Source organism: Zingiber officinale, chromosome 6A (genome assembly GCF_018446385.1).
Source record: "Zingiber officinale cultivar Zhangliang chromosome 6A, Zo_v1.1, whole genome shotgun sequence".
Classification (NCBI taxonomy): domain Eukaryota; kingdom Viridiplantae; phylum Streptophyta; class Magnoliopsida; order Zingiberales; family Zingiberaceae; genus Zingiber; species Zingiber officinale.
The window spans coordinates 149693608-149765457 of NC_055997.1; the positions used below are offsets into that span (position 1 = coordinate 149693608).

At 42.4% G+C, this 71850-nt stretch overlaps 4 protein-coding genes across 4 annotated transcripts; all 4 read right to left on the reverse strand.

Annotated features, from left to right (window-relative positions):
* Positions 1–9525: 9525 nt before the first annotated feature.
* Positions 9526–12790, reverse strand: LOC121995497 (pentatricopeptide repeat-containing protein At2g34400-like). The gene is made up of 3 exons (XM_042549224.1): positions 12231–12790; positions 9819–9952; positions 9526–9698 (listed from the first exon to the last, which is right to left on the reverse strand). The coding sequence occupies exons 1-3, from the start codon at positions 12788–12790 to the stop codon at positions 9526–9528; spliced, it is 867 nt and encodes a 288-aa protein (XP_042405158.1).
* Positions 12791–14272: 1482 nt separating this feature from the next.
* LOC121998725 (disease resistance protein RPS2-like) lies at positions 14273–19726 on the reverse strand. The gene is made up of 6 exons (XM_042553760.1): positions 16830–19726; positions 16083–16313; positions 15797–15977; positions 15050–15466; positions 14627–14829; positions 14273–14544 (listed from the first exon to the last, which is right to left on the reverse strand). The coding sequence occupies exons 1-2, from the start codon at positions 19464–19466 to the stop codon at positions 16164–16166; spliced, it is 2787 nt and encodes a 928-aa protein (XP_042409694.1). The 5' UTR covers positions 19467–19726; the 3' UTR covers positions 14273–14544; positions 14627–14829; positions 15050–15466; positions 15797–15977; positions 16083–16163.
* A 15400-nt stretch (positions 19727–35126) lies between these two features.
* On the reverse strand, positions 35127–56295 carry LOC121995498 (pre-mRNA-splicing factor ATP-dependent RNA helicase DEAH10-like). The gene is made up of 13 exons (XM_042549225.1): positions 56053–56295; positions 55644–55863; positions 55410–55542; positions 43648–44044; positions 43121–43324; positions 42462–42514; positions 42313–42317; positions 37423–37523; positions 37106–37293; positions 36277–36508; positions 35849–36051; positions 35632–35766; positions 35127–35533 (listed from the first exon to the last, which is right to left on the reverse strand). Exons 1-13 carry the CDS (start codon positions 56293–56295, stop codon positions 35350–35352), a joined length of 2298 nt encoding a protein of 765 aa, XP_042405159.1. The 3' UTR covers positions 35127–35349.
* On the reverse strand, positions 55848–59761 carry LOC121998726 (probable disease resistance protein At1g61300). Its single transcript, XM_042553761.1, has 2 exons — positions 56956–59761; positions 55848–56385 (listed from the first exon to the last, which is right to left on the reverse strand). The coding sequence occupies exons 1-2, from the start codon at positions 59662–59664 to the stop codon at positions 56377–56379; spliced, it is 2718 nt and encodes a 905-aa protein (XP_042409695.1). The 5' UTR covers positions 59665–59761; the 3' UTR covers positions 55848–56376.
* Between the last annotated feature and the right edge of the window lie 12089 nt (positions 59762–71850).

Sequence of the window (71850 nt, forward strand, 5' to 3'; positions counted from 1 at the left end):
TCAACCGATCGATCCAGAGTGCCTCTGTACTATCTGGAATAGCCTGGATCGATCGGCTGATCGATCCAGGGCTTATCGCGCACAAACAGCAGCTCCCAATCGATCCACTGATCGATTGGGACCTCTGGATCGATCCACCGATCGATCCAGAGGGGGTTCTGTTCACGGGGACTCACCCGATCGATTGGGAGCTGCTGTTTGTACGCGATAAGCCCTGGATCGATCAGCCGATCGATCCAGGCTATTCCAGAGAGTACAGAGGCACTCTGGATCGATCGGTTGATCGATCCAAAGCCTTTCCGATCGATTGGGAACAATCCAATCGATCGAAATTCGACCGTTGGCGCAGGATATAGCTGTTGGCGTGCGATTCCTTCGGTAGAACTTCACCGATTCATCTCAGATCACTTCAGCGCTTCCACAGCTTCTCCGCAAAGATCAGATTGCCAGTTCTTGAAGGTTCTTGGAGGTTTTCCAAGTCAAAAGGCGGATCTACAGCTGAAGAAGAAAGCTAGGGTTAGGGTTTCTATACTCATTGTAAGCTTTTGCTTGTATTTGTGTATCCTTTCCCTTTCTTCTTGTAGTGTGAACTTATAGGGCTTCTCTGCCTTCGGTAGTTACCGAAAAGGAGTGTTTATTAGTGGAGGTGTGTGTGTGTGTGTGCGTGGATGCTTGGACTAGTCACCTCTTGTGAGGTGGATACCAAGTAAAATCCCAAGTGTTAGCGTTGTATGTTTTTGTTTCTTGTATTTCCGCTGCACATCTTCGAAGAAACAAGCAATGTCAAGCACGAGCATGTGACAAGTTATTCACCCCCCCCCCCCTCTAGCTACATTTTGGTCCTAACACGGACTAGCCCTAACAGCAATCCATCAAAAAGAATATGAAATCAGCTCAGAGATGAGCATAAATGAAGGGGGAGAATCATCGAAAGAAAGCAGCGATAAAGGAAGAGCATCAAAACTTAAGGTAAGTGAGGTATGTGCTCTTTCACCCGAGCATTCTTTTCAATTCATTAAAGCACTTTCGAAAGATTTAGTAAAATTGAAAAAAAAAAAGAACATTGATTTAAAAAGACAGTTAGATCATTTAAAATCACAAATGATAATTTTAAAAATTCAAATCAAAAGTTTGAATAACCATGCATTCTTGAAATTAAACAGTTGTCAAAACCAATATATGGAAAGTATAGTAAATTAAATTAGTATATTAAACATCACCAAGTACAACTTAGAAGAATTCCCAGAAGATACGTAGCCCTAAATTTTTAGTTAACTCAGTAAGAAGGAATTTATATTGGGTTCCAAAGTCTTACTTAAATTAAACATTTATTTTAGATTTAAGGCTTTCAAAAAAATTAAATGTTTAAATTTTTAAAAGGCTTTGTCTAGAAGTGGTTGATAATCCAATAAGTAAGAAGACCTAGTGTCTCGCCACAGCTTAGAAGAAAATTACTGAATTGAATATTTAATTGATAAATTGATAAGCTTGTGAAATTAATTAAAATAATGCTTTAATTTTTTTGTCAATTATTTGAAAATCTTCACAAACTTAGTAATTGTTTGAAATTTCTTTTACTTATTTTATTAAATCAAGTTTTTTCCCTAAAACTTAATTTCAAAATGTTCCATTTTTTTTCTTTCCCTCTTTTTAATATAATCAAAGGGGGAGGAATAGGTACAAGTTCAGGAGGAGTAGGGGGAGTTAACATTTTATTAAAATTCTGAATTTTTGCTAACTCTATTTTATAAGTCTGCATTTTGATAAATCAGTTTATTTTATACTTAGTGTTGCAATTTCTTTTATTGCAAACTCTATACTTAAAATATTTTATTTACAAATTTTTTTATTACTAGTTTGTTATTATCCTAATTTGAACTTGGTTTGATGCACATCAAAAAGAGGGAGATTGTTGGACCCCATGGTTATTTTGATGTGATCAACCAAGTTAGGTTAAGTCTTGTTTGGTTTTGATTCCTGTGTCTAAGTGCGCAGGAGCTTAGAAGCATAGAAAGTTGAGCAGAAGACGCAACTAGCGAGAAACATGGCATAGGAAGAGAGCCGACGGGCTCGGTGCATCCGAGGGATGAAAGGGTTGCGGAAGAGTACACCGGTGGACGAGAAGAACGTACGCGATATTTGAGGGACGAGAAGCTGGAGCGGAAGTCTGCTCGAGGAAAAGACCTGAAATTGGGTTCAGGTGAGCCCTATTTCGGTTGGTCGCAATCACCTAGGCGATCGAATAGCAGGAGAGCAAAAGAAGCTGAGCAAATCTGCTGGAGGCGCCCTCAACAGAGGTTGAAGGCGCCTCCGAGGCGCCCCATGCGCCTTTGCCATCTTCAGGCAGAGGGCACCCTCCATAAGTATGGATGACGCCCTCTATAAGCAAGGGAGGGGCCCTCCATGTTTATGGGAGGCACCCTCGACCCGGCTAAAGTAGTCGTTCGTAGTGGATAAAGCTTTATCCACTGTTGTCACGCTAGAGGCGTCCTCCAAGTCCTTGGGAGACGCCCTCAAGTTACGGATAAGATTTCCAGGAGCTATAAAAAGGTCCCTGGAGCTAGGAAATAAAACAACAACTGTTGTAATCAATTTCCTAATCTTTTCTGAGCTTTTCATAGAGTATAAGAGACTTCTCCGCCTATATGAAGAAGATATTTCTAGTGGAGCTTTGCAACCGCCTTGGATTAACAACCACCTAAGTTGTAACAATTAACCAAGTTAAAACATGTTAGCCTCTTTTAATTGTATTAGTTGTTCATTTGAGTTTATAATTATTGTGATAGTACTACTAATCTTAGTTGGAAAAATAGAGAAATGTTTTATTTTTTTTAACAGACGTTGCATCCTCTTACCAACCCCCCTGCGCTAATAGCGGGATGTTAGGAGCATATCCAAGTATGATGTGGCAGTCAAAGTCAAGGTGAGGTGGCGGTCAAAGTTAAGGGAAGGTAGCGACCAATGTGTCGCTAAATCCGCAAAGCTTCACTCCTTACCCAGTGCCAAGGCCCTTGATCCAAGGACGACTGACCCACGAGCCGGTCAAGCCCAAGAGACCTAGTGTATCACTCCTATACCAAGACACCTAGTATATAATCGATTATCTATGAGCCACGTGGGTTTAAGAGACGATCGGTCTGCCACAAGGTCGGTCGGTCGACCTCAGAGTACGACTTAGTATACAGCTAGTCGATCTGATAGCCGATTAAACCTATTCCCTCGTCCTCCTGTATATAGAGGTCGATCATAAAGTTGATCGGGGTTACAAGGCTCAGTATCCTTATCTCCGCAGAGTAAATATACAAGGTAATGTAGGGGATCGGTGGTCGACTAAAAGGGGGGTTGGATAGATAGGTCACCCCCAATTCGATTGCTTCTCTACAAGAAGTTAGTACGCAAGCGAAAATGCAAAAACTAAGGCAATGAAAGAAATAATACAAAAGCTAACACAATTTCTTTACGTGGTTCAGAGATTGCTTGCTCCTACTCCACGGCTTATCCTTGAGGTGGACAAGCCCTTGATTCTTTGGTGGATCAGTCCCTAGCAATCTCTAGCTAGAGCTTTCTCCTTATCGGTGGAGCAAACCTCTCACAAAGGACTCTTCCTCTTTATAAGATGAAGTTTAGGTTTGGGAGGAAGAGAGTAGACTTTGGAAGCTTTGAGCAATGACTAAGGAGTTCTTCAACAAGCATAAGTAACCTCCTTCATGCCTAAAAGCTTCCCTTAAATAAAAGGAGAGAGTTGATTAAACAAATCAACTCATCTCGGCACCAGTCGACTGACACTTCCATCAGTCGACTGGTGCTACTGTTGGAGGTAGCCAACAGCTACTTCGCAGTGCCAATGATTTTTCAACGGCTATTTACTAGTCGACTGGTGAAAGTACCAGCCGACTGGTCACTGCTGGCTGAGCGAACAGAATGCTTCTGTTCACTCCCAATCAACTGCTCAATCGACTAGACCAGTCGACTGTGGTCCCGGTTACACACTCACACTCATCCTCTATGGAGTCACCCTTTGAAGTCCTCTTCCTTGGCCTTTGTCCCTCAGATGCACCTAAGCCTGCGGCTCCTCTTCATGCATCCTTCACGTTGCCTTAAAGTCCACTTCCCTCGGATTCACTCCGTTGCTCCTTGTCCGGCAGTCCCTCGGATGTCTTCCACACAATCCTTCACCGACTCAAGGATCCGAGCTCTCGGATGAGCTTCCCAAGCTTAGTTGCACCAAGCTCCTTAAGGGGGGTTCACCAAGTCCTGCATGACTTAAACACATATCAAAAATATATGAAAACCTAACTTAAACTCTTTGACACACACATCAAAATCATGATCGTACCGATCAAACCTAAGTCGATTACACCAACAGGTAAATCTCAGAAGAAGCCCGACTGGATTCCCAGAGCTCAGGTTATTACTATAGGGGCAAGCCTCTAAGTACAAGGACGGTCGGATGAAAGCACCAATCGGGTCTCTCCAGGCTCAATTCCACATTCCTTAGAAGTAAGCATCCCAACATATGATCGGTCGGCCATAGAACCAACCGAACCTATGTGACTTAACTCTCTATTACTTTATAATCAGATCTCCAACATCACACAACATATAGTCAGGCATCCCAAAGGTCGAGCATCCTTACAGGACTCAATATCTTGCTTATATATCGATTTGTCAATACAATATGCAGCTGGTCGGCTAAATGTCCGACTGGGATATATTCAGGGGACAACATTGTCAGAGAATCGTAACCGCCTGTCAGAGAATATTCTTCTATTACAACAATGACAGTTAATGGAATCTTCTCCGATGGTGACTATACACCTGCCATCAGCTGACACACAACATATTCCTGTAATCTCCTCATTAATGGCGTAAGTTATAAAAGGGGTACACATATGGATGATGGAAGATTTCTCGGACGATGACTGTATAACTCCTAGGCTATGCTCTTCCCTCACTCAACAACCTCTGACATCCGATATTCTCTGCCACCTCATGATTGTGGAGGTTTTGATAGGTGATATATAAAGGGGGTCCTCTTCGTTGGCTAGGTACGCTTACACGACGCTTACATAACATTTACACTACTACGCTCTATTGTGCTCCTAGTTCACTGTTCTTCTTTCCGCTCGGCTAGCTACTGATTTGAGCATCAGAGGGCCTGCACCAAGGACCCCTTCTCTAGTTTTGGCATTGACGTTTGTCTACTCTCTTTGCTATGCATAGGAAAGAAGAAGAAGCCTAGGGGTGGCAATTTTTGACCCGACACGAAAACACGACCCGAACCGAACACGAAAAAATCAGGTTAGGGTTGGGTAGTTTCGGGTTCGGGTCGAAATCGGGTCGACCCATTTGACCCAATTAATAAACAGGTCGGGTTCGGGTCAACCTGAAATGACCCGATTACAACCCGCGAACCCGTTTATAAATAATTATAAATTTAAACTAAAATTACAAATTTAAAAAAGTTAAAAACCCTAAACATAGAGATATGTTATGCTATTGATTGCAATGTTGCTATGGCTTATCATTTATGATATGAATTTTCAATTTGTGTAGATAAATGTTATTTTTAATTTTTAATTAAATATACAAATTTTATTTAATGAATTCAGGTCATATTCGGGTCAAACGGGTCAAACAGGTTAAACGGGTCGAACGAGTTAAACGGGTTAAACGGGTCAAGCGGGTTAAACGGGTCAAACGGGTCGGGTTCGGGTCGGGTTCGGGTCAAGTGCAAATAAACAGATCAGGTTCAGGTTGAATATTTTGACCCGAAATAATAATCAGGTCGGGTTCAGGTTATCATTTGCCAACCCGCCAACCTGCCAACCCGAACCTGTCAACCCGAACCCGAACCGAATTGCCACCCCTAAAGAAGCCCCTTTTTTCATCAGTTCACAGTCTCTTCTCATCATCTTTGCCAGCTCAAAGTCTTCGCTCAATCAACATCACAGCCACATGCCCAGCAGGTCGTCTTTCCAGCTTTCAGATGGAATCAAATTTGGTGTCGTCTGTGAAAATCTTCGCATGAATATGAAACATAGAAATGAAAGAAACTGGACAACTCGCCACGATTACCTTAATGCAAGAAGAATTAGAAATGTTGATAAATGTCCGAGCCCAAAAGATAATGCAACAATAATAAAAAGTAGCAATCGGCGATACTTTACTGCATGACCTTGCTGCTTCGACGATAAACCCTCATCCTGAACGAGGAGGCAAAGTGGAAGGCCCAACAGGGTCCCAGCCAATCCCGCCAACGGCTAGCTTTGTATATCCACTCGTTCCACAGATCCACCTGTCGCCCGTGCCAACCTCACCGATTGCACATCACCGGGCATTATTTTGCACACTGATTGAGGATATGGGTCCAGAGGAAAGGCCCAAGTATCGTATTCTGGGGACACTCTTGCGTAGGATTTGCGCAAGGGAAAAAGCCCCTATGGTTACTAGCTCTCCTGAACTGGTTGACACGCCGTTCTCCCAGGAGGTGCTAGAGGACAAACTATCAAAATACTACCGTCCCCTGACGATAGGGGAATATGTTGGAGAAACTGATCCGGAAGATCACCTCCTCAAGTTCGAGAATGTCTCCCTCCTTCACTAGTACACGGATAACATGAAATATCGAGTGTTCCTCACTACACTCTCTTGCTCGGCATATAGGTGATTCAAGTGATTGCTTGTCGAATCCATCTGTTGTTTCAAGGATTTCCGCAGAACTTTCCTTATCATTTCGTTAGCAGCTGCCATTATCAGAAAATTGTCCTAAGTCTCTTTTCGCTCAAACAGGGGCCTAAAGAGACGCTCAGGGCCTACATCAAAAAATTCAGCCAGGTGGTCATGGATGTCTCTTTGACTACCCAAGAAATTCTAGTGAGCGTCTTCTCTTAAGGACTTAACTTCGACCATCTACTCGACTAAGCGATTGAGTATATTAATGTAGAAGAAACACAATCTGCTTGAAAGAAAGAGGTCGTTGCACCTATTCTAGCCCTAACTATTGAGGATCTTAAGCCGACTAGAAAGGGGGTTGAAAAGCTCGTTACCCCAAAACACTTTCCTATTTATTCGTTAGCACAACAGAATACAAACAATACAAATACGAATACGAAAGCTAAAGACAAGAAAATAAATGCAAACCACTACATGTTAAATTATGTGGTTCAGAGATAACTTGCTTCTACTCCAGGGCTGCCTGTAAGGTGAACGATCTCTATCTGTCAGTAGATTAGCCCCTGGCTACCTCAAGTTTCCTTGTGGTTAGAGAAACCTCACCACAACACCAATCAAAACCTCTTGGATTACAAAGAGCACTTGAGAACTTATTGACTACTAATTAGGGTTAACCACCACTAATTTTGTCAGTTCTAACCAAGCTCCAAAGCCTTAGTTATATATGCCACGGGTTGGAAATCCACGTCTACCAGTCGATTGCCCTCTATGAAAATTTGACCGTTACACCCCAACAGCTCGATACCAGTCGACTGCTCCACACTGACCGAGTGAACAGAAGTATTATGTTCGCTCCCAGTCGACTGCTCAGTCAACTGTACTAGTCGACTGACAAAGTCATTAGTCGACCGGTAAACCTTAAAACTAGGGTTTTACCTCGAGTACAATCTCTGAGCACTCAGACCCTCACGACTCACTTGACTCTTCCTCACAGTCTTGACCTCTTGTCTTTAAGCCTACTTCCTTTGGCTCTCGTGCCTCGAATGCATTCAAGCCCGCAACTTGTCCCAATGTCATCCTTTGGCTCTCGTACCTCAAAGTGTGCTTCCCTAGGCTCTTGTCCTTACTGTCTTGTCCACGGTCCCTCGGATGCTCCATCCTTCACCAGGCCTGAAGCAATTAAGCTAAGTCATATGTATATTCTGTTAACCCGCATAACTCAAAACACATATCAAATACAAGGGTAAACCTAACTTAAACTCTTTGCCCAAACATCAGTCATTTCAAGATAAAGAAAAGTTGTGAAAGGAAATGCTTCGCCAAACGAACGTGCATATATTAAAACCAAAATCTTCAAGATTACATTTCAAGATCACAGTCGCAAGATAAAGATAGGGGCTTCGCCGAACGGGCGAGCTTACATTAGGATTTCAAAAAAAAAAAATACAACGATCAACCTCACTCAAGATAATCAAGAGTGTCGTCGGGCAGTGACTCAGTCATTTTATCCCGACTAATGACGCTATACTTCAAGGTTTCGGGAAGGTGACCACCCGCCTTAAGTTGGCTGATCGTCACATCTATTGCCAGGTTACAGAGCCGAAGATATCGAGCGACGACTTTATCATTAAAAGCGTCTGAGTGGATGTGGTTCTGTCGCATTATTGCAAATCGGCTCGGCTCAGCGTCCTGATAGATCTTCATCGCCGCTCAGGAGCCCTCCAACTCAGTCTTCACCTTCTCTAGCTTATCCCGGGCCAGCTTCAGTGTTGCGTCCTTAGCGGAGAGCTGGCCCTGGAGCTCGGTTTCCTTTGCCGTCCAGCTCGCCCGCTCAGTCACAATAAAATCTTCAACGTCTTTGAACTTGCTGGCGAGATCTCGGGCCTCCTTGTTCTTCAGTTCCAGGTCCTCGATGGTCCGGTTCTTCCTAGCGATGGCCGACTCAATCTTCTTGTCAAACGTGCTGACTTGCTTCTTGAGTCGGCCCAGCATCTCCTCGTGGCCAGAAGATTTAGCCCGTTCGATCTCGAGAAGCTTGGTCGTCTTCTCTAGGTCGGCCTTCAGTCTAGCCATCTCCCTCAAATCGGCAGTGGGTTGGCTATTGGAGACCTGGAGTTTCCAGAACTCATCCTCCAGATGAGCTAGCCTATGGCACATTGTCAGGCTCTCCACCCAATACTACAAGCAGTTAAAAGGATTAGAGCTGATCGGAAGAAAGATAATTACAAGGAAGATTACCCCAGTTGTCATCTGGATATGATTGTTAGCGAGCGTGCCCGGGGGCATCACTGCCGCTCGGGCTCGGGCTTCCTCCCAGACTTGGGCGAGTGGACCTCATATGATGACTTGATTGTCAGGAGTGCTTGACCGGGCGCTCGGCTCGTTATACTCCTCCGTGGGCAGGTGAAGGATCATCGTGACGGATCGTCGGCCGCCCGGAGCCGAGTGGACCGAGGTTGCTGGGCCAGCCCGCCGGGACACAGATGTAGGGAGGATGGCCGATCGATGACCCCATGGCCGCGATGGCGGCATAGAAGCCAGGGGCTCCGCGGCAATAGGCTCTTGTGACCACTCAACCACTGATGGAGTCCGGTCGAAGGATACCTCGGGCGCAGTCACAGGAACCGCAGAGGGATTCGAGGTGCCGACCTCGACCCTTGCGACGGATCTCAGCGCCGAGGCAGCAGAGTGCGAGGACTCTATGCGGCGCCTTTTACGCCTTAGCAATGGCTCGCCAGAGGAATCAGAACTCTCTGAGCGAACAATGGGCATTTGCTCGGATGGTTGCTTCGGCCGACAACAACCTCAACACCGGGGGCTTGGCTAGTTGCCCCCCCCCCCCCCAACTCGTCAGGACGGGAGTCGCTGCACTCTCATCTTAAGGGCGAGAGTCGCGGCACTCTCATCTTGAGAGCCAACTAGCTGTAGGTCGCGGTTCGCCAACTCCTCAACAGCAACCGCCTCAATCTCGACGTTCTGAAGCTTCGTGAGGCCAGACATCCGAGCACGCAACATGACTCCGGCTGCCAAAAAAAAGTAGAAGAATCAGTTAAAATCAAAGTAGATATATACATGAAATCTCTTACCTAAGCCGGTCGGAAGCCCAGTGCGGATCGGACTTAGGCCAAAAATGTACAACACACCCTCAAACAGTAGCTTGTGGATGTCATACTTCTGGCTGGCCAGCATGGAGGCAGCATGAAAGTAGTCTGAGCGGCTCTTGTATTTCTTCAGATCGGGTTGAGGTGGTAAGCCGACCTGCCAGCGGGTTTGGAAGCTAGGCCGTTCGGGAAGATGCATAAAGAAGAAATATTTCTTCCAATGTTTGTTGGAAGTTGACATTTTGTCAAAGAAAACTAGCCCGACCCGAGACTAAAAGAGAAAGGTTCCTAGTTCGAACTACTTGGGATAATAAAAATAGTGAAAAACTCGAGAGGTCAGAGGAATGTCGTGCAGCCAAAACAACATAATGACGCCACACAAAAGGCAAAATGAGTTCAGCACGAGTTGTGGAAGGGGAATGCGAAAATAGTTAGACTTCGATGATGAAGGGATGGATAGGGAATCGGAGACTGACCACAAATTGATCCCTAAACAAAAAGATTATGAGACTAGGAGAGAGATAAAATGATCTCGTGATCAGGGGGAATCTCAAAAACATTTTTGAGAATCTCGGCATCGCCTGCATCAAACCTGGTCTCCATGGTGGTATACCAAAGACCAGGAGAGAAGTCTGATGGTTGCAAGGAGCTTTCCATCACCGAAATACAAGAAAACGGGGGTTCGAAGGGAAGAAATGCGAGCGAGAAACACAGAAAACGCTAGAACAGAAATGCAAAGATTGAAAGCAAGCAAGGTTCAGGAGGAGAGCTTATAGGAGAAGAAAAGGTGGCCAAGGAAGAGGTGCAAAAGATCGTCGAAGTACCGATCGCACAGGGACAAACTCGCCGTCAAACTCTCGCAAAAGACGCGAAGTGGGGAGAAGAAGCTGGCGCTGTGGATTTATAAACTCTGGGCTTGGCTGACCGGAGCCGTCCGATCTAGGCCACGGAAACCGAAGCACAGATCCCGTCGTTGAATTCAAATCGCCAAATGTCACATCAACGCTTGTCGCTTCGGGCGTGCGGCGACAGCGCGCGCGACACGTGGCGCACTCCCACGGGTCGACAAGGGGCGCCATTAATAGGCGTGGGCGCATGCTTGATCTTATTGAGGGTGATTTGCACAAATTCCAAGAGATCCGAGTGACATCATCATAGACCGCACTCGTCCTTAAACACTACATGAAAAACTCCCAAGGGAGATTATTCATAGTGTCGAGCAGCTATAGGGATCGACCTCATGGCTGATCGACATCCTTCAGCAGCCTGATCAGGGACCAATAAGTGTCACGGCTGATCGAGCGATCTATCTTCAGAGATAATTTTGTCTAGTCAGTCGGACATGCAGCCTCCTTCAACTAGACTTGAGGGGGATGCATGTGTGATGCGATGATAAGGAATGGTCCACTCCGCGGAGGGTCAACGCCACGATGGGGTTCAAAGTCAAGGTTCACTCCCTTATATCACCGGCCGATTGGGCAACCCACTTGCCCGACTGAGATAAAAAATATCCGATCTGATATCATCACAGCTCGGCCATGCGCCGAGCTTCTGACGCTCATAAGAGTCAAGTATCAGCTAGGCACACGTTGAGCGACCAGTCCGCTCGGACTTTCATCAAACTCGGAACCGACGAAGCAGCGTCACGACCAAGCAGATTATAATCAGACCAAACTTCCCGCTCAGCATGACAATGTAGCTCGGACAGTGGAAGGTTGGCCGAGCGGCTCTCGCGCTCGACTCAATAACAGACAAAAGGAGGATCCGGCGATATCCTTTTGGGAACCAGGACCACCGACAAATGACATGGTTGGCTACATGATCAAGCAGAGAATCGTACGACGGAAACTTCCACTGTCACGTCAGATATGTGCTCAACTCGTTAAGATATTATGTCAGAGACACTTTACTAATAGGTCTTTTCATGGAAAGCTGTGAGAAGCGTGCACGTCTTGGAAAGCATGTACGCGCGCTGCGGGAGCTCTATATAAAGGGTCCAAGCTTCGGCGGAGGTACCCGCACATTACTGTTGCTACTATTATTCTACTTCTTCGCTCTACTGCTTCCACATCGCCGGTGATTGACTTGAGCGTCGGAGGACCAACACCGAGAAACCTTTCCCTGACTCAGCACTGACGTGGTTGTGGTTACAGGTCCGCTTCGCTCGGAATCTTCGCACGGTCAACAGGAGCGCCACATCCCAGCATTCAATTCGATTTTCGAACAGGATCAAACAAATTTACCTAGTTTATCAAAAAGGACATCATAATGTAATGCACAAGGGTCTAATGAATACTTCTTTTATGTTGATCGGATATTAGTTAAACCAATATAGAAAGGAGCAAGTCTTTGTTACTATGACACCAAAGGTTTACCACAGTCAAATATTGTAATGAACTAGAGCAACAGCTATGGAATTTGGAAAGTGAGTTTCGAAAAAGGAATGATATGTACCCTGTGATCATTGCGTTCCATGCAACCAAATCCTTCTTTGCCAGTCGATCAAAAACCCTCCTTGCTGAGTCCAAATCCCCGCATTTACCATACATATCAATCATTGAAGACCCAAGAAACGAGTTCAGGACCAATCCATACTCCCCCACCAGCTCCTCCAACCACATGCCCAAGCTCACGTCCCCCAAGTCCCCGCACGCCGCCAAGACACTCACCAGAGTGACCTCGTCCGGCTCGACCAGTCCTTCTGATCGCATCCTCCGGAACAGCTCCACCGCCTCCCCGGCGCAACCCATCTTCGCGTACCCTGAAAGCATCAAATTCCAGGAGACCGAATCTCTCACGACGATTTCATCGAACAGCTTGCGAGCGAGGCCCACCTGGCCGCACCGCGCGTACATGGTGAGCAGAGAGTGCTGGACGTGGTCGACGTCGTGAAGGGCGAGCTTGAAGATGGAGGCGTGGGCAGCGAGGCCGTGGTACAAGGACTGGAGGTTGGCGGCGGCGAGGAGGACGAAGGGGAAGGTGTAGTGGTCGGGCCGGAGGCCGCAGCGAAGCATGCGGAGGTAGAACTCGAGGGCGAGAGGAAAGCGTGAGTAGGGGTGAGCAGTCAATCCGCCAAACCGACCAACCCGCTTATACCGACCCGAATCGAACCGAAAAAAAATGATTCGCCGGATATAAGGCCGGATGTAGGGTCCTAATATTGCATTATCTGATCTAGTAGGGCCGCATAGTTTTTTATCCCAATAACCGAACCAACCCGATCCGATCACCCCTACTTGTAGCAACTAATGTTGATAAGCTGTTACACGTTGTAGCAACTATTGCCGATAAGCTGCTACACATTATAATAGTTATTTCCGATTGGCTGTTATAACGTGTAATGAGTAATGTCTATTATCATTTTAAAATTTTTTATTTTTTTTGTTATATTTATATTTATATTTTATATTTCATTGGATGTAGGGTCGGATATTCAAATAACTGACAACCCGTCGGATATCTGAAACATAAAAACCGCCGGATATAGGGCCGGATGTAGGTCCCGATTTTGCATTATCTGATCTAGTAGGGTCGGATAGTTTTTTATCCCAATAACCGAACCAATCCGATCCGTGATCACCCCTAAGCGTGAGTAGAGAGTGACCAGGGCACGGATCACGAGGTTGAAGGAAAAGTCGTTGGGGTGGGGATTCTGGGGAAAAAAGGAGGAGAGAGTAGGGGAGGTCGCCGAGGAGGAGGAGCCTGGCGAGGAGGTCGTTGGGCTTGCGGACGGCGAGAGTGAGCATGTGGGCGTGGATCTACTTGAAGCATCGGAGGGTGGTGCATTGCTTGAGCAGAGAGAGGATACGGTCGTACCGGTGGCGAGAAAGAGAAGCATAGGAAGGCGGCGGCGGCGGCTTTAGGAGTTTGGATTTGAGCATGGGCTTGGGCGAACACTCGACTCGCCCAACGAAAATAGCACAGCTGATACGTTTACTTGGGCAACCTTTTGACAGAAACAACCAAACTTGTGATATTTTTGAAGTGTTTTAGCGTTTAAGGATGGTCCGGTTGTACGAAGCTTCCACCGTTACACATTTATCACATTAGACATCTTCTTGTTTTACATTTTATATGATACACTATTTTCACGGCTCCAAACCGTGACCTAAGGTCACATACCTTTTAAATTTATAATTAAAAAAATTAGGTGTCTAAATTCCAACAACAATCTCTTGTAAAAGAGATAAATACCTTTCTTATATACTAGTCACTATTCCAAAGATTAATAATCATCCATGATTTATCTCCTCTTTGTTGGCCTTGGGACGAATTGACGAGGACGCTGGGAGCGAACGTATTCACCTTTTACCACAATAAAATAAGACTGTGTATAATGGATCTTTTCCTAAATTCTATATGACGAATATTTTATGTACTGGACTGTCTTTTTTTTTTTTTTTTTTTTTAATTTAGGGAGATAGACGACTATTTCTCTCATTCTTAGTTTATCCATATTAACTATCCTGTTTAAAAAATTTATAGTGAATTTTAAATGAGATAGTTAAAAATTCTTTATATTAACTATTCTGTCTATTTAACGCAAAGAGAAGAACTAGCAGTTGGCGGCAAATTAGTGTGGAGCTAGCTCCGACAACCACAATGGATCCACTCGTGTCACATTACGAATGTAATTTTGATTTGTTCGGGCCAGTTAGTTGAAGATGATACAATCTGCCTTTGTGCAGAACAACACAGAAGAAGGATGCATCCGCATGGTCTGACCGCTCGCTAAAGTTCTACGGCAGCAAAGGAAGAATCAATTTAGCTGCAACAGGAAACGATGACATAGTACAATCAAGAGTATCTTTAGATTGTGCACTAAAAGATAAATTGCAATATCTTCAAACCTGTGAATGTCCCGTGCGTGTCGAAGAGACCGATAATTGATGAAGTTCTCCCTGCACCATTTATTTAACTTTTTCTCCAATGTTTTCTCTTTGACATTTGCAATTTTGTTCTTCTCCAAGCTTTCCGCAGATGTGCGGTACACATTCAACATACTTATGTGGTCTCCTTCAGGGCTTGAAAAACTCTTTCCGGCAGCTCTTGCCTATGAAAGGAAAGAAACTGAAATGAACAATTCATCTTCTAAGAGCTTAAAACTTTTTAAGTGGAGTGCTATAAGATCTTTGTTAGACTCTCACCCTAATCGAAACCTTGCACGTGCTAAACAAGCAAAAATATACCAATTGACTTTGAATAACATTTTAAAAGCAACTAATGAAGTCTAAGAAGATGATAGAAAATTTGTTTAGCTCAAGAATGTTCACCTCTTCCAATTTTTCTTGTGGAAAGTAAAATATGGATTCCACTGAGAGCATAGTGACAACCATTAACATTTCTTCCAGGCATTTAAACTCGGCAGCCAAGATAAGTGCCTTCGAATACATAGGATCCAAGGGTAGATTTGCCATCTGATGTCCGACTGGACTTGAGAGCTTAGTCATCAGTCAAAGCCCCAAGTAGGAACAGCTGTTCCAAAGATTTCACTATAGTATACCTAGAAGGGTTTTTCCATGAAATCAAACCTAATGACATCATCAATACCAAGGGCTTTTAGCTGCAAAACAACATTGGAGAGGTTGCATCTTTTGATCTCAGGAACAGTAGAGTCTGCAAGTTTACCAAACTCACTCTCAGGGTACAACTGAAAGCATTTTCCAGGCCCTTCTCGTCCAGCACGACCACTGCAAGAGAAATGGATGGTCATATTACATGTACTAGTATAATAGAGTATACAATGTTGCATCTGAGAATTCAATTTGCAAATAGATAGAAAGTCTGAAAATAGGCACCCAATATTGCAAGAACAAAGTTTGTTTTTGTTAATCTTCTAATTGAAGAAAGAACTAATCATTTCTTTAGTAAAGACATTCAGAAATTTTTAGTATGTTTCAAGGAGAACAATTCTACTTATGAAAGTAGGTTAAGGCTGAGAGTACTAAAGTCTAAAGACAAGACTTTCTCATATGAAGCTTGAAATCCAGAAATTGCATGCAACTTATGATATAACTTACCTTCTTTGTAGAGCCTGTGCTTTCGAGGTAGGAATGATAATCAATGACTCCATACCAGTCACTGGACTGTAAGAACGAGCATCGACCAACCCAGCATCTATAACATTCTTAATACCAGGAATTGTTACAGAAGTTTCTGCAATATTTGTCGCTAGGATCAGCTTCGGCCCCTTGTTGTTGCCTGCGCAGAATATGTGCGACGAAATGCCAATACAAAACGTAATATTCTGAACTATGGGGAATGAAATGAAAAAAAAATGTCGACGAATCCAACGTCTTTACCTACCCGGATTTTAGTCCAGAGGCACCCTTCGTATCCAACGTCATTCCTTTTGCCCAGGCTCCGCACAGTCATACGTCTCTAGATCTAACGGATCCAGGCAAGATCTAACGGATCCTCAGGATCGGACGAATCCTCAGGATCGAACGAATCCCAGGCAGGATCGAACGAATCCAGGTCATCACGTCTTTTCTTTCGCCGTGGCTCCGCATACTCATAATCACCCAGGCAATTAAACTGTTCCACATGAAACATGAGAATTATTTCACCAGTGATTTGGCTTAATTGGTTCCATTGAATCAATCAGACGTCTGATTCTAAGAAAACTACTTATGAGGAGGTAACAGATAGAGAACAGTGCAATAAATAGAGAACATATATGACAGCCAAAAGTTTCCCTGACAATTTAATATTTTGGAACAAATATATACTCTCCAGTTGCTAATATATATAAACAAAGAGAACTTAGAGGAAAATGAACTGTTCTTTGAGATTATTTAAACCACTTTCTTCATCATAATGTGAAATAAAGTCAACTATGTTTGCATGGATTTGCATAGTTATAGATTCGGTCTCCTTGTTTCTTTAAAAACTTTTCCTGGCATGGCTTTTTGTTCACAAATTAATAATCATGCTCTTTTGTAATACAAATTAGTCATGCAATAACGAAGCTTAAGTGCCTTTACACAAGCATTTTCAGACATAGAGATAGTAATTTTGGGAAAAAATAAATCAACTTGAAAAATTACTTACCGAATTAATCAACTTGAAATAGGGGGTGAGAGAATTCTTATCCTTAAAATTCTCCCACTCGATCAATTCCCACCAAATCTCATCACAAATAATACGTTTCAATTTATGCTGACAGATTTCAGCTCCAAATGGTAGCTTTCTGATTTTATAGCATGAGATCACATCTATCCGCACCAAGTAGGGGAATGTTAGTGGCTGCCGTGAGATACAATTCAATTTAGGCAATCGATTCAAAGACAATAAGCGTAAGCCAATGCTAGAGTTGACGGAACTTTCAACACAACTTATCAATTCTTCCATCTCATCACAATCTGATACTTTCAAGACACTGAGATTTGGTAGGTGAAGAACCCAAGTAATATTTATTAACTTGTTGCATTTATCAATAGTCAATTCGTGGAGATTAGGAAATATCGTTTGAGGTTCGACTGCTTTCCAAGTGATTTCTTGCAAATAGTCGACATGTTTAAGTGCCATATACCTCAAACATTCAAGCCCTTCTTCATGATCCTTGTTGCTCCGAACAACTATTAAGCCATCATCTGTCCTGACATTTATAATCTCTAATCGTTCTAAGCCCTGCCTTGTGTTGTAGCTACTCATGATGTTCTTAAATAGTTGGCTTGGATAAGCCAAGTCTATCATGTTTTGTAGTTTGAGTTTCCATGTAGATAATTGTGATAGAGAACTCAATCGTTTAAGGTTTGTCATTGAGTCTAGGGTAATTCCAATATTTTTCCAACATCCTTGAAATCCCTCTAGCTCATCCAAGTCAGCATAGCTGCTCTCGTATAAATCCAACAATTTGAGCAAAGGTAAGTTGGATATTGTTCCCTTGGGTACTTGGGCAAGACTCTCAGTTCGTTCCAGAAGCAAGTACTTGAGTTTAACAAGGCTACTCAACTCTACTGGCAGTGCTTCAACATTTGTGAAACTTAAGTTTAGATGTTGGAGCTCAGATAAGATGTTGATTTCCTTGGGAAGTTTTGTGATGTTTGTACCTGAGAGATCCAAGAATGTCAAAACAGGCAAAGATGAGAAAAATGACTTAGGAATTAAGTCTAGCGATTCATTATGTTGGAGCATAAGCACTGAAAGTTTGGGAAAAGTTGCAGTCTGCTCTGGCAAATAATCTAATTTGTTATGCATGAATGATGCTCGTTCTACCACTTGACATTCCTCGTTCTTTAGTTCCAACTGTCTCAATCCAGTCCGTGCTATGACAATCCATCTATATTGATTGGAACCACAATCCGAGGCCATCCATAAAGCCATGTCCCGGATCACATCATGCATCTTGATCGTTGTCGTGTGTACCTCTCCATCAATAAGCTCTAACAAGCATGCAGATGTCAAAGTCTCGATATGGGAGTGCCCCCGATGGAATGCTTTATTGATCGAGTCAAACTCATCAATTAGGCCAAGGCCTATCCAACACTGTATTAGTTCAACTTTCTCAATTTCAAAATCTTCAGGCCACAAAGAGCAACACAATAGGCGAGCTCTCATGTTGTCATCTTCTAGGCTATCAAAGCTAAGTTTAAAGGCAGCAAACATAGGATCTCGTTCTTTCATACGCGTGACTTTTGGCATCTGTGATTGTCTCAGCTGCGTCAAGGCATCATTCCAAGCTTCCCATGACTTCTTTGAGGACATGGCTTTGCCGACGGTGATGAGAGCAAGGGGCACACCGGCACACTCTTCAGCAATTTGTTTTGCTAGTCGAGTAATTCTTGGCTCTAAGTTGATTACATGTTCACCTGCATTTTTAAGAAAGAGTTCCCATGCTTGATCATATGGCAATCCTTCCACTTTTTTTATCACGTCAGCACTGATTTCAGTGCATACTTGCTCGCTGCGCGTCGTGAAAACTATCACCTTGCGCTTCTGCTCCTTGCCAGGTACTTGTTCCATCCCCAACTTAATAAGATCATAGGATTCCCAAATATCATCAAGAAACAACAAGCAATTTTTTTGCTTTAAGAAGTTGTAGAGCTTAGAAAGACGATCGTCTTCACTCTCATCATCTTCAAATTTCAGTCTTACCTTCTTAGCCAGGTCCATCTGAAGTTTTTGTAATTTGCATCCTTGGGAGGCCACGATCCAGACGACATGCTCAAACTTGAGCTTGGAGATCTCTTCATGGTTGTGGATGAGCTTCAAAAGCGTAGTCTTTCCTATCCCCCCCATGCCGTAGATGCCTATAACCTTGGCATTTTCATCCTTAATCCGGTTTACAATCTGGATCACATTCAATTGCATCCCGACGACATTATTTGAAATAGGAAGCTCCATGGCAGGCGGCGGCGGCGGCGGCGGCGGCGACTGTTGCTGCTGCGGCTGCTGCGGCGGCTGCTGCGGCGGCGGCTGCTGCTGCGGCGGTGGCTGCTGCTGCTGCTGCGGCGGCGGCACGACAATACTAATATCATTCCCTCGGCTAATCAACTCCTGCATCTTCTTCACCTTCTTGGTGACCCTCCGATTGATGGAGACACAATTCCACGACCAGCCCCCGAGGCAACGCATCGCCTTGTAGTCCCGTTGGATGGCGGCCTCCTTAGATACAAACGCCTCAGCCTGGCGCTTCCACACCAAGAGCTTCTTCCATGACGGTTTGCCCGTTGCCCGCAGCCTCATTGATGGCCCGGTCGACGTCTATCAGTTTGCCCTCCAATTGCTCCGCGTCCATGTGCAAGTCTTCAACGTCAGATCGAGGCCTCGCGAGGTGGATCGAAGCTACATCGCATATCCTATTGAGGAATTGCCCGATGTCGACGGAGGATTCATGACGATCGAGGGGAAACAGAGAATGCTTGGATCGCAGTCAGTAGAGAAGGAGTTGGGAAGAGGGAGATTCCTGAAACTTCAGCAATCGAGAAGCGAATTGAAAAGGAAAGGGATCAATTAGTGGACTTGAAGTCAACAGACAGCTCTGTGAGCAATTATTGGAGCCGACATGCTGAGCTGTGGTGGCTGCTCATGTGTTATTTTTCAGTATTTTATTTGTTTAGAATAATTTTTAAAACTCTGATATTTAATTTTTTTTAAAAAAACTTATAAAGTATTTCTAATTGACACAATTATTAAAAGAACTTTTTTTAATAAAAAAAATTGTGAAAACACCCGACCATATTTCTTGTATATTTTTTTTACCTAAAATATCAATAAATTAATTCGATTTAATAAATAAATATGCACAAAATACTTTTATATTAACTTTTTTTTGAAAATTTTATTAAAATTATTTAAACATGAAAAAAAAAATCACTCTAACCTCATTAAGATTATTGTCTATTATAATTTTGCAGTAGTTATTATTATAATATTTTTTTTATGATTTTATTAATGTTGAAATAATTTTTAATAATTAAATTTTACTAAATTAGTAAATGTCCGTATAAATTTTTGATAAGTTGAATTTGTTTTTTTTTAAATAACAAAAACCATTTTAATTTTTGCCCAACTCTCTTGAGCGAAACGACACATCTTCCCTCATCTTATCGTACAGCTGACTAGGACCATAAATAAACTAAGTAGAATTAAGTTTTATGATATTTAAATTTATTTTATAAAATTAAACTGAAATAAATTATTAAAATAATTATTTAAATTTAATTTAATTTATTTTTTATGAGCTTAAGTTTAATTTAAAGGCTTAAGTTTAATTTATTTAGATGTTATTAAATTCTCAATTTAAATTTATTCGATTATTTGAAATTTTTATATTCTAAACATATCTAATTAGCTATTGAGTTTGATAATATAAAATTATTAGTTTAAATTTATTTTTTAGTATGTTAATAAAAATTTTATTAATGAATATTATTCATAAAAATTATTCAATGTAATGAAGATATATATGTTCTAAGCTTGATTCTTTAGTTTAATAAATTATCTAAATTTACTTAATTAATTGATATTATATGTATTGAATGAATATAAATCAATTTTTATCAAGTCATAACATTAAATATATTCATAAACATTTAATTTATTTATCGTTTATGAAACTTTTGGTGCCAAAGCAGCTCTATTAAAAGAGAAGAAAAAGGGGTGGACATTGAAGAAGGGTGGAAGCCCTATAAGTAGTTTAAACACTCGTATTTGAGCATGGGCTTGGGCGAACACTCGAATCGTCCAACGAAAATTTCACAGCTGATGTTTAGTTGGGCAACCTTTTTGATGTAATTAAACAACCAAACTCGTGATATTTTTGAAGTGTTTTACGGTTTAAGGTGTCCGGGGCACGAAATTCTCATTAATAAAGATTCCAAGAAGAATCAGATGACATCAAATATAATTTTTTTTTATATTTTATAAGAGATTATTTTCACAACTAGAATCCATTACCGTCATATTTTATCATTTAAATTTATAATTAAAAAAAAAATCAAGGGTCTACTAATTTAATAGGTAACTACTAACTACACATTTAAAGGTCGATAGGCCGACTCATGATGGGAGGGTCGATCCTAACAATTAGGCTGAAAATTCCAACACATGATTGGAAGCCCGTCCAGAAAAAATAAATAAATAATATAAAAAAATTCTATTCATTGAGTTAATCATTTCCTAAATAAATATTCTAAAAACATCTCTAATAAAATTCCTAATTCATTTCTCACTACTACTTATGAGCTAAAATAATTAGTATATATAAAATAGAGAAAATCACTTTTAACCCGTGCATTTTCTGTCCAATAATATTTTGTCCCCTATGTTTAAAAAATCACATTTAACTCTCTTACCAAAAGGCAAATGTGCAAAATGACAATTATACCTTTGTCTTTGTTTTTAATCATTTTTTTATGATAATAAAAGAGAAAATCACATTGTGATTCGATTATTATATCTTTGATAAAATCCTTATAAAATTCATATAAACATCAAAAATTAAAATTCTAAATTGATAAATTAAAATTAAATGAAGATAGAATAAAATTTATCATTAAAAATTTTTTCATCATCAAATATGACATATAATGAAGAGTGATTTTAGTTCATCAATTTAGAATTATGGCTCTTTTTTGATTCGATGAAAATGGTGTAATCAGTTTTTGGCTAGTTATCCTTTTTAAAGTTATTATTTTACTGTTATTTATACAGGTATATATATGAATTTTGTGTGGGTTTTACCGAAGAAGATAATGATCAATTCAATATGTTTTTTTTACTCTTGAAGTTATTATCAATAAATGATAAAAAATAAAAATAAAGACATGATTGTCTACCACATTTAAGAATGAGGGGGAGATTTTTCATAATAAACTTTATTTCATCTTCATTTGATTTTGATTTATTAATTTAAAATTCTAGCTCTTTTTTAGTTTAGTGAGTGTGGTGGAATGAGCTTTGGCTGGTTATCTTTTTCAGAGTTGCTATTTTTATATTGTTTATGTTGGAGAATGTATGAATTTTATGAGGATTTTATTAAGGATATAATAGTCAGTTCAATATGATTTTTTCCTTTTATTATCATTTTAAAATAATTTTAAAAAAAAGACAATTGACATAATTATTATTTTGAGGGTTAAATGTGATTTTTTAAACACGAGGGGATAAAGTGTTATCGGATAGAAAATACAGGCGTTAAAAGTATTTTACCCTAAAAAAATACATAACTTTCACTAACCTCTAGCCAACCTACAAGCCTCCTGCTAGAGGTGTAAAAGAATTGATACGGTTCACAAGCTTTTCAAGCAGGCTTGATAAATATTTGATTCGTATTCAAACTTATCGAATTCAAGCCGAACTCAAGCTCAAATTATTTAGTTTTATAGTTTACAAGCCGCTCATGAGCCTTATTATTTTATTAATATAATAATATATTAAATAAATAAATTTTGATTCTTTCGAGTACTTAATTTTTAGCAATAGTTCGAATAGTTCACGAACATGTTCGAATCTTTCGAGCCGAACTCGAACCCGAGCTCTGATTCAAGCCGAATTCGAGCAAAAAATTTTAACTTTTCGAACCTCAAATCGAACTCAAACTCGAATATAACTAATTCGAGCCGAATTCAAACTTTAGATTTTTCTTCATATTCATCTTGATTCAATTTGTTTACCCCCATTAAGTCCCGCCTTACCCAGCTTAGTGTTAGGGTCGAAATGTGCTGGGAGGGGGGGTGAATAGCTCATCGCGCTTCTCGTTGCTTGCTTTGATGTTGATATGCAGCGGAAATAGACTGAAAACAAGCTCTCCAATACTAACACAAGGGATTTACTTAGTATCCACCTCAAGAAGTGGTGACTAATCCAAGGATCCACACACGTGAGCACTCTCCACTAAGAAAATATTCCTTCTCGGTAACTACCAGAGGTGAAGAAACCTCGTACAAGACTCACACACACATACAACTCAAAACAAGAAGAAATACAAACACAAACCTTACAAGGTTTACACACTTATGTTCTCTTCTTGTTTGGGAATGCCTCTTGATGCTTGGGAATGCAACTGCACTTCACTCCAAGACTCTTCAAGAACTGGCGTGTGTCACTGAGCTCCGTGGAGAAGAAAACACTGGAGATCGGCTCTATGCTCACTAGAGAGGAAGCCGAAGGACTACGGAGGAAAGCGCTCACCAACGGTTATAACCTGCGCAACGGTCGGATCTCAATCGATTGAATGACTCTCAATTGATTGGGGAGGTTTTGAATCGATCGGTCGATCGATTCAGAACGCCTCTGTGATCTCTGGAAATCGTCTGAATCGATCAACCGATCAATTCAGTCTCTATCGCATGATTTCCAGTTCCCCAATCGATCGACTGATCAATTGGGAACACTTCTGTGTGCACGATATAAGCTCCCAATCGATTGGAGGTGCCCAATCGATCGGTTGATCGATTGAGAATGCTTCTGTACGTACGATATAAGCTCCCAATCGATCGACCGATCGATTATCGATCGGTCGATCGATTGGGCCACTATTTGTCGCAGCACAGCCCCAATCGATCGGCTGATCGATTGGTCTCCCTTTGACTTGCTTGTGTTGGAACCCCAAGGTTGTTTTGGTGTGATCAACAAGTTAAGTTAGGTCCTGTGTGTTTCTAACCTTGTGTCTAAATGTGCAGGAGTTTAGGAGCACAGGTACTCGAGCGGAAGACGCAGCTAGCGAGAAGGACGGCACGCGGTGCGTCCGAGGGACGAGGCGCTGCGGAAGAGTACCCGATGGACGAGAAGGAAGTGTGCGCTAGTTCCGAGGGACGAAAAGCTGGAGCGGAAGATTGCTCGGGGAGCAAGAGACGCAGCTAGCGAGAAGGTTGGCACGGGGTGCGACCGAGGGACGAAGACTGCGGATGAGTACGCTGGTGGACGAGTAGGAAGCACGCGTTGATTCCGAAGGACGAGAAGCCAGAGCAGAAGCCTGCTCGAGAAGACCAGAACTTGGGTTCGGGTGAGCTCTTTTTCCGGATGGCCGAGATCACCCAAGCGAGCGGATCCGGAGTTGAAGACCCAGACCGAGGCGACCAAAGCCGGAGCAGAGGACCCGGACCAAAAAGTCAACCAAAGTTGACTTTTGGGACCGGGGCGCCCGGAACATACTGGAGCGCCCGGAGTTGACTTTTTCACAGGATCGAGCTTCGACTCGATCTGAACGTTAGGGAATAAAGTTTATCCCCCCCAGGGCGCCCAGAATCCTTCGGGACGCCCCGACCAAGGCTATAAATATAGCCTTGGTCCAGAAGCTTTTCAACGAACTCACGAATTGTAATTCCAACACTTGTGTGCTTTAGTTTAGAGTTAAGCTTCTGTTTCTGCGCTTCATTGTTGTACGAGAATTCTCCGCCTGAAGGAGTATTTAGTCCTACATTTGCATTGGATTAGCAACCTTCCCGGTTGTAACTAAGTAAATCCTTTTGCCTCTTCCTTTCTTTAGTTTCTGTTAAATTTATTTTATGCAAGTGTTTTGTTGAAAGTTCGAGAAGGTTTGGTTTTCATTTTTGTGTTTGCAGGCTATCCAACCCCCCCCCTTTCTAGTCGGCCGCAACGGTCCTACAAGTTGTATCAGAGCTGAGACGCCTCAGAAGGATTAACCGCCGTCTGAAGCAACAAAACAATGGCCAGAGATAGCATCTATGCACCAGCATTCGAGGGGGAGTTTTCTTTATGGAAGAAACAAATGGAGGTATATCTAAACACTGATTTTGGTATTTTTTTTTTTAATAATGAAATCTGGTTATGAAGTACTAAAGACAAAAAATGGAGAAGAAATCAAGAAATATCTATGGAACGAGAAGCGACATAACGAATCGATGGCAAACGCTCGGGCTGAATTTCATCTCCTAAGCGTAATACTAAATGAAGATATCGACAGTCGGAGAATGCAAAAGCGCAAAAGAACTTTGAGAAAAGTTCTGAAGCTTGGTGTTGGTCATTTTGCATGTCACGTGGCACATCAAATTAATAAAGATTGGAACCCATTTGTAAACTAAAATAACACGTGTAGTAAGGAGTCCCAAGTCATATTTTTCCAAGGTTAACTAGTAAGTGTGTATGAATTCTAGAAGTGGTTCCAATCAAAATCTAATTCAACTAGATCAAGAATAGCATCCAAGAAAGATAAATCCCATCTAAACATGATCCACTTCCTTCTAACCTAATTAGCCTCAATTAAATTCAAATTCACAATTCATGACAAAAGATACATGACTAGAACAGAAATATCCTTTACTCAAAACTTCAACCTAATTCAAATTGCACAAACTAAAATAACTCCCAATTCATAATCATACTCAAAGGTCACCCAATTAATTAATAACTCATGCTTGCATTAAGAAGTTCACGGAATTCCTTCTCCATCTAAATTCAATCTCAGTGACAAAGAACAAGAGTTTCCCAATTCCATAATTGAATCTAATACAAACTTATGGGGATTCAAATGGAAGATCTAAACTAGAAAGTTATTCATTCATGTAGCCAAAACAAGATCCGCATTATATTTGTTCATAGAATTCAGATAGCACATCTTAAGAAATCAGAAACAATTTGCAACTATACTAAGTAGCTGAACAGGGGGTTGAAATACAGCAATCTAAGGTATCAGATTGCAAGTAAGAAAACAGCAACAGGATTGCAAAAGTAAACTTAAACAGAAAACGAAATGGAAAGAAAATTATCAGATCTGAAGATCTGAGCTAGTTTGAGCACAATTCAAAGACAAGAACAAGGAAACTAAAACCCTAGCATTCCACAATCCCAAACCCGTAACCAAAACTTCTCCACTCTGCTATAAAACAGAAATGCTTTCGGAACCCCTTGAGCATTCAGCAACTAAATCTCTGAGCTTCCAACTATTACCAGGTGATGATCACAGCATCTTGGAAACCTCCCTTCAGCTCACAGTCCTCTGATAAGCTCACCAGCCGAAGAATAGAGCTCAGGTTCTGTGAAGTTGCAAACCAGATCAATCGGCCAAATCGACCCAGGTTTGCTGCGGCATGGCAATCGGAAAACGTCCAGAAGCATCTGAGAAACCTCTCTTCAAGCTATGGTGGAAGCGAATAACGCCGATCGGGAAACCTCCTCAACCGGGTATGCGGCGATGAAACAGAGCCCAAATCACAATCGGGAAACCTCCTCGATCGCTCTTTGATCACCGGAAGATGAACGTCGGAGCTCAATGATCGCCGGAGGTGAAGAAGTCTAGCTCGCGGATCGGGAATGGAGAATGGGAGCAACAGCGCCGCAAGGAAGAAGAAGGAGGAACACTGTAGCAAAATCGCGAACACGCCGAGCCCGCAAAGACATTGTAGCTTCTCAAAGCTTTTAAACCTCTCCCAATCTGATCGGACGGTCCAGATTGATTTGGGCTGGATCAACGGTTGAATCGTCTCGGATCTGGATCAAAACCCTTGGATCTTCATCTACGACTGTGATATGCTTCCTCGTAGCTCTGATGGACCAAATCCTTGACGGATGACTCAGATCTCTCTGATCTTCAATGGACGGTCCAAAACACTCCAAGGCTTGATCGACTTGATTAGCCCTTGATTCGAGCCCAAGTGTGGCCTGGTTTGATCGGGTCCATGACCCTTTTGATGCCTACAGAATAATAAACAAATATTAGCATCAAATACCATGAAAATAGACTAATTTGTAATTAAGTCCAAAATCATATGCAATTATGAAATATGATATAAATGTGAGATTAAGTTATGAAAATATCATTAAAAATATGCATTATGAATCAAGATAATATAGCAAAAATCATGGTTATCAAAGCTCTATGAAGAACCTTTGGAAGCCGACAACTCAATGCACACCGAGCCGCCGACAGAACAGTCCGAGAATGAAGAAACTGCCGAGACAGCCGAACTCCATCCCGAGGACACAGAAAGCTCATCCCAGATGAGCATTGATGAAGGGGGAGAGATTTTGGAAGAAAGTAACTCAACAAGGGGAGAATCAACAGCTGACAAGGTAAGTCATGTATGGTCTCCATCTTCTGAACAATTGGTTAAATCAATTGAAAAGTTGCCTGAAAATTTTTGCGAATTAGAAATTGAATTGTCGAAAGAGTTTCTCGAATTAAATAATCTATTATCAACAGATTTTTACAAATTAAAATTTATGTTGGCAAAATATTTTTACAAATTATAAAATATTTTGTCGAACGAATTTTGTAAATTAGAAATATTGTCAAAAAACTTTATCAAGTTAGAATTTATATTATCAAAATATTTTTGTGAATTAGAAATTTAAAATATAACAAAAAATATTAAGTTAAAAGAAATAGCTTGTCGATTAAAGAATCTCGACAAACTAATAATAGAAATTAATATGATACAATTGTTTTTGCATGTTTAATATTGGTCGCTTTAAATCTGAAAAAGTGTGATTTGAGAAATTATAATAAATTAAAATAGAAATTTAAAACTTTCTGATAAAAATATTAGAATTTAAAAAAATAATAATAAATGCTTAGAAAGTTTTTTTATTCTCTTCTAAATTGTCTCAAAAATATTTTTCTTGCATAAAGTTTTCTGCTTAGAAAGTTCTTAATTTTGATTGCAAAAACTTAGAAATTTTTCAAAAGTTATTTTTATCTTAGAAATTTTATTTGACTTAGAAATGTTTTCCAGAAAATCATTGAAATAGATTTTTATAATTTTTCTAGGTGTCAACCCTTAGATTTTTCTTGCAACCCCAATTTTTTATCTGATCAAAGGGGGAGAAGAAAAAGTATAAGTCTAGGAGGAGATAGAAAATTGAAAATTGAAAATTTTTTGAAATTTAATTTTTCTATCCTGTTGCACGCTATTGCAATATAATGTGTTTAATTTTCATGTCTATTTTTACCCTATCTTAACTTGGATTGATCATATCAAAAAGGGGGAGATTGTTGGAACCCCAAGGTTGTTTTGGTGTGATCAACAAGTTAAGTTAAGTTCTGTGTGTTTCTAACCTTGTGTCTAAGTGTGCATGAGCTTAGGAGCACAGGTACTCGAGCGGAAGACGCAGCTAGCAAGAAGGACGGCACGCGGTGCGTCCGAGGGACGAAGCGCTGCGGAAGAGTACCCTGATGGACGAGAAGGAAGCGTGCGCTGGTTCCGAGAGACGAAAAGCCGGAGCGGAAGATTGCTCGGGGAGCAAGAGATGCAGCTAGCGAGAAGGTCGACACGGGGTGTGACCGAGCGACGAAGACTGCGGATGAGTACGCTGGTGTACGAGAAGGAAGCACGCAACGATTCTGAGGGACGAGAAGCCGGAGCGGAAGCCTGCTAGAGAAGACCAGAATATGGGTTCGGGTGAGCACTTTTTCGGAATGGCCGAGATCACCCAAGCGAGCGGATCCGGAGTTGAAGACCCGGACCGAGGCGACCAGAGCCGGAGCAGAGGAGCTGGACCGAAAAGTCAACTAGAGTTAACTTTTGGTCCGGGGTGCCCAAAACATACCGGGGCGTCCGGAATTGACTTTTTCACAAGATCGAGCTTTGACTATTGGGACCAATATATAGCTAGAGGGCGGGTGAATAGCTCGGCGCGCTCCACTTGCTTGACGTTGCTTGTTTCTTCAAAGATATGCAGCGAAAATACAAAGAAACACAATACACAACGCTAACAATAGGATTTACTTGGTATCCACCTCAAGAAGAGGTGACTAATCCAAGGATCCACACACTCACGCACCCTCCACTAATAAAACACTCCTTTTCGGTAACCACCGAAGACAGAGAAACCCTATAAGTTCACAATACAAGAAGAAAGGGAAAGGGAACACAATACAAGCAATATCTTACAAGTTTGCACAAGGAAAACCCTAACCCTAGCTTTCTTCTTCGCCTCTTGACTTGGACGTGCCTCCAAGATCCTTCAAGAACTGGCGGTGAGAACTTTGTGAAGTCGTTGTGAAAATCGGAGACGAAAGTCGTGGAAGATCTACCAAGAGAAGTGCTCGCCAACAGCTATATCCTGCGCCAACAGTCAAATCCCGATCTATTGGATTGCTCCCAATCGATCGGGGAGGCTTTGGATTGATCGGTCGATCGATCCAGAGCGCCTCTGTGCTCTCAGGAATTGCCTGGATCGATCGGCCAATCGATCCAGGGCTTATCGCGCAGAATTGCACCTCCCAATCGATCGCCCGATCGATTGGGAGCTCTAGATCGATCGGTTGATCGATCCAGCGCTGTTCTGTGCTATTGCGAGCCTCTCCCAATCGATCCACCGATCGATTGGAAGGAAGCTTGTCGCAGGGACTCACCCAATCGATCAGCCGATCGATTGAGCATGAGCCAATCGATCCAGCTCCTTGATTTTGCCCAAAATCAAGTCCAAAGTCCCCTAAACCAACATCCGGTCAACCATGACCTGTTGGTACATCATGCCTAGCATCCGGTCATCCTTGACCTACTAGAACTCGCTCACCAAGTGTCCGGTCAATCCCTTTGACCCACTTGGACTTTTCTTCGTGCCAAGTATCCGGTCAATCCCTTTGACCTACTTGGACTTTTCTCCTCGTGCCAAGTGTCCGGTCATCCTTGACCCACTTGGACTTTTCTCCTCGTGCCAAGTGTCCGGTCATCCTTGACCCACTTGGACTTATCTTCACCAGGTATCCGGTCAACTTTGATCCACCTGGATTTCCCGTACCAAGTATCTGGTCAATTCCTTTAACCTACTTGGGCTTCCCAACACCAGATGTATGATCAAACTTAATCCATCTGGATTTCCTGTGTCTGGCTTCACTCACCAGGACTTTCCTTCTGCCTAGCTTCACTCACTAGGACTTCTCATTTGCCTGGCTTCACTCACCAGGACTTTCCATACTGCCTAGCTTCACTTACTAGGTCTCTCACCTAGCTTCACTCACCAGGATTTTCCATACTGCCTGGCTTCACTCACCAGGTCTTTCACCTGGCTTCACTCACCAGGATTTTCCATATTGCCTGGCTTCACTCACCAGGATTTTCCATATTGCCTGGCTTCACTCACCAGGTCTTTCTCCTGGCTTCACTCATCAGGATTTCCAACTGCCTAGCTTCACTCACTAGGATTTTCACCTAGCTTCACTCACTAGAGTTTTTCCTTCTATCTGGCTTCACTCACCAGGACTTCCAATCTGCCTAACCTCCCAGTTAGGACTTTCACCTGCTTTCACTCACCAAGATTTCCCAATCAAGTATCCAATCAACCTTGACCTACATGACTCTCCTTCACAATCTCACCACATGAACAATTGCACCTGCAATCTTCATGTCTTGTCGTATTGTCAAACATTGAAACCCAAACATTAAAACTCGAGCTTGAACCAATTCATGCTCAGTTAACCAGGTCAACCTTGACCTAAGGAATATTGCACCAACATTGACTCGATCTGAACGTTGGGGGATAAAGTTTATCCCCCCAGGGCACCCGGAACCCTTCTGGACGCTCCGAACAAGGCTATAAATATAGCCTTGGTCCAGAAGCTTTTCAACGAACTCACGAATTGTGTACTTTAGTTTTGAGTTAAGCTTCTGTTTCTGCGCTTCATTGATGTACGAGACTTCTCCGCCTGAAGGAGTATTTAATGCTACATTTGCCTTTGATTAACAACCTCCCCGGTTGTAACTAAGTAAATCCTTTTGCCTCTTCCTTTCTTCAGTTTATGTTCAATTTATTTTATGCAAGTGTTTTGTTGAAAGTTCGAGAAGGGTTGGTTTTCGTTTTTGTGTTTGCAGGCTACCCAACCCCCCTTCTAGCCGGTCGCAACGGTCCTACAACTTGAACCAGGTCTAGGATCTCCAATTCCAACATCTGGTCAACCGTGACTTGTTGGAACATCATACCTAGCATCTGGTCAACCTTGACCTACTAGGACTCCTTCACCAAGTGTCAGGTCAATCCCATTGACCCACTTGGACTTTTCTTCTCGTGCCAAATGTCTGGTCAACCTTGACCAATTTGGACTTCCTTCCACCAGATGTCCGGTCATCCTTGACCCATTTGGATTTTCTTGTGTCAAGTATCCAGTCAACCCTTTGACCTACTTGGACTTCCCACACCAGGTGTCCGGTCAACCTTGACCCACCTGGATTTCCACGTGCCTGGCTTCACTCACCAGGTCTTTCCACTACCCGACTTCACTCACCGGGACTTCTACCTTTCTGGCTTCACTCACCAGGACTTTCACCTAGCTTCACTCACCAGGATTTTCTATCTGTCTAGCTTCACTCACTAGGACTTTCCTTTTGACTGGCTTCACTCACCAGGACTTTCACCTAGCTTCACTCACCAGAATTTTTTCACTGCCCGGCTTCACTCACTGGGACTTTCACCTAGCTTCACTTACTAGGATTTTCCAACTGCCTAGTTTCACTCACTAGGTCTTTTACCTGACTTCACTCACCAGGATTTTTCAACTGTCTGGCTTCACTCACTAAGACTTTCAACTGCCTAATCTCTAGTTAGGATTTTCCCAATCAAGTATCTGGTCAACTCTTTGACCTACTTGACTCTTCTTCATATCTAACTGGTCAAACATTGACCAATGAGAAATTATATCAACAATTTCCTCAATCGGATAATTGCATCTGCAATCTCCATGTATTGTCGAACATCGAAACTCAAGTATCAAGACTCATGCTTGAGCCAACTCAAATTTAATTAACCAAATTAATCTTGACTTAGGGATATTGCACCAACACTTAGATCTGTAATCTGCTCAGGTTGACCATTTAGATCTATTTTTAAAAAAATTTCAATTCAAATCGTTCATCTCAAAATTGACAGCTAACGAGGACGACTAAATTGATTAATCTGTTAGGAGTGGCTCGCGCGAGTCGCTGAGAAGCACGTTGGAGGACATTAAATGGCCACAAGGCACGCTAAGAATCTGGAGTTCTTCGTAGAGCTAGGTAATTTAAACCCTTCGCTATTCCTCAAACGATTCTTAGGCGACTCGACCAATCAAGTTCTGTCGTCACTGTGGATCGAGTACCTGAATGCAATTCACGAAATTAGTGAAAAATAGTGATGTTGATGATGATGATGAAGAGGAGGAGGAGGTTGATTTTACCATGGAGAGCAATGGCGAGGCTCCTGTTGGGGGCATAGTCTGCGACCAGCAGCTTCTCGTCCTTCCTGTAGTAATAAGCCAACGATAGCAGCAAGTTGGGGTGTGACAACCTCCTCTTGAGCCAGCGCATGCCCTCGAAGGCTCCGTCGGGTATCTCTCCGTAGGACTTGTTCCTCAACAGGTAGATTGCTCTCAGGCTATGCAGCTTGCCGACCGCCGGCATCGGGCCGTCGAAGCTGTTCCGCATGAAGCTGAGGTTGGGAAGCCCAGGAAGGCCGCTGATAAGGGGGAGCTGGGAGAGGGATTCGTATAGGGTCATGTCCTTGAGGCGGAGGCCCGAGACGTCTCCGCCGTCGCCACAGAGGACACCGGCCCAGGTGGTGAGGTTGTTGCGACAGGGGGTGGTGCTAGCGGCATCCCAGGTTTTGAGGAGCGCCGGAGATGTTCGTTGATACGGTGCATGATAGTAGGGTCGTACAGCGGACGTGGTGGGAGGTCAAATCCTGGGAGATGTCAGGAGTCAAGCCCACGGGACAGTCAAAAGTCAAGCCCATGGGGCAGTCAAAGGTCAAGCCTGCGTGGCAGTCAAAGGTCAAGCTTGCGTGGCAGTTAAAGTCCCGCCTACGTGGTAGTCAAAGGTCAGGATTACACGTTGAACAAGATCCAATCTCTGCGGTAGGTGAGGCCCGGATCAGCAGGCCAGGGCCTATGGCCTTAGGACACAGGTCCACGTCGTAGGGCACAAAATGCAAAGGCAAAGCGTACAGGTCAGAATGTGCCAACCAAGGATACAGGTCGGGACATGTCAGATCTAATGGCCTTGCGGCACACCATAGAGGCAAAACGTACAGGTCGGGATATGCCAACCTAGGATACAGATTGGGACAGGTCAGGTATGTTGACCTTGGGGCACACCATGGAGGCAAAGCGTACAAGTCGGAATGTGCCAACCAAGGATACAGGTCGGGACAGGTCAGATCTAATGGCCTTGCAGTACACCATAGAGGCAAAGCGTACAGGTCAGGATGTGTCAACCTAGGATACAGGTCGGGACAGGTCAGATCTAATGGCCTTGCTGAACACCATAGAGCCAAAGCGTACAGGTCGGAATATGCCAACCAAGGATACAGGTCGGGACAAGTCAGATCTAATGGCCTTGCGGCACACCATAGAGGCAAAGCGTGCAGGTCGAGATGTGCCAACCTAGGATACAGATCGGGACAGGTCAGGTCTTTTGGCCTTGGGGCACGCCATGGAGGCAAAGCGTACAGGTCGGGATATGCCAACTTAGAATACAGGTCGGGACAGGTCAGGTCTGTTGGCCTTGGGGCACACCATGGAGGCAAAGCGTACAGGTCGGAATGTGCCAACCAAGGATACAGGTCGGGACAGGTCAGATCTAATGGCCTTGCGACACACCATAGAGGCAAAGCGTACAGGTCGGGACGTGCCAACCTAGGATACAGGTCGGGACAGGTCAGGTCTGTTGGCCTTGGGGCACACCATGGAGGTAAAGCGTATAGGTCGGAATGTGTCAACCAAGGATACATATCAGGATACAAGGCCTGAAAAGTCAGAGTCAAGCTAAAGCATACAGGTCGCGACACATAATGCAATACAAGATAAGACAGGTCTGGAGTATGCCGCGCGAGATATGCAGGACAGGGCCAAATGCACAGGCCGGGAGGCGATACCGGATCAAGGTTGACAAGCATAAAGATCCAGCTCAGGGATCACAGATGGAGGGGACCAGGCACTATACGACACATAAACAAGGGAATCGTAACCACCTGTCAGAGAATAATCAGAGTGTCAGGAAATATGCCAATGGTCGGGGGCTCGTTTCCCCTTCGGTTATTCCGCCAGCCTATGAGAGGAGGCCACGCGTCATTCACAGCCAGACAAAGTCTGACATCTGACATTCCCTAACACCCGCCAGACTCCAGAAGCACCCGTTGCAGTATAAAAAGGGATGCTTTGTCTCTTACGCATGTACGCTCACTCGCCATTTCACACTGGTCCTTTACTTTTCGTCCTTTCTCTTTTGCTTATGGGGAAAAAGTATCTGACTTGAGCGTCGGAGGGCCTGACCCGAGGACTTTTCCCTGGTTTCTGATCTCTAACGACTCGTGAGCCCGTCTGAGTGTGCGCAGGGTCCTAACCTCATTGCCTTCATCGTCATCCCCTCGTCATCGATAGGGGAGAGCTCTCGAGGAGGGTGCCAGATCGACCCAACCTTGTAGCGACTTCTCGTTAACACCCGTAACAACACGGCCCGCCTTCATCCGACTCAACTTCCGGACAGGATCAGTCGCCTTCTATTGGAGGACGATGTCGGCCTCCGACGATAGCGCTGTGGCGGGGGCGGCTGCGAGGAAGATCGACAACGCAAGGCATTCGAGAGCATTCTTTCGGTGGTGGTGGCGGCGACGGAGGAGAGGGTGGCGAACTGGCGAAGAATAGACCGATGAGGCCGGAGAAGGGGTTGACCTAGTCAAATCTTCTTTTTTATTATATTTCAAATTTTTTAAATAAAAATTTGAAAAATCTTTTATTTCCCTTAAAATTAAATTAAAATTGATTACTATCTACGCTCACTTATTACCAAATAAATGGAAGAAATTGCTTACAATTCACTTTACAATAATAGATAAATTAATTTTGAAATCTAACTTAAATTCTGATGAATAAACTTATAAATGTGTCACCAAAAATAAAAAACAAAAGATTATTCCCGATTTGTGCCTTCAATTGTATTTGCAACCATAAAGTTATCACAAAAGAAGAGTAGCTAGGATTCAAAGTTTTCTTACTTATATACAAGTAAAATGTTTCTGAAATATACAAAGTACTCAAGATGATCAGTTGTTAAAGAATAGTTTAGGCAAACATGACTTGCTGGTAATGATAATGAATCCTAGATAAAGTAAATGATACCGTCTTTACGATAAAAGCTTCACTATAAATAATCTGGATACATACTACTGGGATCAGCAGTGGAACCAAAGAGAAGAACTAGCCATTGGCGGCAAAGTACTGTGGAGCTAGCTCCGGCAACCACAATGGGTCCACTCGAGTCACATTACGAATGTAATTTTGATTCGTTCGGACTAGTTCGTTGTAGATGATACAATCCGCCTTTGTGCGGAACAACATTGAAGAAGGATGCACCTGCACGGTCTGACCACTAGCTAAAGCTCTGCGGCAGTAAAGGAAGAATCAGTGTTGTCATACACTTCATGTCGTAAATAGAAGCTCATAGTCGGAAAATTTGTTTGGGTTATTATGGTTCCAGACCTATATGATCCGTCTGGTTGCTTCATCGCTGCATTAAGGAAGAACGAAGCAGTAAGGCATCTGCGGAACTGAAGTGTATTGTCGCCGCATGATGATGCAGGAAAACCCATCTCCTGGATATGACCTTCAATTTGACTGCAACAGGAAACGATGAGATAGTACAATCAAGAGTATCTTTAGATTGTGCACTAAAAGATAAATTGCAATATCTTCAAACCTGTGAATGTCCCGTGCGTGTCGAAGAGACCGATAATTGATGAAGTTCTCCCTGCACCATTTATTTAACTTTTTCTCCAATGTTTTCTCTTTGACATTTGCAAATTTGTTCCTCTCCAAGCTTTCCGCAGATGTGCGGTACACATTTAACATAGTTATGTGGTCTCCTTCAGGGCTTGAAAAACTCTTTCGGGCAGCTCTTGCCTATGAAAAGAAAGAAACTGAAATGAACAGTTCATCTTCTAAGGGCTTAAAAACTTTTAAGTCGAGAGCTATAAGACCTTCGTTAGACAGTTGCCCTAATAGAAACCTCAGACGTGCTAAACAAGTAAAAATATGAAGATAATTTTGATTCCAATTGAGTATTGACTTTGAATAATATTTTTAAAACAACTAATGAAGTTTATTGTATAGCTCAAGAATGTTCACCTCTTCCAATTTTTCTCGTGGAAAGTAAAATATGGACTCCACAGAGAGCATAGCGACAACTATTAACATTTCTTCCAGGCATTTAAACTCGGCAGCCAAGATAAGTGCCTTTGAATACATAGTATCCAAGGGCAGCTTTGCCATCTGATGTCCAACTGGACTTGAGAGCTTGTAGTCGTCAGTCAAAGCCCCAAGTAGGAACAGCTGTTCCAAAGATTTCACTATAGTCATCCTAGCAAAAGTTTCGAGAACAATATGTTAACAAATATAAAATAAAACAAAAAAAATTTATAAGACCAGAATGAAACAGAGAGCTTCTATCAAAGAGTCAAATGCAGAATAGGAAAAGAGATAAAGGTTCTAGACCTGCCAATATGTTGTCTACTACGGCAAAGAAAGAAGATTCCTAATGTTTAATTTGGATACACAAACTTTCACAAGCACATAGCAAGTTTTGATCCAACATGTAGCACATGTTCGGTTAGTATCGAATTCTATTTTACAATGATAGACTGATTTTTCTCAATTTGGTGATTTATTGACTTAATTAAACATAATATCCTAAAGAACCAATGATACCCAAGATCAGGACAAAAGGGCAGGATCACGAATTGCAGTAACAAAATAATCTAATATGAAATATCAGCTCTGTAAAAGGCTTTCAGTAACTAAATAAATATATTTCTTGACAGAACTGCAATTGGAACTAGTTGCGTCTAAAAACATAAAATGGGAATCCAGATGTTAGTTTCTCTCTTCTTTTTTATCTTTAAGAAATATATAATGCCTCGGACAACATCTAATGCCATAGCAAACTTTTGTAGTATACCTAGAAGGTTTTTCCATGAAATCAAACCCAATGATATCATCAATACCAAGGGCTTTTAGCTGCAAAACAACATTGGAGAGGTTGCATCTTTTGATCTCAGGAACAGTAGTATCTGCAAGTTTACCAAACTCACTCTCAGGGTACAATCGAAAGCACTTTCCAGGCCCTTCTCGTCCGGCACGACCACTGCAAGAGAAATGGATGAAGTCATATTATGAAAGTAGGTTAAGCCTGAGAGCACTAAAGTCTAAAGGCAGACTTTCTCATATGACGCTTGAAATCCAGAAATTGCATGCAACTTATGATATAACTTCCCTTCTTTGAAGAGCCTGTGCTTTCGAGGTAGGAATGATAATCAATGACTCCATACCAGTCACTGGATTGTAAGAACGAGCTTTGACCAACCCAGCATCTATAACTGTTAACAAGTTAAGAGGAAAACAAAACTGAAAGCTCTTGTGAATCTATTTCTACGAACAGAAACAGAGCCTATAAATAGGCTTATTACAGTAGAATCCCTCAAACCATATCTCCTATTTAATAGGATCTAAAAATAAATCAATAAGCCTAAAACTAGGACAAACTACGACGTGGATTACTTGGACAAACTACGACGTGGATTACTGGCTACAATTTCAACTAGATAAAACTTTTAAATCTTATCACCCTCCCTTAAACTGAAAGTTTAAAAAAACATTCAGTTTAGGATTTATCAAATGCGCATACTCCAATCAGCCTCCTTAGCTTTTGAAATGTAGATAACTTCAATGGCTTGGTCATAATATCAGCAATTTGATCTTCACTTGTGCAAAAGAAAAACTCAATTACTCCATCCTTCGTCAAGTCCCTCAAAAAATGAAACCTCACATCTATGTGCTTGCTTCTTCCATGCATGACGGGATTTTTAGAGAGTTTAATGGCTGAACTATTATCACAATAGATTTTAAGAGCACCTTCTTGCTTGAAATATAACTCTGCAAGTATTTTCTTTAGCCAAATTGCTTGAGAAGCACAAACTGTTGCAGCTACAAATTCTGCTTCTGTTGTGGATAACGTCACAATTGGTTGCTTCTTTGAACACCATGAAATAGCTGCTGAACTCATCATGAAAATATATCCCGAGGTACTTTTTCTATCATCGAGATCACCTGCATAATCACTGTCAGTAAAACCAATTAAATCTGATTTTTCATTTTTCTTGTAGAACAAACCATATTCAATGGTTCCTTTCAAGTATCTAAAAATTCTTTTGGCGGCTTGAAGATGTATCTCCTTTGGGCATTCCATGTATCTGCTGATAAGACTTACAGCATGCATAATATCAGGTCTTGTAGCTGTTAAATACATCAAATTCCCAATAATTTGCTTATAAAGTGTGCTGTCAACCTTCCTTCCTTCAGGATTTCGAACAAGCTTCAATCCTACTTCAGCAGGAGTGTTAACAGAGTTGCAATTTTCCATTTGAAACCTGTCCAAAATTTCTTGAGCATACTTTTTTTGGGAAATAAAAATTCCAGTTGCTGATTGAACTATTCTAATGCCCAAAAAATAATGCATCTTCCCAAGATCAGACATATCAAATTCAAGCATCATAGATCTTTTAAATTTTGTAATCATGTCACTATCATTTCCTGTAAAAATAAGATCATCCACATATAAGCAGACTATGAGCATTTTTCTTCCATTTTCAATCTTTGTAAAAAGTGTATGCTCATATGGACATTTTTTAAACCCTTCCTCTGAAAAATATGCATCTATACGACTATACCAAGCACGTGGAGCTTGTTTTAGTCCATATAATGCCTTCTTGAGTCTATAAACTTTATTTTCAAATCCAGATTTTATATAACCAGGTGGTTGATCAATAAATACCTTTTCTTGAAGATCACCATGCAGGAATGCTGATTTAACATCCAATTGGAAGATAGACCAAGATCGTTGTGCTGCCAATGCTATCACCAATCTAATTGTGTCAAGTCTTGCAACTGGTGCAAACACTTCTTTGTAATCAACTCCAAATTCTTGCTTGTAGCCTTTTGCAACTAAGCGTGCCTTGTACTTGTCAATTTCACCATTTTCTTTCAATTTGGTCTTGTATATCCACTTGACCCCAATTGTTTTATGCCCTTTTGGAAGATCGGTTAACTCCCATGTATTGTTCCGTTCAATAGCTTTAATTTCTTCATCCATGGCCTTTCGCCATTTTGATTCCTTGACAGCTTCTTCAAAGACTGTAGGGTCACAATCGGAAAACAGGGCAAAATATGTAAGTGGATCATCAGATTGACCAATTCCAGTTACCTCGTAATCTGCCATCCAAGCAGGTCTTCTTCTAGTGCGTCGAGGTAGTTCTTCACTTTCTACTATTGTTGGCAAGCTTGGAGCATCTACTTCATCTGATGAAAGTTGTTGATTATTTTCTGTTGTTGATTGTCGTTCTTCATCAACACCATCAAAGCTCGTAGGTATTAGTTCTTCAGTAGAGTTGTTGTTCCATTGCCAAAATTTTCCTTCTTCAAAAACCACATCTCGGCTGATAATAATTTTCTTGGTGATAGGATTATAAAGCTTATAAGCTTTTGATTGATCACTAACACCAAGAAATATACATTTTTCTCCCTTGTCATCAAGTTTGATCCTCTTCTGATCTGGAATATGAGCATAAGCAATACATCCAAAAATTCTGAGATAATCTACCTTTGGTTTTTGATTGCTCCATGCTTCTTCTGGTGTCATATTCTGAACTGCAAGTGTAGGACTTCTGTTTAATATATGGATACTCCAGTTGACTGCTTCAGGCCAAAAAGCTTTTGAAATGCCGCATTTTGCCAAAAGACTTCTCACCATATTCAAAATAGTACGGTTTTTCCGCTCACAAACGCCATTCTGTTGAGGAGTATAAGCCGCAGTTAGTTGTCTTTTGATTCCATGATTTTCACAAAAATTTGAAAATTCTTGTGAGAGATATTCTCCACCACGATCAGTGCGTAGAACTTTGATTGGATTGCCTGTTTCTTTCTCAACTAGCGCTTTATAGCTCTTAAAAGCTGCAAATGCTTCAGATTTTTCTTGCAAAAAATATACCCAAGTTTTTCGACTCAAATCATCAATGAAGGTGATTATATATCTCTTACCTCCATTAGAGTGTGGATTAATTGGGCCACACAAGTCGGAATGCACCAACTCCAAAGCTTTCTTTGCTCTCCATGATTTCCCTTTTGGAAAATTGTTTCTATGTTGTTTGCTAACAACACATTCTTCACAAACTTCAGAAGGAGCAATAATTTGAGGAAGTCCAGTTACCATATGTTTCTGCTGCAAAGTCTTCAGTCCACTAAAGTTTAGATGGCCATAACGAAAATGCCATAGCCATGAAACATCATTCACCTTTGCTGAAAAACATGGATAAGTGATATTGTTCAAGTAAAGAGGGAACATGCGATTTTCTGTCATGTTAACTTGAGCAATTAAACCTATCTTTGCATCGTGAATTTGGCATACTCCATCTTTAATAGAGATCTCATACCCTTTTTCTTGCAACTGACCAATACTAAGGAGATTGGTCGTTAGATCTGGGACAAACAGAACATTAGATATTGTATGAGAAGAATTTCTTTTGGTTTGGATAGTTACCATTCCTTTTCCCATGACAGAAACTGTAGAGTTATCACCAAATTTGACTGTGTTGCGAAATGATTCATCCAGTTCAGAAAATGCCGTCTTATCTCCACACATGTGATTGCTGCAGCCAGTATCTAGATACCACATATTTTGTTGGGTTTCTTCATTTACCTGGCACACCATTAGAAGAGAGACTTCTTCTTCCTTTTCAACAAAGTTAGATCTTTCTTCATCTTGTTTATTCAGATTAGTACGACATTCTGACTGATAATGACCATACTTATGACATCTATAGCATTCAATATTGGACTTATGTTTATAAGTTGTTGAATGATTACCTCCTCTTCCTCTTCCACGAGATTGATTTTCTTGGTGCTGGTGACGTTGTTGTTGGCTATCACGATAATTACTTCCTCGTCCTTTAAATTTTCCTCTTCCTTGCCTTTTATCTCCTCTTTGTGTTGACTGATTTTCTGTTGAAACTTTCAATGCTTGCTCCTCTTTGTCTTGCTGGTTGAGCTTCTGTTCATGAACCAACAAGGAACTCTGCAACTCATCAATTGTAAGTTCATCAATATCTTTTGACTCTTCTATTGAACAGACAACAAAATTAAATTTTGGTGTCATTGATCGAAGAATCTTTTCAACAATGGTGACATCTTGCATTTTTTCACCATATATCCTCATCTTGTTGGCAATTGCCATGGTTCTTGCAAAGAAATCTGAAACAGATTCCGCAGACTTCATGCGTAAAGTCTCAAATTCTGTCCGAAGACTTTGAAGCTGCACCCTCTTAGCCTTGGCATTTCCTTGATACTTCTTCTTCATGCAATCCCAAATATCCTTGGATGTTTCTTTGCTAAGAATTGTCTCCAAGGTTGCTCGATCTATGGCTTGGAAAAAATAGTTCTTTGCCTTAAGATCCTTGAGCTTCAACGCATCTAACTCTGATTTTTGTGCACTCGACAGCATTTCTCCAACTGCTGGCTCTGCTACTCCAGATTCAACAACCTGCCAATACTCCTTGGATCTCAAGAAGTTCTCCATTAACATGCTCCAATGGTCATAGTGACCATCAAAGCGTGGAATCGCTGGTTGCACAAAATTGTTTTCGGATGCCATTGAAGAAAACAATTTATCACACAAAATAAACAATTTATCACACAAAATAGGAACAATATAACAAGTCACCACTGTCACCTCCCTCGAAGTCCAAATACTATTTAAACTTCTAATCTCCCTCGAATTCGGCCTTCGACGCTCTTTCGATTCACAATTTCTTGGCCGGATCTGTCCCCACTGTCACCTCCTGCCTTCTCCGTCGTTCTTTTGAGTTACTTATGTCTTCGGCACTGCATGCACCCGGAGGAAATCTGCTACGGCAGCGAGATTTGTGGCTTCAACAGCTACGAGGGAGGGTTTGGACAGAGAACAGAACAAGGGAGGAAAGTGAAGGGGGACAACCTCGCTCTGATACCACTGTTAACAAGTTAAGAGGAAAACAAAACTGAAAGCTCTTGTGAATCTATTTCTACGAACAGAAACAGAGCCTATAAATAGGCTTATTACAGTAGAATCCCTCAAACCATATCTCCTATTTAATAGGATCTAAAAATAAATCAATAAGCCTAAAACTAGGACAAACTACGACGTGGATTACTTGGACAAACTACGACGTGGATTACTGGCTACAATTTCAACTAGATAAAACTTTTAAATCTTATCAATAACATACTTAATACCAGGAATAGTTACAGAAGTTTCTGCAATATTTGTCGCTAGAATAACCTATTTAAACCATAAAGAAACTATGAGAATGATGTCGACTATGCACATACATGATGTGAAACATTAAGGATGTAGTTCGTAATCTACAATATTAAGAAAAAGAGGGGGAAATGCAAAATAAAGGTAAGGTGTCATTTTGCAAACAACTATAATGAACATTATATCATAATTGTCAAGAATACAAAACACTATAGAAGAAACAATGGAGCAATAGTAGAAATATGCTTACAAGAATATGACAGCATCTCAGAAGCATCAATATTCAGTTTAAAATCCAACAACAATAAAAGGTTTGAGAACATCAAGAAACAAGGATGTTTCTTATATGTCACATGCTTTAACAATATTAGAGCGTTGACAATTATTACATGGAACAAAATATTCAAAACAAAGTAACAAACAATCAAAAACTTGAGCCTATGATTGCTGCTAGTTACAACCATAATCATAATTATTATCCCTTAATTAAGCACTATGCAAGATTATACACTAGTAAAGTAATATTTACATCAATTAAGTCATTTTTCATTACATTAATTGGAGTTTTCTGAGGTCTAGGTGCAAGCGCAATAAAACATAAAAATTCACAAGACAAACTTGTCATACCTTTCGAAAACCAGAAGGAGCAGGCTTAAAGGCATTCATTTGTTGCTCTGAGGGGAGTGATGCATAAATAGGGACAACCAGAAGATTTTGACTGCTATCAGGCAGTTGCTTGATGCGTTCATTGATGAGCCTTTCAACCGATTCAATCTCATCTTGCCCAGTTAAAAATGCAAGAATATCTCCAGCAGTCTCCTCCAAATGTATCTACCACATACAGAGAGTTGATCAGGATGGTATTGAATAAGGCAATACCAAAATTGCAAGTTATTATTATCTTCCATTGTGAAATTACAAGATCGGTAGGGCAACACCAAACTTTGCCAATATTCTAAACGTGAGAACGGCAAGAAAAAATGATGATTCACTTCAAAAGTTAATCCATCGCTATCCTGCTGTAGGTCAAAGTAAATCAAGGAAAACATATGGTTTCACTTCAAAAGTCAGAACACAAATGCATATTGTGCTGTAGGTCAAAGAAAATTACATGATTAAAGAAGAATCTTAAAAACAAAGACAGGGATACCAACCTGAAAAATGGTAATTAGGGTAGCATCGAGGTAATCTGGCTCAGGTTGATAAGTATAAAGTATTTCTACAGGGTATTGGCGCCCATGAATGTGAACAGCTTTCGCACCACAGAAGTACTCAGAGAAGCACCGTGCATCCAAACTGGCAGACATAATTATCAACTTCAAGGAAGTAAGTTTTGCATTTTGACATGGCATAAGGGAGAAGTTGCCAGACTTTGCTAGGCCATCACCAGCTTCCTTGCTCAAGTTGTTCTCCTTATTAGTAGCATGAGACCGTGCAAGTTGCACTTTCTTCATCAACCCAAGCAGCACGTCTGTGTGCACTGTTCTTTCATGAGCTTCATCAATAATGATGACACTATATCTAGACAGAAAGGGATCCAGCTGTGCTTCCCTGTAGATATGTGACCAACCTTACTAGTCAGCCAAAAACAATAGTAAAACTTCAAATCTGTGTTAGTGGGAAAAACAAGTAATTACATGATCATCATATTCATTTCTCTTTTTGATTTCATTAAGAATTGATAGGTAAACACAACAAACACTTGGTAGTTGGTTAGAGGGCAATAAATTGTCTTTCAAAGAAAAACTGAGTAGAACACATAATTAAATAAATTGCAAAAGGCATTAGGTTACAAAGAAGCATGATTCTAACTACCAATGTTATCAGGTTTAACAAATTAATAAACACAAAGCACCACAATATTAGGAACTACAACACAGCTGAAAGTTAATTATAGGAGAAAAAATAAATTCATGGAAGAAGGGAGAAGAAAAACTTGTGGACAAAAATAAATGTTAAGTGTAGGCATATTTCTTTGTATCTACTCGTTACCTTTCCACACTAACATGTTCCATTCAATTATAGAATCTATTGCTCACCTTTAAATATGTTGATACCATCTCAGCCTATGTCTTTCATTTTATCATTAACATATAAGCAAGAAAAAAAGGGACCAATTGCAACTGTGATGTAAAATGCTGATGTTTATTGTCATCCAATCATGAAAGTAGCTAAGTTAAGAAACATAGAGCCCTGTTGATGCATAAGTACAAAGAATTGACAAACATTTGAGCACGGCTGAAATTTGACTTGCCACACATGTGCACTTGCAAATATTTTTTTTTATTGTTAAAATGAGTAGCACTGAACCAGAGTAGCAGAATGTAATATTTAACATTTGCTAAAATTCTTAAACACATGGATTGATGCCAAAACATACACAAAAATCTTATAACTAACCTAAGAAAACAAAATACAAAAATCTTATATTTGTCACAGATCCTAAGATTGACACAAAATACAAAACTATCTTAAATGGTTCAATTGAACCTTGACCTAAAGTCCTAGTTTTGACTTCCTCTTGTTGTATCTGTCCATACTAAACCATAATGCATCCCTAGCATTAGTTTATATGATATATATACATCAAAATCAATTTTCATGCAATATAACCCCAATGTCATATTTTCATACATGATACCATCCCAATTGTACAAACCCACTAGGTTAGAGACTCAAGTCCGTCTCCTAACCACTTGACACATTTGATAACCCATCTACCATGGGTTCCAAAGGCTCTTCCTAACCTTAGGACTCTTAACCTTAGTCACCTCCCTAGGTAACTCATTCACAATGGCTAGGTCATTTCGGTGCACCTCGGGTGACACTTGGCCTACAAACATTACCTTCTTAACTTTAGACACTTTGTCTTTGGTTAATTTCTTCTTTTCCTTAACCTTGGACACCTCATCCTTGCCATAATTAAATGTCACCCTAGCATATTCCTTCTTATTGGCCTTGGATGACTCTCTCTTGCCATTATCATTTGACACCCTAACATATGATTTCTCCTTGGCCTTGAAGGAACCTAATTTGACATTTTTGGGTCTTTGAACACCCAAACGCATGTCAAGCCCTTTAAGTCCAATAATGAACCTATTTAGGACTTTCTCTAATCTATCAAGCTTTTCCCTTAATGCTTGATTTTCCAATTCTAGGTTTTTAACCCTAGAATCAACATGTCCATCTTGGACATTCCTAGACCTACCCTTCCTAAGCATGTGTCTCCCCTTTTTGGGATCAATGCCTAGGTTTTCACCCACTTCCCTTCCCTTAGGCAAAGTGTGTCAAACCTTAGTACATGATTTCCTAGGGTTATCTATCGTGTTAACCTTATTCCTATCATTATACCTAAATCCATAATTATGCATGGGTACATAATTTTCATTTTTCCTAACAAACATGTAGGAATTTGAATTTGGATTAAACTTTAAAATAGGGATTACCATTCCTTTTACTTTTGGAGCTCCCCCTTGACTTGAACTCCTCTTCTTCTTCTATTTCTTCAAGTGCACCAATTTCTTGAGCTCTCATCTCCTTGGGCACTTAGTGTGATAGTGACTATACTCACCACACGTGAAACATCTAATATGCTTCTTCTTATTCTTCTTCCTACAACTCACATTAGTTTCTAAATTTACTTTAGTGAATCTAGAGTTTACCTCCTTTACCTTCTCAAGTGAAGGACACTTACTCCTGTAGTGCCCCATCTTACCACACTCAAAGCATTTGATGTGGCTCTTCTCGCTCTTCTTGGTAGTTGAGGTTGAAGGTTGAGCTTCCAAGACCTCCTCATCCTTGGATTGCTCTTCTTCCTCTTCACTTGAAGATGTGGACAGTTCCACTTCTTCCTCCCTTGAAGATGTGGATGATACCTCCTTATCTTCCTTCTCCTCCTCCTCGGATGTTGAACACGTGTCAATATCCGATTGATCCTTCTCCTCTTGGACAAATGAGCCCTTCTCCTTGGGCTCCTCCTCTCCTTGAAGTTTTATAGGATCTTCATGGAATGCAATGATCTTTTTCCAAAGATCACTTACGTTCTCATAATTACCTACACTCAACAAAACATTAGGAGGTAATACATTTAATAGAATTTTCGTTACCTACTTTGTCGCCTCCGATTGCTCCCTTTGCTCCTCGGTCCAATACCGAGGCCGAAGGTGTTTCCCCTTCTTATCCATTGGAGTCTTGAATGGTTCTTCCAAAGTCATCCAATGGTTTCACTCCATTTGGAACCATGTCTCCAACCACGTCCTCCAATAACTGAAGTCGTCTCGGTCGTACGGAGGTGGGATCCGAATGTCCTATCCTAGTGGTCCTTCTGACTCCATCTTCTACCTCTAGCGGTTACTCCTTTGCCGATTAGTCCAATGAAGAGTGGCCTCACTCTGATACCACTTGTTGGGATCTTGACATCCGCTAGAGGGGGTGGGGGTGAATAGCGTCTCACCCAAATCGTTCGCTTCCTATAATATTAGTGCATAGCGGAATACAAAACAAACAAACAAATAGAAATCTAAACTAAAACAAGAATGAAGACAAACAAACCACAAAGACACGCTCGTTTACGTGGTTCGGAGATAAAGCTCCTACTCCATGACTGTCCATAAAGTGAACGATCCCGATCTGTCGGTGAATAACTCCCTGGAAAACTCCAGCCAGCTCAAACCTCCTTATCGGTGGAGAAACCTCACCACAACCTTGATCCAAATACCCTTAGATCACAAGAAAAGCTTGGAGCACTTAGGAGACTTCTAATAGACTTTAACCAAGTCTATTTCGTTGACCTTTGCCAAGCGCCCCGAGCTCTGTTAAATAGAGCTCAGGAGGAAACACCTAGCTATGTTTCCCACCACCAGTCTACTAGTAAAGACACCAGTCGACTGGTTCTAAGTGGAATTTGACCGTTACAGGCTAACGGCTTAATACCAATCGACTGATACAGTGTACCAATCGACCACTACAGTAACTGCTACAGTAACGTTTGGCTGCTAGAGTACCTAACGACTATTTTCGCAACCGTCGGGCACAGAAACATTCTGTGCCCTGCCCCAGTCAACTAGTCAAACCCTAACCCTAGAATTTGACCCCCGAGTACATTCACTCAGCACTCATCCTCACCCGACCAACCTAACTTTCTAGCCTCCTCCATCAGCCTCGCATCCCTAGGATCCCTCTCATCCTTCATGCATTTCCTTCTGGAGCTTCCATCAGCCTTGTCATTGTTGTCAGGTCTTCCTTTGCCAAGAGGTCGCGCCTCCGGGACTTCATCCATTGCCAAGACTATATGCTTGGACAGTTGGACTCACACCGCCAAGACTCATCCTTGGACTTTCCCCCTTTGCCAAGATCACACTTGGAATATCCTTGTTGTACTTGTATCCTGTACACTCACAATGCCTTTGCCAAGATCACACTTACACGTATCCTGCATGCTCACAAGCGCATATCAAATATAACAATAATTCTAACTTAAACCTTTGCCCAAACATCAAAACCTAGGGTCACACAGATTGCTCCAATAGATAAAAACACTAGAGATCAATTACAGTGAATTAGCTAAACGAACGTTGGCTGAGAATCTTGCACTAAAGAAGTAAGATTGAGAGAAAGAGGAGAAAAGAGGGAGAGAGATTTATATCACTAAGATGGTATTGTTTTTGAAGAGAAGTTGAGTACATCTTAGGAGTGAAGATCATGAAAGATCGATCAAAAAGGCTTTTGGATTTGTCTCAAGAGGTTTATATCACTATGATGCTACAACACTTTAATATGTCGGATTGCAACATTTGTATTCTAAGACTCCTAAATAAATAGTCGAAATGAAGAAAAAATTATATGTCAGTGCTATTAGTCATATGATGTACATCATATTATGTACTCGTCTTGATATAAGTTATGTTGTTGGCTTGGTTAGGCGTTTCCAATTAAACCCAGGATCGATACACTGAAAAACGGTGAAGAGGATATTAATGAGACTGAAGGGCTATACAAATGCAAATTAGGCAGGAGACCTTAATGATAAAAAATCAACATCTGGTTTTATCTTCTTACTGAATGGTGACGTCATCTCATGGAATAGCAAGAAGCAGACTTATGTAGCCTTGTCGATAATGGAAGTTGTGATGCTTGGCTTGTGCAGCCTTGTCGACGATGGAAGTTATGTGGCTCGGCTTGTGTAGCCTGGTCGACAATGCAAGCCATGTGACTTGCGCAACGGATGTGGAAAAAGCTGTCTAGTTGAGAAGGTTCCTGAAGCATCTGAAGATTACTGAAGTGGAAGTTCTATACAGTATACTGTGACAATCAAGCTATAGATCCCAAATATCACAACAAAGACACGTATATAGAATTTAAGTATAATTTTGTAAGGAATTTTATTGATAAGAAAAAGATAGTTCTTGAGTACATCCCTATACGTAATATGCTTGTAGATCCTTTTACTAAGTCTTTGACTATAGAGTCATTTCAAGGATATGGAAAGTCTTTGCATCATAAAATGTAACACGCTGTAAAACGTCATGATCTATTCAGTGTATATGTCTTTGTTACATTTGAATAAAGTCCCGATAAGCATGTTGGCATGTTGAGATTGATCCACTCACATGAACAATTATCTCTATTTGTTAAGTATAAATAGAGGTAAGACCGTTACTTATGAGACAACTTATGTAGCTGTGAATAGAGACATGTTGGATCGAGACGCGCTAGAGGGGGGGGGTGAATAGCGCTCGTGGCTATTTTGTACGTATCGGAATCGAAACAGCGTTAGAGTAATTAAAGCAGCGGAATTAAAAACAAACAAACACAAACAGAAGGACACAAAGATTTACTTCGTTCGGAGCCTGTGACGACTCCTACTCGAAGGCCCGCGATCCTTGATCGCTTCCGGTGGACAACAACTATAAGCTCGTTAAAAGATTACAATTATGAGTACAATTAAAAGCTATAAGTATTATACCGACAACAAGAAATGCTAAATCTGAAGCTTCGGGTCGTCGGGCACTTGTAGCAGCACTTTGGAGTGTCTTTTGGAGCAGCACTTTGATGAGAGATCACTTGATATTCGTTATATTGAAGTGCTGGTCGAAACCCCCTTATAAAGGGTGTTCAAGGCGCCTCCATGCTGCCTGGTCTTCCGCGTGGATCAAATCTGATCTGGTCGAACTTCATCCATTCAAGGCGCCTCCAATGGTGCTTCGCAGCCAGCTCATCCTTTGCACCCGAGGCGCCTCCAAGCTCCATGGAGGTTTGGAGGCGCCTCGGACACTGTTCATCCGAGGGAAAACTACCTTATTTTGTACCTGCAAGACTTGTTAGTCCCAAACAATATCCTGCAACACAAAATTAGCACAAAATAATAGTATGAATAATAAAAGAATGTTTATGACAGTCTCCGGACTGTCCGGGTCTGACTTCAGATTTCCAACCGGAAACCCTAGGTCGACCCGACGCCTACTGTTCCCTCTACGGGGAACGCGTCCTCACCTACTCCCCTCAGGAGAGATTACCTGATGCCAGTCCGGTCCTCCAGACCGACTGGACTTTCCGCCTAGGGTTACCACCCCCTAGGACCTAAGGTTGCCGCCCCCTAGGGTTTTCCTCCACCTAGAGTTACTGCCCCCTAGGACCTAAGGTTGCAGCCCCTTAGGGTTTTCCTCCACCTAGGGTTACCACCCCCTAGGACCTAAGGTTACCCCCCCTTAGGATTTTTCCTTCACCTAGGGTTACCACCCCCTAGGACCTAAGGTTTTCCAAATAGTCCTACCCACTGAACTTAATACTAAACCTTGGTCTAACTAGTTAGGATCCATTTAAGGGTAGCTTCAGTCAGTTCCACTTGGCCAAATGCACCAGGTCGAAGCCATATCTTCCTAGACATGCGATGCCCAAGCTTCCCTAACGTACTATCATCCAAAAACTTCACCAGTACCGTGGGTCAAGTTAAACCTCGCCCATTTATCTAACCTTAATTACCCTGCCGGGTAGTCTACTCTTGTTTACCCATTCCGGGTAGATTAAGTTCGGTTACCCAGTCGGGTAATTTAGTTGGGGGTGCCAGCTATTCTGGATCCTCCTTCTATTGACTTTTGAATTTTTGAATTTTAATTTAATTTTAAATTTTGAATTTGTAATTTGAATTTTGAATTTTTGAATTTTAATTTAATTTCGAATTTTGAATTTATAATTAAATTTTGAATTTGTAATTTGAATTTGGAATTTTTGAATTTTAATTTAATTTCGAATTTATAATTTGAATTTTTGAATTTTAATTTAATTTTAAATTTTGAATTTGTAATTTGAATTTTGAATTTTGAATTTTTAAATTTTAATTTAATTTCGAATTTTGAATTTATAATTTGAATTTTGAATTTTTGAATTTTAATTTAATTTCGAATTTAGAATTTGTAATTTCATTTTTGAATTTTAATTTAATTTTAAATTTTGAATTTGTAATTTGAATTTTGAATTTTGAATTTTTGAATTTTAATTTAATTTCGAATTTTGAATTTATAATTTGAATTTTGAATTTTATTTTAATTTTGAATTTAGAATTTGTAATTTGAATTTTGAATTTAATTTCGAATTTTTTAATTTTGAATTTTGAATTAAGTTGGTTTGATTAATATCGTTTTTCTTTTTGCTCCCCCTGGATTATGGCCTCGATATGGTCTATCGAGGTAGTATATCTGATCCTTCGGAACCCAGTTTGGCCAAGCCCAACTTGATTGATCAATTTGGACTTGGGGACCCATGCTTGGACTACTTTTATATTATTTCTATTAACTAATGATAAATACGATTTGTATTTCGTTTTGGTCTTAAATCCAAGTCCGGCTTTGTTGTAAACGGCTCGCTGTTTTCCAAGAATCAGATCAGATTCTTGGAACCCAAGGTGAACCGTTCCAACGTGTTCTTGAGTTCTTTAATTTGAGCTTTCAGATTGGAATTTTCTTCCTCAAGTTGTTGGACTTGAGTTGAACTTCCAATTTGAACTGACTCAGTTAAAGAACTCGAGTCAGTCGCTTCCTTAAGGGTTGTTACCTCCTTTTGGAGCGACTTAACCCGGACGTTGGATTTAGCCAACTTCTTAAGCAAGTATGGAATTAAATTTTGCGAGTCATCTAAGTTAATACTAGACATTAAAGCAATTACAGTGGTTTTGGGTCCTTCTGAAACGGATACGGATCCGTGGCTTCGCTCGGACTCGGTGTCTGATTCGCTCTCGATTTCTGAATCGGACTCGAACTCGGACTCTGTTTCAACAACATGTGCTAGTACTGGTAGAGCGAGGAGGTTTGCTTGTTCTTCTTCATTGGATTCAGATTCGTCTGATGACTCGGACCATGTTGCCTTTAACACTTTCTTCGTCTTTTTCTTTCTAGCTTTCTCTGTCTTGCTTGTACCTGCAACCAATGTAATACCTTCCTCGACCGAAGTAGTATCATACTGTTCATCTAATTCAAATAAATCGTCTATTAAATTATGCTTACTTACTTGGGTATCTTCGTGTAACTGAATCAGATTCTCCCATAGCTCCCTGGCGCTTGAGAATGGGCCGGCGCGATTCAGCTCCTTATTCGTTAAGCCACACTGAAGTGTATACGTTGCTTTTGCGTTTGCTTATACCTTTTTGATAAGGTTCGCGTCATGCCGGCGCCGTCAGTTGGTATTTCGAGCCCGGTCTTGGTGATCATCCAGACATCGAACTCGGTTTGTAGGTACGACTCCATTCGACCTTTCCAGTAGCCGAAGTCTTCGCCGGAGAAGAGCGGTGGTCGAGTGGTGCTATAGCCTTCTTGGAGAGCCATTGAATCTTGCACGAAAAAATGAGCAAAAAACTTGTCCCAGGACTTAATCCTGGATTAGTAGTGTGGTAGAAGGATAGAAAAAGAAATTTACGAGTTTCAAGAAAAAATAATAAAATAATAATAAAATATTATTAAAAAAATATTTAAAAATATTATTTCAAATTTTGTCAAATTCAATATTTTATCAATACTAATAAATCGTGAAAGGATGAAAATGTATTTTTCAAAAATAATTTTGGAGGGAAAAAACGAAAGGCGTACCATCCCTATAAATTTCAATTTTAGAATATAAACAAAGCCACGAAAAAAATGCTTGAATGGTGGTTGCACCAGTTCAAAGCGACCCCACTCTGATACCAATTGTTGGATCGAGACACGCTAGAGGGGGGAGGGGGGGGTGAATAGCGCTCGTGGCTATTTTGTACGTATCGGAATCGAAAACAACGTTAGAGTAATTAAAGCAGCGGAATTAAAAACAAACAAACACAAACAGAAGGACACAGAGATTTACTTCGTTCGGAGCCTGTGACGACTCCTACTCGAAGGCCCGCGATCCTTGATCGCTTCCGGTGGACAACAACTATAAGCTCGTTAAAAGATTACAATTATGAGTACAATTAAAAGCTATAAGTATTATACCGACAACAAGAAATGCTAAATCTGAAGCTTCGGGTCATCGGGCACTTGTAGCAGCACTTCGGAGTGTCTTTTGGAGCAGCACGTTGATGAGAGATCACTTGATATTCGTTATATTGAAGTGCTGGTCGAAACCCCCTTATAAAGGGTGTTCAAGGCGCCTTGAAGGCTGTTCAAGGCGCCTCCATGTTGTCTGGTCTTCCGCGTGGATCAAATCTGATCTGGTCGAACTTCATCCATTCAAGGCGCCTTAAACCTCACTCAAGGCGCCTTCCAAGGCGCCTTCTGCCTTCTTCAAGGCGCCTCCAAGCTCCATGGAGGTTTGGAGGCGCCTCGGACACTGTTCATCCGAGGGAAAACTACCTTATTTTGTACCTGCAAGACTTGTTAGTCCCAAACAATATCCTGCAACACAAAATTAGCACAAAATAACAGTATGAATAATAAAAGAATGTTTATGACAATCTCCGGACTGTCCGGGTCTGACTTCGGATTTCCAACCGGAAACCCTAGGTCGACCCGACGCCTACTGTTCCCTCTACGGGGAGCGCGTCCTCACCTACTCCCCTCAGGAGAGATTACCTGATGTCAGTCCGGTTCTCCAGACCGACTAGACTTTCCGCCTAGGGTTACCACCCCCTAGGACCTAGGGTTACCGCCCCCTAGGGTTTTTCTCCACCTAGGGTTACCACCCCCTAGGACCTAAGGTTGCCGCCCCTTAGGGTTTTCCTCCACCTAGGGTTACCGCCCCCTAGGACCTAATGTTGCCGCCCCTTAGGTTTTTCCTCCACCTAGGGTTACCGTCCCCTAGGACCTAAGGTTGCCCCCCCTTAGGATTTTCCTTCACCTAGGGTTACCACCCCCTAGGACCTAAGATTACCCTCCCTTAGGATTTTCCTTCACCTAGGGTTACCACCCCCTAGGACCTAAGGTTACCCCCCCTTAGGATTTTCCCTTGCCTAACCGCAGTTAGGACTTTCCTGAAACCTTATTTAACCACGTTAGATAACAAAGAATCTTAACTTTGAATCCCTTTGATATTATCAAAACTGAGGTTCGATCGTCGGATGCTTACTGCACCAACAAGACATACTCATAAGTTAAGGTCACATTGATAATTGTGTCAAGATAAGATCATTTATGTAATGATCAGAGTAAATGAATCTACTATTTACTGAATCTGCTTAAGGCTATATTGGAATTCATATGTTGAATTCAGGATTAGACGTTAGATATATTTAGATAGAAATCTATACGATGCTAAATTTTGAGAAAAACATGTGCTCTTTTTAATAAAGAAAAAACATCGTAGTATGTGATTCATACCACGTTTGCTATGAAGACAATAAGGGTGGTAGGAGAATGCATCTCTGTTTCTGTACAATGTGAGACCCTTGAGATTATAAGTTAATCTTAATCTTACCCTAAGTGGATATTTAGCTGTTTACTTGAAGTTCTGATGAGTGCTGTTACTTAAACATATTTCCTATTGACTATGGGTGATTCGGTCTATGGAGTATAACTAGGAAAACAACTAATTAGAATGAATAGATTCAAGTTAAGAAGGAAGATTAATATAGATTTACATCTTTGATGTTATGTATAGAAATAATTATGAATATTGAATATGGAACATGCTCTCGGCATAATTGTTGTTATGAGAAATTAGAGATGTTGATAATGATGTAAATGATTAATCTGCGGTAAAGACAAGATATTAATGTCTCAAATTTATTCAATAGAGCGATTAAGTTAAGTGTAACAATTTTCTTAGCAATAATTGCTCAATGTACTTGTTGCCACATGAATCATTTTCCCTGAAGTATAAAATGAATATTCTTACATGGTCTTTGTGACTAGATGACCTTCTTGGATTGACTTGGACGAGTGGGAGATGTTAGAGTTAAGAAGATGAAAGGGCACCCATTCCCCTTCATCTTCTAACTCATTCAAATTCCTCCATTAAAAGAGGAAGAGTCATCTTCCTCCTATAAAATTACGTCCAAGGTCCATGAAGCATGGAGAGACAAATTGTATGCGAAGTTTATGCAAGGCCAAAGAGAAAGGGTTCATTGGGTGTATGCGATATATGTGCAAGGTTCGTTTGTGTGCACAAAAGAGAGAGGAGTTGCGGTGAAGAACATAAGTTTTGGTTCATCCATTACCATCGGATTGGGATTTGGTTTGTGAACCTTGGAGAGCTTTTCAATTTGTTCGTGATCGTTCTTCCGACAATAAGCGAAGATCAAAATCTACTACGGGAAATCACTGTGAGTTTTACCAATTTCATATTTTTATATTTTTCATGTTTTAGAACCAAATAGTCTCTTAGCTATTCCTCCAACGATTCACAGGCGACTCGGCTAATCGAGTTCTGTCGTATATGTGAATCGAGTACCTGAATACAATTTCACGAAATTAGTGAAAAATAGTGATGCCGATAATGATGATGAGGTTGATTTTACCGTGGAGAGCAATGACGAGGCTCCTGTTGGGGACATAGTCGGTGACCAGCAGCTTCTCGACCTTCCTGTAGTAATAAGCCAACAGTGGCAGCAAGTTGGGGTGCGACAGCCTCCCCAGCCAGCTCATATGCTCCTCAAAGTCCTCCTTCCCCACCCTGTTCATGTCCTTGTACCTCTTTACCACCACCGACGGCCCGCCTGTCAGCGACGCTCGGTACGAGCACCCGAAGTTGCCGGTCCCCAGCAGCTCCGCCGACGACTTCAGCAGGTCCTTCAACTCGAACCTAGGACCTCCTTGCTGCACGAAGATCAGCTTCGGCGCCGTATGCTCGTGCTCTTTCGTCAACGGCGGCGCCTTGTTGTTGCCTGCGCAGAGCCTTGTCGTTGCTTGCACAGAAGATGTACGACGAAATGCCAAGCAGGCGAAGAAATCGGTTATACAATACATAATATTCTGAACTATGAGAGTTGAAATAAAAAATAATAATAATAATAAAAATAAAAGTAGAGGAAGGTACGAAATGCAATTTTCTTTTTTCAATTCGGTCCTCTTCCTTCTTGCACAAACAGAGCGGCGTCCAGGCTTCTAAGGCCAGCCGGAATCGGCCCTTCCAAGTTCCAAGTGATTGTTCGACAGATTTACGAGCTTTGCGCTCCACGATTGGATGATCGGAATCGAGCCCCTGAAGCGATTGTTATCTAGCTGGAGTTCGAGAAGCTTCAGCAGGCAGGCGAGGGATTTGGGCATCGGCCCCGAGAAGCCGTTGTCGGCGAGGTAGAGCTTCTTGAGCCAGCTCATGCCCTCGAAGGCTCCGTCGGGTGTCTCTCCGGAGAACTTGTTCCTCGACAGGTAGACCGCGCTCCGCAGCTTGACGACCGCCGGCATCGGGCCCAAGTGCACAGCCACGTGTTACCCTACCCGGAATTTAGTATAAAAGGTCCTTCCTTTCTCCCGGGCCCCTCCCGATCAATAAACCTATATTCCCCATGAAAAATAAGAATGATTTCACCAGTGATTTGACTTAATTGGTTCCATCGAATCAATCATACGTCTGATTATAATAAAACTACTTATGAGGAGGTATCTGAGAGAGAACAGTGTAGTAAATAGATAACATATATGGCAGCCAAAAGTTTCCCTAACAATTTAATATTTTGGAACAAATACTCTCCAGCCGCAAGCTAATATACAAACAAAGAGAACACATAGAGGAAAATGAACTGTTCTTTTAAGATTACTTAAACCACTTTCTTCATCCTAATGTGAAATAAAATCAACTATGTTTGCATGGATTTGAATAGTTATAGATGATGTCTCCTCATTTATTTAAAATTTTTTCCTTACATGCCTTTTTTTCACAAATTAATAATCATGCTCTTTTGTGAAACAAATTAGTCATGAGATAACAAAGCTTAAGTACCTTTACTCATGCATTTTCAGACATAGAGATAATAATTTTCAAAAAATGTTTTTTATTTTACTTAAAGTATATACGGAAAAAATAAAGAAAGATTCACATGCTTGTTTTTCATAAAAATTACTTACAAATTTGAAATAGGGGGCGAGGGAATTCTTGTCATTGATATCTTTCCACTGGATATTTTCCCACCAATCCACTTCACCAACAATACCTTTCAATTTATTCTGACAGATTTCAGCTCCAAACGGTAGCTTTCTGAGTTCTGGGCAAAAGAATACATTTATCCGCTCCAAGTAAGGGAAGGTTAGTAGCTGCCGTGAGATGCAATTCAATTTAGGCAATCCATACAAAAATAGTGAGCGTAAGCCAATGCCAGAGTTTACTGAACTTCCAACACAACTTATCAATTCTTCCATCTCACCACAATTTGATACTCTTAAGATACTGAGGTTTGGTAGCTGAAACACGCCGGTGATATTTCTCAACATTTTGCAATTATTAATGGTCAATTCGTGAAGATTAGGAAAAACCATTTGAGGCTGGACTTCTTTCCAAGTGATTTCTAGTAAATCGTCGATAGTTATAAGCGTCATATACCTCAAACATTCAAGGCCTTCTTGATGATCCTTGTTGCTCTGAGCAACTGCTAATTTACCACCTGTCGTGACATTTACAATATCTAGTCGTTCAAGGCCCAGCCTTGTATTGTGGCTCCTCATGATGTTCTCAAATAGTTGACTTGGATAAGCCAAGTCTCTCATGTCTCGTAGTTGGAGTTTCCATATAGATAATTGTGATAGAGAACCCAACCGTTCAAGGTCTATCATTGAGTGAAGGGTAATTCCAATGTTTTTCCGACATCCTTGGAATCCCTCTAGCTCACCCAAGTCAGTGTACTTGCTCTTGTATAGATCCAACAATTTGAGCAAAGGTAAGTTGGATATTGTTCCCTTGGGTACTTGGGCAAGACTCCAAGTTCTTTCCAGAAGCAAGTATTTCAATTTGGCAAGACTACTCAACTCTATTGGCAGCGCTTCGACTTTGGTGAAACTCAAGTTTAAATGTTGGAGTTCAGATAACATGTTGATTTCCCTTGGAAGTTCTCTGATCATTGTATAGGAGAGATCCAAGAATGTCAAAACTGGTAAAGACAAGAAAAATGACTTAGGAATAAAGTCTAGAAATTTATTCTGTTGGAGCATAAGCACTGAAAGTTTGGGAAAAGTTGCAGTCTGCCTTGGTAAATAAGTTAATTTGTTATGCATGAATGATGCTCGTTCTACCACTTGCCATTCCTCGTTCTTTAGTTCCAACTGTCTCAATCCAGCCTGTGATATAACAATCCATTTACGTTGATTGGATTCACAATCCGAGGCTATCCATAAAGCCATGTCCCGGATCACATCATGCATCTTGATCTTTGTTGGGTGTACCTCTTCGATAAGCTTGTTGCGTACCTCTTCAACAAGCTCTAACAAGCATGCATTTGTAAGAGTCTCGATATGGGAATGCCCTCTGTGGAATGCCCTATTGATTGAGTCAAATTCATCAATCAGGCCAAGGCCTATCCAACATTGTATTAATTCGACTTTGTCAATTTCGAAATCTTCAGGCCACAAAGAGCAGCACAACAAGCGGGCTCTCATGTTGTCATCTTCCAAGCTATCATAGCTAAGTTTAAAGGCAGCAAACATAGGATCTCGTTCTCTCATACCCGTGACTTTTGGCATCTGTGATAGCTTTAGCTGCGTAAGGGCATCATTCCAAACTTCCCATGACCTCTTTGCAGACATGGCTCTGCCGACAGTGATGAGAGCAAGGGGCACACCAGTACACTCTTTAGCAACTTCTTTTGCTAGTCGATTAATTGCCAACTCTGAGTTGATTACATCTTCACCTGCATACTTTAGAAAGAGCTCCCATGCTTGATCAAATGTCAAGCCTTTCACTTTTTTCTTCATGTTAACCCTCATTTCAGTGCATACTTGCTCGCTGCGTGTCGTGAAAACTACCACCTTGCGCTTCTGCTCCTTGCCATGCTCAACTTGTACTTGTTCCATCCCCAACATATTAAGATCATATAATTCCCAAATATCATCAAGAAACAACAAGCAATTTTTTTCCTTTAAAAAGTCGCAGAGCTTAGAAGCACGATCGTCTTCACTCTCTTCATCTTTAAGATTCAGTCCTACTTTCTTAGCCAGGTCCATTTGAAGCTTTTGCAATTTGCATCCCTTGGAGGCCACAATCCATACGACATGCTCAAACATGAGTTTTGAAATCTCTTCATGGTTGTTGATGAGCTTCAAAAGCGTCGTCTTTCCTATACCCCCCATGCCGTAGATGCCTATAACACTGGCATTTTCATCCCTAATCTGTTTCACAATCTGGATCAGATTCGATTGCATCCCGACGACATTATTTGAAATGGAAAGCTTCATGGCAGGCGGCGGCGGCGTCGTGGCAACCTTAGAAACATCCACTTGGCTAATCAACTCCTTCACCTCTTCCAGCTTCTTGGTGACTCTCCGGTTGATGGAGACGCAATTCCACGACCAGCCCCCGAGGCACCGCATCGCTCTGTAGTCCCGTTGGATGGCGTCGACCTCCGTAGATAGAAACGTCTCGGCCCGGAGCTTCCACAGTCGAGTTTCTTCGGTGACGGTTTGCCCGTTGCGCTCAATGGCCCCGTTGAAGTCGACTAGTTTGGCATTCAATAGCTCCGCGTCTCTGTGCAAGTTTTCGACGCGAGATCGAGGCCTGGCGAGGTAGGTCGAAGCTGCACCCCATATCCCTTTAAGGATTTCCGATATCCCGATGGCGATGGAGGTCATGGCGATCAAGGCGAAACAACGAATGCTTGGAAGAGGGGAGATCTCTGAAACTTCAGTAATCGAGAAGAGATTGGGGCTTAAAAGTCAACTGATAACTGACCAGCAATATTGGAGCCGACGTGCCGAACGGTAGTAGTGGGTTGTCATGTGTTAGTTTTTTCAGTATTTTATTTGTTTAAAATAATTTTTAAAACTCTGATATTCAATATTTTTTTAAAAAAAATTATAGAGTATTTCTAATTGACGCAATTATTAAAAGAACTTTTTTAAAAAAATAAAAAAAAATCAGAAAACACTCTACCATATTTCTTATATTTTTTTTACCTAAAATATCTATTAATATATATATATATATATATATATATATATATATATATATATATATATATATATATATAAAGATGTTATCATACGGGACTGTGAAAACGCGCCTGTGCGCGACTCCTGCAGACACCAGTAATGTGGATTTCATTTATTTCTTTTATTTGGCTTTTGCTTTTTCACAGAACACGTGATCTCTCTTCGGCAAACCAAAGGGACGAAGCTAGGGCATGCCGTCCTCGTCGTGCACCTTCCTCCTCGTGTTTTCGTTGGCTTCCTTCCTCCTCGCACCCCTCACCTCCCCTCCACCGTGAAGCGTCCAACTCCTCGTGACTTAGAAACGGGCAATCTCTCTCGGCAAACCTCCGAAGCGAAGCTAGGGCACGAAGGTTCCAGATCGTGCCCCTCACCGCCTCACGCGACCTCGAAGCTTCTAGCTCGTGCCCCTCACCGCCTCGCGCGACCACCAACCACTCTCTATAAGACTCCTTGTCTTTGCTGGGTCTCGCTTCTACTTCCCATTGCTCATAGTCTTTCTCTTGTTTCTATAAGGTTAAGGGAGGGTGTATTCAATGTTGAACTTTAATTACTTTGAATGACTTTTGTAGATTTTAAAAGTCTAGGTGTATTCAATCTAGACTTTTATAAACTCTATAGAAATCTAATGGTATCTGATGTGGATACAGTTTAGGGCAGAGGAGAGATTAGTGGAAAAGTGAGGGGCAATTTGGTAAAAGCATGGGTAGGGTTTTAAGAAGAGGGGACTGTAGCATGCAAGAAAAGGGGGGGCGTTTTGGGTTTCTGCGGCTTCTTCGTGGATTGGAGCCGCCGCCACCGGAAAATGTCCTCCCTCTCATGATCCTCGCTGACGCCAACGCCGACTCCCAGCTTTCGCCTCCGCTCTTCTCCTTCTCCTTCTCCTCACCACCGATTGCCACCTTTCTTCCTCTCCCTCTCCTCCTCGCAACGCCGCCACCGGACATATTCGATGCTGCCATCACCTCCTTCTCTCCCGTCACTGGCATCATCGACGCCAACACCAATAGAGGAGGTCTTCTTCGCTGCCTCACGCACAGAAGGCTACCTCCGTTGGTTTTGCTGCTTGCCAGACCACCCACGTCGCACGCACGAGGACTCACGTGAGCATGATGACCTCTCCTCCTCCTCTCTTCCCACGGCTAGCACAGCAGCCGGTCCTCTGTTCTCCTCGCGCGGTTGCCACTCGACCCCCCTGGTCGTCTCCGAGCACCTCTTGCCGTCGGTCGACATCTCCTCCCTTCTCCTCTCGCCGTCGACTTCCCCAGTTGCAGCTTCTGCCAGTGATGCTGACGTCGCCTCCCTCTTCTTACACGTGACAACACTGTATGCTCTCTGTTCCGGTGTCCATAGCCGTCGCCGGCAACCTCTACGTGCCACCAGCCCTTCGCGACAACATCCACACGTTGCAGTCGCACAACCGGCACCTCCCAGCGGCCACAGCGGTCTCCGTAGCCACCTCCATCCGACCGCCGCTGCGACGGACCGCCCCCTCTCTCCCTCGTAGCTCGTCAGCAGCTCCAGCAGGCAACCCCAGAGCCGACAACCCTTTCTCCCCCTCCGCATCAACGTCGTAGTGTCGCCTCTCTCCAGCGTCGCAGCCCCTACACCGGCTCTCCTCCCTTCCGGCAGCCATCTCCAGTGGCAACCCTTGATGGGCCCACTATCTCGACCGATCTGCTGTCCTAGTCGACCCATGGTTTTCGTCGGCCCACGACCTTGGCCAACTATATAGCGTTATTGTCATTGTCGGTAGTCCGCGCATCCATTGCGTCCCTGTTACAACTTTGTGTTGTGGTTGTGTTCTGGCCTTCGAGCCGATATATTATCCCGGCCTGCGTGCCGATCTCGTGGCCCGGCCTACGTGTCGATCTTATGTCCCGGCCTACGCGCTGATCTCGTTTCTCAGTTTATGTGTGGCTTTCATGTTCTAGCATGCGTGCCGCTAGTACCTCCCAGCCTACATGCCGATATTTTATCCCGACCTACAGCTCATCTTCTTGTTCCGTGCCGTGTTCGGCTCTGCGTCGTCAGATCCAGCTCTTCATCCTGATCGGGAGTCGTCTATTCTTCCGGGTCGCGACAACTCGAGTCGCGTCCCATCCAAGGGTGGCCCCCTAGCCAGGGTACATTTTCCGTCCATATTCTCTCTGTATTTTATTATTTTATGGCTTAGTCTTATACTTATATTTTCGTTGGATCTGCCTCGAGCATCAAGGTACCGGGGGCCGGGTCAACCCGGTCACTGGCTGCAGGTAGCGTTGACCAGAGGACTTCTGAAGACTTGGTCAACACAGAAGCCATCTCAGCACACCCCCCTCCGGGATGTCGTGACTCAGTCAACATTCCATCCACCTCACCGGCGGTCCGTCTGACTCAGCTTCCGGACGGGATCAAATTTGGCGCCGTCTATGGGAATCTTCTCCACCTGTTCTGGAACGTGAAGATGGTTAACGTTGGGAGGTTCTATGCCATTATCAAACTCTCGGAGGATCCTGACAAACGTATTATCTTCTATCCTCACTCCACCGGTATTCGGGAGTCAAGGGATCGAGTGGAGCTTCAATTGGCTGACAAGTTAGTTTTTCCATTATATTCTTTCCCTGACTCCACGGGTATTCGGGAGTTAAGGGACCGAGACAAACCCTTAGCCGGTTGGCACGACTCCCCGATCAGGTACGTTACAAGCTCTGCTCCCTTTTTACGATTATAAGAGCTGTTATAGCCCCCTGATAAAAGTAAGATCCTAGTTCCTTGATCAAAGGCTAGGGCCTTCGATTTTTGATCGGACACTAGGGGCCCAGCTCCCCGCTCATACACTAGGGACACAGCTCCCCAATAATTGACTCGTAGTACGACTTCCCGATCAGGATCTAAGGGTCTCGCTCTTTGATTACAAGTTAGGGGCCTTACTCTCTAATCAGGGATCAGGGGCTCAGCTCCCCGATCAGGTGTATTATAGGCTCTGCACCATTCGCCATGAAACTCTGCATCCTCTTGCTACTACCGGCTCTGCACCCTTCACCATGGGGCTCAGCATTCTCTTACTGCTATAGACACTCTATTATTACTATATGCTCTGTATTCTCCACCTATTTTGCGTGCTTTTTATGTCCACAGGCTCTACTTCCTTCTATTGCTACGGACTCTGCTCCCTCATATGGCTATGGGTTTCACTCCCTTTAACGGTCGGGACTCAGATTATTCTTCTCCCTGACTTTGCGGACATTTGGGAGTCAAGGGATCGACACTATTTCTCTTACTAGCTGTACAGGCATTTGGGATTCGAGCCAGCCAGTTGACATCACTCCGCTATCAGGTATGATAAAGGCTCTATCCCCTTATATTGTTACGGGCTCCGCTTCTACGGACTTTGTGGATTATCTCCCTCATTCGGGGTCTAGTAATCTTCATTGGTCTCGAACCAGCTTATCGGTTTTCTTATCTCCCCCGTTCGGGGTCGAGCTATCACCACCAGTTTCGGACCGGAGTATATCATTTTTTACCCCCTCCCCCCCATTCGGGGTCGAGATAATCGCCACCGGTCTCGGACCAGAGTATGTCCTCTCTTACCTCCCCCGTTCGGGGTCGAGATAATCGCCACCAGTCTCGGACCGGAGTATATCCTCTCTTACCTCCCCCCGTTCGGGGTCGAGATAATCGCCACCGGTCTCGGACCGGAGTATCACCATTGGTCTCGGACCAGAGTATCGCCACTAGTCTCGGACCGGAGTATCGCCACTGGTCACGGACCAGAGTATCGCCACCGGTCTCGGACCGGAGTATCGTCACTGGTCTCGGACCAGAGTATCGCCACCGGTCTCGGACAGGAGTATCGTCATCGGTCTCGGACCGGAGTATCGCCACTGGTCTCGGACCAAAGTATCGCCACCGGTCTCGGACTGGAGTATCACCACTGGTCTCAGACCAGAGTATCGCCACCGGTCTCGGACCAGAGTATCGCCACTGGTCTCGGACCAGAGTATCGCCACCGGTCTTGGACCGGAGTATCGTGTATCGCCACCGGTCTCGGACCGGAGTATCGCCACCGGTCTCGGACCAGTGTATCGCCACCGGTCTCAGACCGGAGTATCGCCACTGATCTCAGACCGGAGTATCACCACTAGTCTCGGACCAGAGTATCGCCATCGGTTTCGGACCGGAGTATCGTCAACGACCTCTTGGTCGATGCTCATCGCTCATTCACAGCTCTGCCTAACACTCGTCATACTCACTTTACTCGCCGCTCTGCTAGGCACTCAACATTCACGTTTCGCTCACCGCTGTTGCTCGGTCGGCACACACTCGCTTCAGACGTCGCTCTGCCTGGCACTCGATAGTCACGTTTTACTCACCGCTGTTGCTCGGTCGGCGCTTACCGCTCATCGCTCACTGCTCACTCGCCGCTCTACCCAGCACTCGTCAGTCGCGTTTTGTTCATCGTTGTTACTCGGTCAGCACACACTCGCTTCAGACGTCGCTCTACCCGACACTCGATAGTCGCATTTTGCTCACTGTTGTTGCTCGGTCGGCACTCACCGCTCATCGCTCACTGCTCACTCGTCGCTCTGCCCAGCACTCGTCAGTCGCGTTTTGTTCATCGATGTTGCTCAGTCGACACTCATCTCACTCGCTGCATTGCTGGAGACTCGAGTCTCACTCGCTACTCGATTCACGAGTTCTGTGCTTGCTCAGCTCAAGGGCTTTGTTCCCGTTTGCCTTCGATCTCATTAGCTCCATGCTCGCATCGATCACGAGATCCGCTTTCGCTCTGCTCATGAGTTTTGCGACCATTCGTCATCAACCTCTTGGTTCAGCTCAATGATTGTCTCTTTACCTGGTCGACATTTTTTAGTCGCCCGGTCGTCGTTATTATCGCTTGGTCGGTATTTTCCTAGTCGCGAGCTCCACGAGATCCGCTTTCGCTCTACTCATGAGTTTTGCGACCATTCGTCATCGACCTCTTGGTTCAGCTTGACGATTGTCTCTTTACCTGGTCGACATTTTTTAGTCGCTCGGTCGTGGTTATTATCGCTTGGTCGGTATTTTCCTAGTCGCAAGCTCGAAGTCGCTCGCCCGTTCTCATTCTGCTCGATCGACATTATCTTTGTTTCCCGATCAGTATGTTTCTCGGTTGCGCTCACGACTTCACTTATCTATCTTTTTCTCTACTATCTAGTCTCGGATCGGAGTATCGCAAACGATCTGGGTCAAACCTCCAGATTAATTCTTGGTCAGACCTACAGATTGTTTCCTGGTCAAGCCTCCAGATTGCTTCTTTGTCAGGCCTCCAGATTGCTTCTTGGTCAGATCTCCAAATCAATTCCTGGTCAGGTTTCCAGATCAAGTATTGGTCAGACCTCCGGATCAATTCCTGGTCAGGTCTCCAGATCAAGTACTAGTCAGACCTCCATAACACCTCTCGATATGTGTCCTAGACTCTCGTCCCAGTGCGAGTTATAAGTGAGGATGCTCTCACGCCTCCAGACTCTCGCCTTAGTGCAAGTTATAAGTGAGCATGCTCTCACGCCCAACGACCGACAGGTCGGGTCCCAGACTCTCGCCTCAGTGCGAGTTATAAGTGAGCATGCTCTCACGCCCAATGACCTCTCGGTCGGTGCTCGCCGCTCACTTACAACTCTACCTGACACTCATCACACTTGCTTCACTCGCCGCTCTGCCCGGCACGCATCACACTTGATTCACTTGCCGCCCGGCCCGGCATTCTCAGTTAGCGTTTTTGCTCACCGCTATTGCTCGGTCGGCACTCATCGCTTCACTCGCCACTCTGTTCGGCACTCGTCATTCGCATTTCATTCATCACTATCGCTCGGTTGGCACTCGTTCGGTCATGATCATGACTTTGCTCGTCCGTCATTCTCTTTATGGCCAGGTCGCGATTCACTGTCGCTTGGTCGGCACTTGCTCGGTCTCGCTCTTTATTGCCAGGTCGCGATTCACTGTCGCTCGGTCGGCACTCGTTCGGTCATGATCATGGCTTTGCTCGTCCATCATTCTCTTTATGGCCAGGTCACGATTCATTGTCGCTCGGTCAACACTCGCTCGGTCTCGCTCTTTATTGTTAGGTTGCGATTCACTGTCGCTCGTTCGACACTCGCTTGGTCACGCTCTTTATTGACAGGTCGCGATTTACTGTCACTTGGTCGGCCCTCGTTCGGTCATGATCTTTGCTCGTCCATCACTCTTTGTTGACAAGTCGTGATTTACTGTCGCTCGATCGGTACTCGCGCGGTCACGCTCACCCATCGTCATTCAACTCGCTCAGCATTTATTGATAGCCAGGTTAGCATTATTCGATCGTTCGATCGTCCTATCGCTCGGGTACCCTTCAGATGTTCGATCAAATTCTGGGTTGGTTGTCGTTCTATTCAAGATTCATAGCCTGGTTGACAGTTATGGTTTGCGGCTCACTCGTCGTTCTGCCCCTACCGTCGTCTGCGTCTCTTTCGTCGTTCTGTCACACACTCGTTGCTCGTATCTTACTAGTCACTGGGTCCTGCATTCATCGCCAGGACGGTACTTGTTTTTTACTTCTCGCTCAGCAATCGCTCTGCTTAGCATCGCCCGATTGTCCGCTCGATATCGCTCGACATTCGCTAGATCGCTCTTTCAACACTTGCTCAATATGTCTTTTGTCACTCGGTCGGCACTTATTCTTTTCGTCACTCTGCCAGGTGCCCATCGTCCACAGCTACTCGTTCGATGCTATGTGACAGACTCACGATATGACTCTGCATTCAGTAGTGATTCTATGTTTTATTTGGATGGGTCTAGTCAGTCGGACTTGCGCCTTCTTCGACTAGACTTAAGGGGGAGGCTTGTGATGTGGATACGATTTAGGGCAGAGGAGAGATTAGTGGAAAAGTGAGGGGCAATTTGATAAAAGCATGGGTAGGGTTTTAAGAAGAGAGGACTGTAGCATGCAAGAAAGGGGGGCGTTTTGGGTTTCTGCGGCTTCTTCGTGGATTGGAGCCGCCGCCATCGGAAAACGTCCTCCCTCTCACGATCCTCGCTGACGCCAACGCCAACCGCCGGCTTTCGCCTCCGCTCTTCTCCTTCTCCTCACCACCGACTGCCACCTTTCTTCCTCTCCCTCTCCTCCTCGCAACACCGCCACCGGACATAATCGCTGCTGCCATCACCTCCTTCTCTCCCGTCACCGGCATCATCGACGCCAACACCAATAGAGGAGGTCTTCTCCGCCGCCTCATGCACAGAAGGTTGCCTCCGTTGGTTTCGCTGCTCGCCAGACCACCCACGCCACACGCACGAGGACTCACGCGAGCACGATGACCTCTCCTCCTCCTCTCTTCCTGCGGCTAGCACAGCAGCCGGTCCTCTGTTCTCCTCGCGCCGTCGCCACTCGACCCCCCTCGCCGTCTCCGAGCACCTCTTGCCGTCGGTCGGCATCTCTTCCCTTCTCCTCTCGCCGCCGACTTCCCCAGTTGCAGCTTCTGCCAACGATGCCGACGTCGCCTCCCTCTTCTTACACGCGACAACACTGTATGCTCTCTGTTCCGGTGTCCATAGCCATCCCCGACAGCCTCTACGCGCCACCAGCCCTTCACGACAACATCCACGCGCTGCAGTCGCACAGCCGACACTTCCCAGTGGCCACAGCGGTCTCCGTAGCCACGTCCATCCGACCACCGCTGCGACAGACCGCCCCCTCTCTCCCTCGTAGCTCGCCGGTAGCTCCAGCGGGCAGCCCCAGAGCCAGCAGCCCTTTCTCCCCCTCCGCATCGACGTTATAGTGTCACCTCTCTCCAGCGTCGCAGCCCCTACAACGGCTCCCCTCCCTTCCGGCAACCATCTCTAGTGGCAACCCTCGATGGGCCCACTATCTCGACCGATCTTCTGTCCTAGCCGACCCATGGTTTTCGTCGGCCCACGACCTTGGCCAACCGTATGGCATTATTGTCATTGTCGGTAGTCCGCGCGTCCATTGCATCCCTGTTACAGCTTTGTGTTGTGGTTGTGTTCTGGCCTTCGAGCCGATATATTATCCCGACCTGCGTGCCATCTCGTGTCTCGGCTTGCGTGTCGATCTTATGTCCCAGCCTACGCATCGATCTCGTTTCTCGGTTTATGTGTGGCTTTCGTGTTCCAGCCTGCGTGCCACTAGTACCTCCCAGCCTACGTGCCGATATTTTATCCCGACCTGCAGCTCATCTTTTGGTTCCGTGCCATGTTCGGCTCTGCGTCGTCAGATCCAACTCTTCATCCTGATCGGGAGTCGTCTATTCTTCCGGGTCGCGACAACTCGAGTCGCGTCCCATCCGAGGGCGCCCCTGGGCCAGGGTACGTTTTCCGTCCATATTCTCTCTACATTTTATTATTTTATGGCTTAGTCTTGTACTCATATTTTCGTTGGATCTGCCTCGAGCATCGGGTACCGAGGGCCGGGTCAACCCGGTCACTGGCTGCAGGTAGCATTGACCATAGGACTTCTGAAGACTTGGTCAACACATAAGCCATCTCAGCACACCCCCCTCCGGGGACGTCGCGACTCAGTCAACATTCCATCCACCTCACCCGGCGGTCTGTCTGACTCAGCTTCCGGATGGGATCAGTATCCAAATTGGATTTTTATAGAGTTTTAAAAAGTCATGTGGTATTCAAACTCGACTTTTTAAAACTCTATGAAAATCTTTTTGTATCCAAAATTTTAATAGATTTTCATGGATTCTTTTAGAATTCTTTGGATATAAATTTTAACAAATGAGAGTTCTCCAAAATATTTAAATATAAAATAAAACATCTTCTCCTCACCCTTGAGATTTCTATAGACTTTAAATTATTTTAATTTTTTACGAATAAGTCCTTTCTCTTTCCGCTCCTCAATTTTGATTATTTCTTTGAGCCCCGTCTAGAGCCTACCAATATAATAGTACACAGCCTAACTTGACGCATATTCAACAAAGAATTTTCTTGTCGTCCTCCTTAGATTGAAAGAACCTAGTGCTCTAGCTCATAGCTCTGAGCCACAGACCTCCTCCCTTATCAGACATCGTCAGCTCTCTGGTGGGCTCTTCCTTCTGATAGATATATAAATTCAGCTGCCCCTTATCGAAGTTAATTGTAGATAGCTGCCCCCTTTTAACTTTTACATTTTTTACTTTATGTTTTTTTTTAGTTTAAGGTTTTTTTTTAAGTTTATGTTTTTTTCTTTACATTTTTTTAAAAGTTTACGATTTTTTTTAGTTTGCCCTTTTTTTAGTTTACCCTTTTTTAGTTTTTCTTTAATTTTTTGTAAAGTTGCAGTCTTTTTTAAAATAAAATTTTTATTATAAAAAATTTATGTTTATGTTTTTTTATCATCACTTTTCTACTAAAATATAGAAAAGTGATGCTACAAAATTGCATAAAATATTTGACAAAATTTGTATCATAAATTACATTCAATCTATTATGTGTTAATCATTTTCGATGTAAAAATATTTAACAAAATATGTGTAATGACATGTGATTTTGAATGACAAAATATCAAACTTATACATTTATTTTCTATCTTATGTATATTTAAGTGATATTACTAATGGGAGATTCGCAAGCTAAATATAATGTATGGACAACTGACAAGAGCAACGAATTGTTACAACTCATGGTTGAGGCTGCCACGCAAGGATGGCAAGATAGAAGTGGAGTCTTTAGAAAAAAAAACCATAGAAACAAAATTACTATCAGCTCTAAATAAAAAGCTTGCAAGTGAAAAGACTACACAAGTTGAGTTTATTTTTGCTTGTGCTGAATTACATAATTTACTTCGCAAGGAGTGTCGTTCTGATGAATTTCTAGTTGAACCAGATAATGAAGCTTCATCATCCTTACCAGAATAAGTTTATGGTGTCGATTGCTTTGATCAATTTTTTGATACTCAAGAATAACAATGAGCAAATACTAATGTATGGAGCGATACAATAGTGAATCGAATGTGGAGCAATGTTTATCATATTGGTAATAATGAAACTTAGAATTTTTCTTTCTCATAAATTCACAAGTTTCCATGAAAATGTTTATAAATGTCTATAAAAGTCTTGCAAAAAAATCTATAGAACTCCATAGAATTCTTTTCACAACTACGTGAAATTCTATACAAGTCAATAAAAATCAATCAACTCCACAAAAGTCTATCATTAAAAAAAGTCAATAAAAGTCATTCAATCTCTTAATTGAACACCGCCCCTAAATGATCTTTGTTCCCTAGGGTACGCTGTCCTCGCCGCGCACCCTCCCTCAGTGTTTCCTCCTCGCACCCCTCGCAGTCCAGCTCCTCTTGACTTAGAAAATGCGGATTCCACATAAAGGGGAGCAAGACGTGTTCTGTGTGTTCTCTCCAACGTCGTGCTTAAGGCGGTATGTATTTGTTTCCTCTCATTTGTTTACTTCGAATTGTGTTGTTGGCAGAGTAGACTGTTAATTCAAATATGTACGCCTGCTTGTTTGTTCTACTTGTCCTGATGAAGAAACGCACGGGTCTAAATCATGTAGTTAAATTGTTAGCAAAGTCTAGTTGGTGGTACATATTGAAGCGAAATTGATATGGTAATTCATTCTTGGTATTCTGATGCTTAGCTTGCACTAGAAGAAGTAATACCTGTCCATTAAAAAAAATGTCTATCAAAGTGTTACGTTTTTTTATCTTATGATTATCTTTGTGAATTTGTTCGAGTTGCATGTGTGAGCTTGAAGTATATCAATGTTGTTACCCTGTAGCATTTTGATTAATTTGTTTGATTACTGGCAACATTCTTTTGTTTATGCATATTTATTTGATAATATGTAGAGTTTATTTCATCTGAATCTAAAATTTCCTAGCAATGGATGAAAATCATGGTGAAGATCAGCTATACATTCCTCAAGTTGCAGATGATCGAAAGCTAAAATATGTGATGGAATTCTCATCAATAGATGAGACATTTTCATTCTATAACCAATATGCACGTGAATCCGGATTTAGTGCAAGGATAAATAGTAGCAAGAAAAATAAGATAACAAATGAAGTTGTGTAGAAAACATTTGTATGCTTTAAAGAAGGGCATATGGATGATCAACGGAATAAACAAGCAAAGGGTGATCAGCGGACAAGGGAAAGAACATGGGCCGAAGTTAGGACTGGTTGTAAGTTAAAGATTTTACTTGTCAAGAAAAAAACTAGGCCTGCATGGGTTGTCACTAACTTCATGGAAGGTCATAATCATCCACTCTCGACTCAATGGTGCATTTACTACGCTCACATCGTAATGTTTCAACAACAAAAAAAACATTGACTCAACGGTTTTCAGAGGCCAATGTGTCAACTTGCCAGCAAATGCGATTATTGGAGATAGAGTATGGAGGGCCCGAGCAAGTAGGTTGCACAGAAAGAGATATTAGCAACTTTGAGAAAGAGCTAAGGGATAAACAAAAAAGTATCGATGTTGAAACACTAATCGAGCTATTTGCATCTGAGAAAGAGAAAAATTCTCCTTTTTTTTAATATGAGACTGATTCAGATAACAAATTTGGTAAGTGTTTTTGGGCTGATCAAGTATCAAGAACAGCATATAGTGTATTTGGTGATGTAGTTGTATTTGATATAACATATAACACCAACAAATATGGATTGATTTTTGCACCATTTATAGGAGTTAATCATCATCACCAGATAATTATTTTTGATTGTGACTTTATAAGAGATGAGAAAACTGAATCTTTTGTTTGATTGCTTAACAAATTCACAAAAGTCATGCCTAAAGGTGCACCAAATGTGATTATTACTGATCAGGATCCTGCTATGACAAAAGCTATTGCCCAAGTTTTTCCTCT

Excerpts from the sequence above, each read along its gene's own strand:
- LOC121995498 (XM_042549225.1), bottom strand. The coding sequence starts at position 56,295 with ATGCCGGCGGTCGTCAAGCTGCGGAGCGCGGTCTACCTGTCGAGGAAC. Across the intron at positions 55,543-55,643 it reads GGCGGAGCTGCTGGGGACCG|GAGCATATGAGCTGGCTGGG; the intron begins GCAACTTCGGGT and ends GAGGACTTTGAG. Across the intron at positions 36,052-36,276 it reads CACGAGAAAAATTGGAAGAG|GCAAGAGCTGCCCGAAAGAG; the intron begins GTGAACATTCTT and ends TTCTTTTCATAG.
- LOC121998726 (XM_042553761.1), bottom strand. The coding sequence starts at position 59,664 with ATGACCTCCATCGCCATCGGGATATCGGAAATCCTTAAAGGGATATGG.
- LOC121998725 (XM_042553760.1), bottom strand. The coding sequence starts at position 19,466 with ATGAGGCTGCGGGCAACGGGCAAACCGTCATGGAAGAAGCTCTTGGTG. Across the intron at positions 16,314-16,829 it reads ATTTCAAGTTGATTAATTCG|TTTAATTGCCTGGGTGATTA; the intron begins GTAAGTAATTTT and ends CATGTGGAACAG.
- LOC121995497 (XM_042549224.1), bottom strand. The coding sequence starts at position 12,790 with ATGCTTCGCTGCGGCCTCCGGCCCGACCACTACACCTTCCCCTTCGTC. Across the intron at positions 9,953-12,230 it reads TGGAACGCAATGATCACAGG|CTTCCAAACCCGCTGGCAGG; the intron begins GTACATATCATT and ends CGAACGGCCTAG. Across the intron at positions 9,699-9,818 it reads CCACAAGCTACTGTTTGAGG|CCGGAGTCATGTTGCGTGCT; the intron begins GTGTGTTGTACA and ends TTTTTTTGGCAG.